Source organism: Apium graveolens, chromosome 5, assembly GCF_009905375.1.
Source record: "Apium graveolens cultivar Ventura chromosome 5, ASM990537v1, whole genome shotgun sequence".
NCBI classification, from domain to species: domain Eukaryota; kingdom Viridiplantae; phylum Streptophyta; class Magnoliopsida; order Apiales; family Apiaceae; genus Apium; species Apium graveolens.
Genome location: NC_133651.1, coordinates 24,748,578 through 24,820,666, shown reverse-complemented (window position 1 = coordinate 24,820,666; position 72,089 = coordinate 24,748,578). Strand labels below are relative to the sequence as shown.

At 33.5% G+C, this 72,089-nt stretch overlaps 2 protein-coding genes across 2 annotated transcripts; both read left to right on the top strand.

Moving 5' to 3' along the window:
• Positions 1–31,943: 31,943 nt before the first annotated feature.
• LOC141659925 (uncharacterized) lies at positions 31,944–32,805 on the top strand. The gene is made up of 3 exons (XM_074466864.1): positions 31,944–32,186; positions 32,280–32,360; positions 32,455–32,805. The coding sequence occupies exons 1-3, from the start codon at positions 31,944–31,946 to the stop codon at positions 32,803–32,805; spliced, it is 675 nt and encodes a 224-aa protein (XP_074322965.1).
• Positions 32,806–37,641: 4,836 nt separating this feature from the next.
• LOC141723689 (transcription factor bHLH162-like) lies at positions 37,642–39,713 on the top strand. The gene is made up of 3 exons (XM_074525550.1): positions 37,642–37,852; positions 38,705–39,058; positions 39,271–39,713. Exons 1-3 carry the CDS (start codon positions 37,694–37,696, stop codon positions 39,370–39,372), a joined length of 615 nt encoding a protein of 204 aa, XP_074381651.1. The 5' UTR covers positions 37,642–37,693; the 3' UTR covers positions 39,373–39,713.
• The last annotated feature ends 32,376 nt before the right edge of the window (positions 39,714–72,089 follow it).

Here is a 72,089-nt window from a genome sequence, read left to right as displayed (position 1 = left end):
GGTGGATGACCTTTTGTATTTGACATGTTGTGTATGAAGGCGTTGAGTGTTCTCTATCCCGGGCATTGTAAAAATGTTTGAACGTGACTGATTCAGTAGACAAGAGAATGGCTTGATAATAGTCATTATTTTTTGATAGATCCCAGGGTTTGAACAGCCATCCTTTAGGGAAAACATTTGAAATTGCTAAGGAGGCATCGGCATTGTTAAATCCTCTTTCGACTGACACTATTTTTTGGTGGTTTCTTTTGGTATAGTAATCAGAATTAGATTTTAAAAAGTTTGACTGGTTGACTACTACCTCCTGGTTTTGCATTTTTGGGGTAACTATATCTAGTTTTGACATGGATCTTTGAGGAAATAAGAGGGTTGGGTTTTGAAAACTGACTGTTTGTGTAGCTTGAAAAGGAGTATTTGTAGGTTGGCTGGAAGAAGTGTTTTGTTGGGTAACTTTAGTTGATTTTTCTGAAGAGCTTTGGGAGATTGTTGAGGGATTTTGGATGTTGAGGCCATGGGCTTTGATGGTTTGAAGAGCTAGAAATAAGTTATTGTCTTCTTCATCTGCAATTACCTTATCGATCTAGGATGTGATCGGTTTTCCTGAAGAAGTACTCGCTTTGCTTTGTTGAGTGGCCGGGAGGTGTCCGGGAAAGGCTGGGGTTTTTCCCCCACCTCTGCTTTTTCGAGGCATGATACTTATCTGTTTTGTAGAAACTCACGGGTCAGGAAATCAGGGACACAGTTCATATCTCCCTTAATGTGTTCAATATCAAAATAAAAAATGCTTAATAATGCTTGCCATCTGGCGAAAATTTGTTTTGATGCAATATTTTGGACATCTTTTTGTAAAACTTCTTTTGCCGATTTACAATCGACTCTAAGGAGAAATTTTTGATTTAATAAATCACTTTGAAATTTTGTAATACATAAAACAATTGAAAGTATTTCCTTTTTTATAGTATAATAATTTCTTTGACAATCATTCCAATGTGCAGATGTACACTGGACTATTTGTTCTTTACCATTGACTACTTGTTTTAGTATACCGCCGTATCCTAACTCAGAAGCATCTGTTTCAACTACTTTAGAAGCATTTGGATCAGCAAGGTGTAGACAAGGGATTTCTAGAACCTTCTCTTTGATTTGTCGAACAATTTCGGTATGTTTAGATGACCAAGGGACAGGGTTAGTTTTAAGGCGGTCATGTAAGGGCTTGGCTATCCTATTGATGTTTGGATAGAAGTCTAGGACATAGTTGAGACTTCCTAAAAATCTTTGGAGTTGGGTTTTATCTGTGATTTTATCGGGAAATTTTGTTGCAAAAGTTAGGGCTCTTTCAATTGGTGTAACTGTTCCTTTTGATATGTAGTGACCAAGAAATCTTACACGAGTTTGAAATAGGGAAATTTTGGATTTGGATATGACTAAACCATTTTTTCTAGATACTTGGCAGAAAGTTTTAAGGTGTTTGAAATGTTGTTCAATAGTTTCTGAAAAAACTAGAACATCATCAATATATACTATACAGAATGTAGAATAGTCATTGAATATGTCATTCATAATTCTTTGGAATTCGCTAGGGGCAGTTTTGATTCCAAATGGAAGGACATTCCATTCATACTGTCCGAATGGGACCGTAAAAGCGGTTTTATATCTATCTTTTGGGTGGATTTGAATCTGCCAAAATCCTGATTTTAAATCAAATTTGGAGAATATTATCGAAGATCTTAATTTTTGTAAAAGGTCTTTTTTATTAGGTATAGGGTATCGTACCCATCTTAAGGCTTTATTTAGAGGCTTATAATTGATAACTAGCCTTGGTGTCCCTCTCTCAATTTCAGCATTTTTGTTTACATAAAAAGCTGCACAGGACCACGGGGATCTAGATTTTGATATGATTCCTTTGGATTCGAGATCGGTGATCTCTTTTCTGAAATCTTGTTCTAGGTCGGAGTTCATTTGGATAGGTCTCGCTTTTGTTGGTATTTCCTTTTCATCAAAATCTTTTTCATAAGGTAAATCAATCATATGTTGTTTTCTATGCCAAAATGCATTTGGTAAGTCAGAACAGAGTTCGACTTCTATTTGTTTTAGTAATTTTAAGATTTTTTCTTTGATAAAGTGGTCTTGTAATTGCTTCTCAATCTCGTGAGAGGAAAGGTCTTGTTTTAGATGGGATAATTGTATCTGTTTTCCTTGTATTAAGGCATTTATCTCATTATTATATATAGAATATGTCTTTATTGTATTGAGGTTCCTTGTTTTGGGTTTTTCAAGAAATGGGAAGGTAAGTTTGGTGTTATGGGTTTTGAAAGTAATACCTTCGTAGGTGACAGTATAGGGGGTTATTAAATTGAAGAAAGGTATACCTAATATGATAAGATGATGTATTCCTTTAACTAGGAGAAAAGATGTCTTAATTTGGAAGGTTTTATTATTGATAGAGGCGTCAACCTTACTAACTACATTGAGGTTTGAGTTATTAGCGGTGGTTAATCTTTCGTTGGTATGTTGATGAAATCTTTTTGGTATTATTTCTTCTTTAATGCAATTCAAATCCGCTCCTGTATCGAATAAAACAATGGTATCTAAGATAAAGTCATCTGAGAAGACAACTTTGACTTTTATGAGATATTTTCGGTAGGTAACTTGCCTTAATTCATATAAGAAATCTTCATCTTGATCAGGAGTATTGTTTAAACTACTTAATTGTTTTTGTTCAGTATTTTTCTCTTCTACTTCACGAACTAGAAGGACATTTAAAGCTTAAGAATCTATCTTCTGCTGCTCTTTAAGGATTTTTAATTCTTCTTTAATTTCCTTAATTTCTTCGTGTAGGTCTTGTATTGTTGGAACGGATTTTTGGTTGGGTTTTTGCTTTTTTAATATTGTGGTCAAGTCATATGTAGTTTTTGTTGATGGGAGAATAGAAGGTTTTTGTTCTGGTTTGGGTTCAATTGGTCGTTGGAGTAATTTTTCTAAGAGCTCTTTTCTTATTTGGGGATCAGTTATCTTCTCTATGATTTCGAGAGAATGTTCTTCATTTCTGGTTAGGACGTTGATGCGTCTGTCTTCAGAGGAGGAATTATGAGAGGAAGATGAGCTTGTTGCAATCTCATCTATTTGAAGAGGTTCATCATTTCCAGACATTTCAGATGTCTCAGAGTCGGAAGATTCAAGGAGTAAAGCCGAGATTTTGTTAGATAAGCTTTCTTCTATGTTTAACTCTTGTATTTTCCTATTAAGTCTGCAGAATCTAGATATATGTCCCTTTTTTCCACATTTGTAACAGGTTATATCTTTATTGGTTGGTTTAGTAAATCTATTTTTGTTGAAAGGTTTTTTGTTGTAGGAAGGTTTATTGTTATTATTAGAGGAAGGTTTATTATAGAACGGTTCTGTTGATTTTTTGTAGAAATGATTAGACTTTGTGAAAGACCTTTTCTGATAAGGTCTTTGATATGGCTTGCATTCACCATCACATTTTAGTTTTGAATAGCTTTTGTTGGGATTATAGTCAAATTATTGACAGAAAGTCCCTAATTCCTGCTTTGTTCTTTTTATTTCCCATTTGAGATGTCTTTGGAGTTTTAAATCTTGACAAATCTTTAGGCCTTCTCGTTGTGTTTGGCTTATGAGTTGACCATATGTCAGGTTTTTGTAAGGTATCGGGCTTCCGTGTTTAGTTATTAAAGAGGTTCTAACTCTTTCACCGGGTAAGGTTGGAAGTCCGGCTAAGAATTTTTCTTTCCAATTTGCATGGTTCGAGTCTTCTCTGAGCATGACTCTGGTGAGGAAAGTAGTTTTATATCTTTGGAAATCACTAAGTTTTTTACATTTGAGATTATGTAAAAGCTTAGCATTTTTATCTCTCAGGTGAGAAGGGTCACCAATGAAGTGGTGTGTTATGAGTAGAATGAGTTGTGCGACTGCTCCTTGGATAGGGTTTCCTTGTTCATCTAAAATGGGTTTCCCTCTTCATCTTCCCTAATGGAATTTAGGATTTCAAGATGATTTTCAGGGGTAAGGTGATAGTCCCACCAACCTTTTAATTGGCCAGAGAACCCTGCTATGAGTAATTCGGCAATAGCTTTGTCTGGGGTTCCTATTTGGGTTGTATAAGCATTCGCTGCCATGGTCTTTTGTTGTAAATGATTTAGAATATTATATTCAGACATTCCATCTATATTCCATTCATAAACAAATGATGCATTGAATTTAGACTGGGTTAAAATTTCAGGTCTATTTTCAACTCCAATGTCTGGGGCTGTGAATTTTGGAATCATTTGTCGGAGGTCATGAACCTGGGGCATGAAAGCATCTTCATCTGAGTCATGATGTATGACATTTAGTTGTTTAGATGAAACACTGTCAGCAGCTATTTGGGTTGTGGAAGAGGAAGCCTCAAGTCTGCTAAGATGGTCTTTGATGGCTTTAACGAATTCTGGTCTATTTGTTTGAATTTGTTGTTGGCTTTGTCTAAAAACTTGGTATGGCTTAAATATGGGTTCTTGATTATTAATACTTTTGGGTAAATCTATTGTTTTTTGAATCCGGTCTTCTATCCGGTTTAGTTGACTTCCTATGCTATTTAGGTGGGTGTTTGTGTAATTAACAGCAAGGATTGTATTCCTAGTATTTTTTAGTATGTCATCATCTGATCTTTTGATGGGGTGTGCCTCGATTTTTTCACTATGAACTGTTAGTATGACATTTCTAAAAGGTGGGTGGTGTGATTCTATAGTTCCGCTGGTTGTTTCCCATTGTTTTTGTTTTTGGCTCATGCTTCGAGTGATGGGGTTTAGGTAATTTGTGAATGGGAAAAATAAGTTTTGGTCAGAGGAGTAAATTTCCAACCAATCAAAGAATATCATTTGGATTTTGTTTTGGTTAAGAAATTCATAGTAAATTTCTTGAATTTGTGTCTTTTGTTCTTTGAAGTTGGTAAAAAACCAATTTCTTTTTTCAGTGTTTTGGGGAGAGTAGAACTCTTCACGGAGAAAAGTTTTATTGATTTGGAATTCTATTTCAATTACATTTAGCTCACTTGGCATTCCCATATTCTCAGTTATAGCAGAGAAGGTTGGGGATGTTGGTGAGGAAGGGGAAACCGTGTTTTGGTTTGGTGGTAATTGACTTTGTTTATAGAATGGGTGAGGTATATTGGAAGAATAATCTACACCACCCATAGAGGTATTGGGTATATCTGATGTAGAGTATCTTGGTTTTGAGGTAGTGTTAATGATAGAAGGGATTTGAGAAATCTTTTCTAAGGTTCTTGAGGAAGCATCGGAATATCGAGAACTAATAAAAGAGGCTCGGAATGATCGATCAAATGCAAGAGTGACTCTTCCATTATCATCTTGGTGAACTTGGTGTATTTGTGTGTTTGGTTCTAATCTTTCCGGTAATCTAGGGCGAGCTACTCCTTCGAAAACCCATTCAGTGGGAAGGGAAATGTCCTGCCATTTTATGGATCGAGGAATAACTGTGTTAGACCTTGAAAGGTCAGTTTGGAGAAGGATGGTTTCTCCTTTAACGAAAGCATTTTTATGCCCATCATCTCCAATGGACATTATTGCTTTGTAATGAATTCGAAAGATTAAAGCCACTGGAATTGATCCTTCTAACATTTTATAGTTGTGAGTTTTAACTTGGAGTGTCATGCTATGGATAACATTCCTGTCTTTAAGAGAAATGGATAAATTTGGATAACAACCAAAAGAGATGGGTTTGTTGCATAGACTTGATTCTATGGAACTTAACAGAGAGTCATTGAACTCAAGGAATCTAGCATCTCTTAAAATGGCTAGTATTTAGGTGTCTAATCCTTCTTTGGTTAAGGGCTTAATTTCGACTTGGACTAAACCTATATGGATGTAATTGTATGATTTTGCTAGTTTTTCTAGGGAACTTTTGGTGAGAAGGTGAATTGTTTCGAATGATTTTGATAGGTGTATGTCCCTTTCTTCGGTTTTGATGGAAGAACTTGAACTATACCATTTTGTATCATAAACTTGGCTTTTGGGGATTTTTGGGATGTCCCAACGCTCTATTGCTTTTTGGAGGTTTTCGACGTTGGTTTCGGCACTATGTGTAATATTTCTTGAATCTAACGTACTAGTGGAAGAGTTTGAAAGAGATGTAGTTCTGCAGAATACTGAATCCATGTTCTAAGATCAAAAAAGACGTAGGCTAAGCTTTTGCTTACAATCCTAGAAAAAACGGGTTTACTGCCTCCTATGGACTTATAACCGATAAACTAGGCAAAACGACTCGGCAAAGGCTTATCTACAAAAATTTAAGAACTGAGAACAGAGATACAGTAGACAACAATAATACAACTCCCTCCTGGCTCTGATACCAAAAAGGACGTTATAGGACCAACAAATATTAAGAGAAATAGTAGGGAGAGTAATATTAAGAGACTAAGACATGGTATGCATATTATATATAACTATATCGTCAAAATTTGCGAGTAATATTAAGAGACTAAGACATGGTATGCATATTATATATAACTATATATAACTAAGTCATGGCAAAACATAAGAATTAACACAAAATATTAAAACATGATATGAACAAGAATAGGATTTGAAATTACTTGGAAAAGCTTTTGATTATATAACTGAAAGCAATCTTCTAGTATTTGTGTTACAATTTGAGAAAACTTCAGAATAAACTTCGGAAATATGAACTGCTATCACTGGTACAAGATGTGTATCTTATCTGCTCTCTAATTTCAAGTGTGTTTATTACTCTCTTCTTCTTCCTATTTATAGAAGGATGAGGAGTCAAATTTTTTGAAACAACATCATTCTTTTTCTTGTAGTGGAGTTCTGCTTTCCTGAGTGGACACCATGACTTGAGTGGGAGGTCCTCTTTTTCTTAGTGGAGGGGCTGCTTTCCTGAGTGGGAGGCTGCTTTCTTCACAGGATTTTGAGTATGATTCCTCTTCCACCGAAAGTTGCTTTGTTTGGAGAATATTGCTGAGTTGGTCTCAGTGGGAATCTTCTTTTGTCTCTTCTTTGTCTTCTTTTGAATAATGCTGAGTTAGTCTCAGTGGGAAGTGTCTTCTTTGTCTTCTTTTGTGGTCTCGGTAGAAATGCTGATAAAAACTAGATACAAAATTTAAATGATGTACAATATTTTTTATTTTTTATTTTTTAAGTACTTTTTACCGTTTTACCCCTAATAATTTGGAGTAAAGAAGTGTCTTTACAAACTGATTATAATATTGAAATAAAGGAAAACTAAACAATATGAAATGATAAAAATTTGGATGAAATTTTTGGGGGTATTTTGGACCTTTTCTATTCTTTTATTTTTTTTAATCAGTGGAAACTACAGGGAAAAAAATCCCGTGACAGTCATCTTCGTTGTCATTTCCTAAATGAACCGGACTGCTGTCGTCATCGGAATCATAAATTGAATTTGCGAGTTGAAGTAAGGATTCTTTGTATTGGCTTCTGGTTTTTGCTTGGGCTAATAATGCCTGGGCATTTGACTTTTGGGCAAAGAAAGTGGTAACTTCTTTGTTGGTAATAAAATTTTGACTTGATAACCATTTTTGAATGATCTCTTTGGAAATCTTTTGGTCTTCTTTGAAATTGCTCCACCATTTGACTTTAAAGGACCGAACAATACAGGACTGTATTTGGTTGAAATGAATTTTAAACTCCCAAGAACAGACCCATGGAAGGAAGAATTTTGAACATAACATTAAGAGAGGAGGAAAACGTCTTTCATATTCTGTGGGTTTGAAGTGTGTTTTGAACAGTTTTAGACATTCGGATGCATTTGGAGTAAGAATGTCTTCAATTGCTCCGAAGAAATCCCACCATTGAAGGAACCAAATAGGGAGTTCCTGGACTTGAATTTTGGTATTGAAATAAAATAACCAGGAATGACTATTTTTCTGATTTTGGATAAAGAATGAATTATGCCATGCTTGCTGGTAATCCCAGTAAGAATATGAGGAGCAGTGGTTTAGTTGTCTTTTGAAGTTCGAAGGAAAAAATTTTGGACTGTGGAGTTCTTGGCCCCATTGACTTGGGTGGATGACCTTTTGTATTTGACATGTTGTGTATGAAGGCGTTGAGTGTTCTCTATCCTGGGCATTGTAAAAATGTTTGAACGTGACTGATTCAGTAGACAAGAGAATGGCTTGATAATAGTCATTATTTTTGATAGATCCCAGGGTTTGAACAGCCATCCTTTAGGGAAAACATTTGAAATTGCTAAGGAGGCATCGGCATTGTTAAATCCTCTTTCGACTGACACTATTTTTTGGTGGTTTCTTTTGGTATAGTAATCAGAATTAGATTTTAAAAAGTTTGACTGGTTGACTACTACCTCCTGGTTTTGCATTTTTGGGGTAACTATATCTAGTTTTGACATGGATCTTTGAGGAAATAAGAGGGTTGGGTTTTGAAAACTGACTGTTTGTGTAGTTTGAAAAGGAGTATTTGTAGGTTGGCTGGAAGAAGTGTTTTGTTGGGTAACTTTAGTTCATTTTTCTGAAGAGCTTTGGGAGATTGCTGAGGGATTTTGGATGTTGAGGCCATGTGCTTTGATGGTTTGAAGAGCTAGAAATAAGTTATTGTCTTCTTCATATGCAATTACCTTATCGATCTAGGATGTGATCGGTTTTCCTGAAGAAGTACTCGCTTTGCTTTGTTCAGTGGCCGGGAGGTGTCCGGGAAAGGCTGGGGTTTTTCCCCCACCTCTGCTTTTTCGAGGCATGATACTTATCTGTTTTGTAGAAACTCACGGGTCAGGAAATCAGGGACACAGTTCATATCTCCCTTAATGTGTTCAATATCAAAATCAAAAATGTTTAATAATGCTTGCCATCTGGCGAAAATTTGTTTTGATGCAATATTTTGGACATCTTTTTGTAAAACTTCTTTTGTCGATTTACAATCGACTCTAAGGAGAAATTTTTGATTTAATAAATCACTTTAAAATTTTGTAATACATAAAACAATTGAAAGTATTTCCTTTTTTATAGTAGAATAATTTCTTTGACAATCATTCCAATGTGCAGATGTAAACTGGACTATTTGTTCTTTACCATTGACTACTTGTTTTAGTATACCGTCGTATCCTAACTCAGAAGCATCTGTTTCAACTACTTTAGAAGCATTTGGATCAGCAAGGTGTAGACAAGGGATTTCTAGAACCTGAGCTTTGATTTGTCGAACAATTTCGGTATGTTCAGATGACCAAGGGACAGGGTTAGTTTTAAGGCGGTCATGTAAGGGCTTGGCTATCCTATTGATGTTTGGATAGAAGTCTAGGACATAGTTGAGACTTCCTAAAAATCTTTGGAGTTGGGTTTTATCTGTGATTTTATCGGGAAATTTTGTTGCAAATGTTAGGGCTCTTTCAATTGGTGTAATTGTTCCTTTTGATATGTAGTGACCAAGAAATCTTACACGAGTTTGAAATAGGGAAATTTTGGATTTGGATATGACTAAACCATTTTTTCTAGATACTTGGCAGAAAGTTTTAAGGTGTTTGAAATGGTGTTCAATAGTTTCTGAAAAAACTAGAACATCATCAATATATACTATACAGAATGTAGAATACTCATTGAATATGTCATTCATAATTCTTTGGAATTCGCTAGGGGCAGTTTTGATTCCAAATGGAAGGACATTCCATTCATACTGTCCGAATGGGACCGTAAAAGCGGTTTTATATCTATCTTTTGGATGGATTTGAATCTGCCAAAATCTTGATTTTAAATCAAATTTGGAGAATATTATCGAAGACCTTAATTTTTGTAAAAGGTCTTTTTTATTAGGTATAGGGTATCGTACCCATCTTAAGGCTTTATTTAGAGGCTTATAATTGATAACTAGCCTTGGTGTCCCTCTCTCAATTTCAGCATTTTTGTTTACATAGAAAGCTGCACAGGACCACGGGGATCTAGATTTTGATATGATTCCTTTGGATTCGAGATCGGTGATCTCTTTTCTGCAATGTTGTTCTAGGTCGGAGTTCATTTGGATAGGTCTCGCTTTTGTTGGTATTTCCTTTTCATCAAAATCTTTTTCATAAGGTAAATCAATCATATGTTGTTTTCTATGCCAAAATGCATTTGGTAAGTCAGAACAGAGTTCGACTTCTATTTGTTTTAGTAATTTTAAGATTTTTTCTTTGATAAAGTGGTCTTGTAATTGCTTCTCAGTCTTGTGAGAGGAAAGGTCTTGTTTTAGATGGGATAATTGTATCTGTTTTCCTTGTATTAAGGCATTTATCTCGTTATTATATATAGAATATGCCTTTATTGTATTGAGCTTCCTTGTTTTGGGTTTTTCAAGAAATCGGAAGGTAAGTTTGGTGTTATGGGTTTTGAAAGTAATACCTTCGTAGGTGACAGTATAGGGGGTTATTAAATTGAAGAAAGGTGTACCTAATATGACAAGATGATGTATTCCTTTAACTAGGAGAAAAGATGTCTTAATTTGGAAGGTTTTATTATTGATAGAGGCGTCAACCTTACTAACTACATTGAGGTTTGAGTTATTAGCGGCGGTTAATCTTTCGTTGGTATGTTGATGAAATCTTTTTGGTATTATTTCTTCTTTAATGCAATTCAAATCTGCTCCTGTATCGAATAAAGCAATGGTATCTAAGATAAAGTCATCTGAGAAGACAACTTTGACTTTTATGAGATATTTTCGGTAGGTAACTTGCCTTAATTCATATAAGAAATCTTCATCTTGATCAGGAGTATTGTTTAAACTGATTAATTATTTTTGTTCATTATTTTTCTCTTCTACTTCATGAACTAGAAGGACATTTAAAGCTTCAGAATCTATCTTCTGCTGCTCTTTAAGGATTTTTAATTCTTCTTTGATTTCCTTAATTTCTTTGTGTAGGTCTTGTATTGTTGGAACGGATTTTTGGTTGGGTTTTTGCTTTTTTAATATTGTGGTCAAGTCATATGTAGTTTTTGTTGATGGGAGAATAGAAGGTTTTTGTTCTGGTTTGGGTTCAATTGGTCGTTGGAGTAATTTTTCTAATAGCTCTTTTCTTATTTGGGGATCATTTATCTTCTCTATGATTTCGAGAGAATGTTCTTCATTTCTGGTTAGGACGTTGCTGCGTCTGTCTTCAGAGGAGGAATTATGAGAGGAAGATGAGCTTGTTGCAATCTCATCTATTTGAAGAGGTTCATCATTTCCAGACATTTCAGATGTCTCAGAGTCGGAAGATTCAAGGAGTAAAGCCGAGATTTTGTTAGATAAGCTTTCTTCTATGTTTAACTCTTGTATTTTCCTATTAAGTCTGCAGAATTTAGATATATGTCCCTTTTTTCCACATTTGTAACAGGTTATATCTTTATTGGTTGGTTTAGTAAATCTATTTTTGTTGAAAGGTTTTTTGTTGTAGGAAGGTTTATTGTTATTATTAGAGGAAGGTTTATTGGCACACAGCTACTTTACAAGTGAATAAACAAACTACAGAGAAATTCTTGACAAGTACAACTTTTTCTATATCTCTTCCAAAAGTGTTTGCTTAGTTTTATGTTTGTTGTTGTTGTTCTACTTGCTACACTTGGTTTATATATCGCCAAGTTTACATGGTAATAAGAAAGGATAATAAAACAAAACCTATCAAGTCTAACTCCATGCTACTTCATTACTCTATTCCAGCATCTTTGAAAATCTTCATAACTTGCATAGAAATTGTAATGCTTCTTTGTTCTCAATTTCCTGCTAAACAGGCTGCGACATTCCTTTTTGCAAACACCCAATGCATGTGACTATGTTGTCACTGTCAACAGATATTTGAATTGATCATCCGTTGGTTACATGCTTGTTATCCGTCGGGTGGCTTTGTTGATCATCCGTCGGGTAGCTTTGTTGATCATCTGTCGGGTAGCTATTTGACACTTGGCTCCATTTCATTTATGCAGAATTACAAGATATCTCATATTTACAATTAATCAACCTATTCTGCATATCTACTAGTAGTCAACATGACTCATATGCTACTACAGAATCTACACAAAGTTGTTTGTAGAAATGTGCTACAATACTTATTGTTACATAAGCTACTCACTCGATAGATATCAAATCATCATCCGTCGGAACTATATTGAATCATCCGTCGGGACTATATTTGATCATCCGTCGAGTGCTACAAAATTCACTAAGTTAAATCTACTAAGGTGTTTTGTATGATTTATCATCAAGTTCACAACATATTCCTAACAGTACTGCATCATTTAATCTTTGAATGCAAATGAGCACTTTTATAGGACTCTCAGTTATCATGTATAATTATTTTACACATTGATTCACACGCCCAAGCATTTTCGAATCTGAACCTCCTGATGAATTGTATTGAATTGTTCAAACCAAGCTTCAAGGTCCGATGCCGAGACTTCTAAATTTTCCAACCTAGAAGATGGAAATATCATGTTCCAGAGTTGTGTGATCATTGCTCTATCTAATCTGATCTCCACCCACTTACTTGTTCCATATCAATCATATTGTTGTCTGTACATGCTTCTTGAAAATATGATATCAAAAAAGTTTGAATATGGACATCCTCCGCTTTTATCTGAATGATGAAGGACATTGTTCATGTCACTGATTAGGCACCAAGGTAACCCAAATGTTGCATTCAATCATCTTATTAATCTCCAGGTCCCATCATACAGGCTACGCTTTGGCTCACCATATATAAGCCTGTCATATGAAAAATTGGGCATCCCTCGATTTTTAGTTTCATATCGATGTGATTATTACTGAAGCTTAACATACTCCCTTCCTCTTGTTTTTTCCAGAACATTGCCAGTCCTTCACTATGTCCACGCGCCTCAACTATGAAACTTCCTTCGAAGCCAAGACTTAGTTTAACATGGTCCACTTTTTCTCTACTACTCAGAGTTTCGCATAAAAAATAACATCGGGTATCTTTTGGAAAACTACTTCCTTTAAGAATTGAAAAAATAATAAGTTTTCAAGCCCGCGATAATTCTAACTTAATAGAATCATAATGCTTGGCGGGCCCCATTTCGAGCACCCGCCTTCATTCCGTCTTTTAAACTTTTATCTGCCATCTCATTTAGATCAGCCCAGTCCACATCATCCCTCAATAACTATTGGCCCATTAAAACATTTGTCTGGCCCAATTCTTGTCTGTCCTGGATGCGCGTCTTTTTAGGGTCAACATAATTTAAAATACCATCTCGATTTAAGGCTACATTTTCCGCTTCTCTACTTTCTATACTCTCTCCCTATATTATCGCCATGTATCCAGTTGTTTGATAAGTACACAAACTCTTAAATAGTCTCTCCATACACCAGTAAAGTTTTTAAGGAAAGACGAGGCAAATTTGTCAATATACTATCCCACCGCTTTCAGCACATTTTCAGACATGAATCTCACCTTTAAATCATATGCTTGCACCCATGACTTCATGGTATTCGGTGGTAAAGTTCGTGAATTTTCACCTGCTCGGGGTCTTTCTATGATCAAATGAACCTTATTGAATGTCCACGGCGTTCCTTCAATAGCTCTTTGGATATCCACTGTAATATCCGGGATATATCGTGTAATTATTTTGCTATTAAATAATTATTATGTGTGTTCAGTATCTATTCTGTGAGTTAATTGTTAAATGTTATATGTACTTGGATATTCAAAAAAAAAATATTAATTGAGTATTTTAATTTTCATATGTCCAAAATAAAATATAGATAATTGTCATATCTTCCTAATTATTTTTATGTTGATTTATGGATTTATAAGGATCATATGAAATTTATAAAATCTTTTTTCCGAGTATTTAAAATCTATTTTATAAAAACGGGAAGCAATCGACGTCATCCGTTGTTACGTTTTTGGAACCCGAAACTCTTCCGAGAACTCCTTCCTAACCTAATTGTAATATTCCGAGCATATTCCATGTTTCGACTTTTTCGATCCGGCGTACGGTTTGTTCTGCGCGGGTCCCGGCGCAACATTTTTGATACAATATTTGTTTCGGTAAATCAATAAAACCCGTATTTTCGATAAACGGGAGCTTTTTATTAAACTATCCCAATTATCACTTCGTAGTACGTGTAATCAGGTGCTGAGACCAAGACCGCAGTACAAATTGTACTGATTTGGATAATTATCCCGAAAACCGATACCGTTTGGATCAGTTTTTATAAATAAACGTACCGTTTTATATCCGGAATGATCCAACGGGATACTAATTTTTCGTAATTATAAATAGCCTTTTTTCATATTTTATTTCGTATCAAAATCATTTGCAGATAGTTAATTCTATAATTTTCAGAGAAAAACCCTAATTACAAAAAAAACTGTTCTAAGAATCAAACAGCAAAACGAAGGCGTTACCGATCTCTGTTTTCAAAGCTTGAGTAACCAAACCGAAGGATTTGAAGTGTTTTATCAGATTCTGAGCTTTGTTTCACTGCAGAATCAAAGGTTTATTTTCTGAAAATTTATTTATTTTCGAATTAAATTTATTAAAAATATGATTTTTTGTTCGGATGATTGTTTGTATGATTTGATGACTGCTTGTTGTAGAGCTTGTTTTCCTGATGATTTTGATATATTATACGTCTAATTTGGAGTTCAATAACATGTTCAAATTTGAGTTTGATTTTCGAATTTTAAAATTAGGGTTTATAACCCGTATGAATGTTCTTAATTGAAATTTGGGGGTTTCTTATTCTGAAATAGATTGATGTTGTGGTATAGTGTATTGTATTCTCTGTGAAATTTGCAATCTAGTCGTACAAGTTTCATGAATCAACGAGGTCTGTAGAGAAGGGAGTTGTGTTTTGAAGTTTATATCGAACCCGCCGGAAACCGACAAGTTTCTTGATCAAATTTCGGCCAAGTCTGGGCTTATTGATGAATTTTGATTACAGATATAGGTTCCTGGTGTTGTGTAGTTTAATTCTGGAGGTGATGGTGGTGGGAGGATGCCGGAGGTGAATTCTCCGGCCACCCCCGACTTTTCCCGCGACTGGAACTGCAAAATTGCAGTTTGGTCCCTGTACTTTTAAAAACGATGAAGTTTGGTCCCCCAGGTTTCCAGACTTTGCAAAAATTGGATTCCTGTTTTAAAAATATTTAAAAATCATATTTCCTATTTATTTATATTATAAAAATTCGTTTTTAATTTCTGAAAATTCTAAAAATTAGTATTTTAATTCCGAAAATTATTTTTAATTCAGAAATAAATCTGAATTAATTAGTTAATTAATTTCAGTTAATTTTTAATCGATTAATTGGTCAACTAATTTGGAAATTAATTGATTAATTAATTTAATTAATTATTAATTGATTTTAATTAATTATTTAATTAGATATAATTACTTAAAAATGATTTAAAAATTCCGAAAAATAATTTCGAGCTTTAAAATATTATTCTAAATTATTTCCAAGGCTCGATAATTAGTATAAAATTGTTTCGGAGCTAGAATTGGCCAACCGAACCCTGTTTATTAACCCGAAATTGATCCAACGACCCGTTTTAATTCCGAAAAATGTTTTAAAAATCATTTCAATCCGTTAATCGGATTTGGGTAAAACGAAGCGTAGATAGAAGTATGTGTTGAATAGAACTCTATGAGTCGATTATTGATAGATGTTTATGATATGTGAGCAGAAGAGGCAAGGCGTAGGAAAGGAAAACAAGTAGTTGAGGAATAAGACGATTGTGATTGGAAGCGAGAGCAGAATAGTAAGTTAGTACGAGGCAAGTGTTCTGAACTTTCTTGAGATATTGTGGTACTTGATAATCCTGTGATATTGCAAGTGCTTTGAAGCACAGAAACCTAAACCCTGATTCCAGATATTGATCTTGAGCCGTAACCTGATTCTTTCTAGACCATTGATTGTTGTATACCCAAACACGAATCACGAATCTACGATACTACTCCACAAATACATACAAACTAAATACCAAATACTGAACTGAATTACTTATATACTCAATCCATGATATCTTATGCTTTGAAAGACCAAGTCCTTGAAACCCTGAATCATTGATTCCTTTGTTATCCAATTCTTTCATTACCCAGCATCCAAGCTTTGAAATTACTTTATTGATCCTTACAAGGATTGAAATCCTTTCATTGTTAAACACTCATTGTTGTTAATGATTCTGGTTATTGTTTATTATTGCTTATTCAGTTATTATGTTAGAATTGGATTGTTTTTATAAAATTGTGGACCAGATTCGTGGTCAGACCATATAATGGTCAAGTTAGGCCAATGTGTGCCTTGGATCCAGTAGTTAGAGCAATGATGTGTGCCTTGCTCGGGGTTAGTGCGTGACTGATCAGCATTCTAACCTTGGTTTTTAAATTAAAAGTATAATATCCAATTCTAAATCATAATCCATTGTTCACTTGATATCATAATCATGTTCTATTGATGATCATTATTCTCAGTTTTGTCATTGTGACTTGCTGAGCTAGTTAGCTCATTTGTGCTATGTTGTTTATATTCTTTCCAGCTAAAAAGGAACCAGTTGGTAACGAGGATCCCCAGTCCAGCGCGAGAGCTAGGGGTTCAGGTTGAGAAAGCTGAGCTAGTAGGCTTCTTTTGGAATAATTTAAGTCTGTAAAAGTTTGTAATAAAGTTTAATACTCAGTTTGAGTTTGAATGATTGGGATTTGAACGGTGTGTAATATAAGTAGATGTGTGGCTTGTGTGCATACTTTAGCCTGTTGCGATCCATGGTAGTTGGTAAATAAGGTCACTGCATATTATTGTTATCTTTATTATTGTTATAAGTAGGTTATAAATAAGGTATGTGTATGTGTGTGTGGACCCCAAACTTCTGACCCGGGTTTGGAGGGCGCCACAGGTATGGTATCAGAGCTACAGGATTATAAGTCACTGACACAAGCCTAGGTTGACGGGAATGGGTAGAGGGTTAGGATTAGAAGTAAGGAATAGAAAGATAGAACGTCGAGAGGTTGAGTGCTTCGGTATATCAGGTATTAGTGTAATTCGCGTTATGAGTTGAGATTCTGATATTACGATATGATTTCAGATAGCAGCGATGGCCGACTCTTTTATTCCCGTATCAGCTGATCACTCAGAGCCTTTAGTTGGATTGTCGTCTTCGGATCCACGTCCTGTTGTTCCACCAGTGTTGGCTATACTACCTCCACCTGTATTGCAGCCCGTACCATTGCAGGCTATTCCACCTCCAGGCATGAGGCCACCTGTCAGAGGACCCCCATCTGCTGATTCAGGCTTTACTAGTCATTCAGTCACAGGAGTACCTTTCCAGTTCTCTTCCTATCATATCCCATATCATCAGTTTGAGGCTTGCCTTATGGAGCAGCGATTCCTACAGGGTCAGATCCAGGAGTTATTGCATATCATGCGTACCAGAGAGATGGGGAGTGGTGATAGGCGACTTAGGGAGAGGCTCCAGGCATTTCGTAGAGCAGCTGCTGTGAGGATTGCTGAGGCTACACATGAGGACATCACTCCTGATTTCTTAGTGGAGTGGGCTAAGTGGGTTCTAGAGGAGCTTGAGGAGATTGGAGGTCCATATTTGCCATGAGCCAGAGATTTAGAGATGGAGATGCTGAGCAGTGTTGTTATGGTTATGTAGTATGTACAGTAGTGTGTAGTGTGTATCAGTAGACTTTTGAGTTATCTTTATAGACTAGCTATGATGACTAGTGAGTAGGTTGTTGTACCCTTTTGCTTTTACTTCTGAAGCGTCTTTACGCTTGTACTACCTAAACTTTTGATCTATATATATCAGTACCTTTTTCCTTTCCAGCACTGTCATTTATATTATTGCACCTGTTTTACCTTACCTTATCTATTGCACCAGTTATACCCCTGTGATACCATGTACCCTGTTTTCCATGATTATTTATATTCTGTAAAGAAGCATGGAATTTACTTAGTTACAACTGTTTTCAAAAAGAGATACCTCTGTTTTACAAAACTTTTCTTTTATACAAAGATTTGATTCAAAAGCTGAATAAGTTGTTTGATTCTTTACAGAAAATGCCTCCCAGAAGAAATACCCGCACCAACACCCAGAATGAAGGAACCAACAACAATAACAACCAAGATGATACAAACCCAAATGTGAACCCAGAACCCATAGACCCAGCAATAGCCCAGATTCTTCAAATCTTGGCCCAACAAACAGTTCACCTGGCACAACAACAACAAAGGCAGACCAACCCCCAGGTAACTTTCAAAACTTTTCAGGCAGTAAACCCACCAGAATTCAAGGGTTCCTTAGAGCCAATTGAAGCAAATGTGTGGTTAAAGGAAATAGAGAAGGCATTTGCCTTAGTGAAAGTAAAGGAGGAACAGAAGGTTGAGTTTGCAAGTTACTATCTGAAGAATGAAGCCACCTATTGGTGGGAGATGGTGAAGACATTGGAAGGTACAGATGTTATTACTTGGGAAAGGTTTAAGGAATTGTTTTTAGAAAAGTATTTTCCTCAGTTTGTTCAGGATCAAATGGAGCTGAAGTTTTTAGAATTAAAGCAAGGGAACATGTCGGTAACAGATTATGAGGGTAAATTTGAGGAATTGTCAAGGTATGTACCGTCGTATGTGGATACTGACAGAAAGAAGGCTAAAAGATTCCAGCAAGGTTTGAAACCCTGGATCAGAGGGAAGGTAGCCATTTTTGAATTAGATACCTATGCAGGAGTAGTACAAAAGGTTATGATCGCCGAGACAGAGAGTGAGATGTTCCAGAAGGAGAAAGAAAGCAAGAAAAGGAAGGTTGAGGGAAGTGAGGGTCAGTCACAACTACAGAAGTTTCCAAATTTTAAGAAGGGCAAGTTTCAGCCAGGGAGAAATTTTAATTTCAGAAAACAGAATGCAGGAGACGGAGGCCAGAGCAACCGTCCAGTTAATACAAATCAGCCAAATCAGTTGAGACTAACTTTTCCAGATTGTCAAGTATATGGAAAGAAGCATGGAGGAGTTTGTAATAAGTTGAATGTGGTATGTTTTAAATGCAACCAGAAAGGGCACTATTCGAGGGAGTGCCGAAATCAGCCAGCAAGAGAACCAACAAGTAAGGATCAGCCTATCCGGAATCCAGCAGTAAAGGTTCCAGCCATTGGATTTACGTGCTTTAAATGTGGAAAGCCAGGACATATGGCCAGGGATTGCAAGACATCAGCCCCAGTCAGTAATGCATTAAGGATTATGGGATCTACCCCAGCAGTGAATGAGACTCCAAGGGCTAGAGTTTTTGACATGTCGGTGAAGGATGCGATCCAAGATACGGATGTCGTGGCAGGTATGCTTAATGTGAATTCTTTATGTGCCAAAGTGTTAATAGATTCGGGAGCAACTCGATCGTTTGTTTCACAAGATTTTGTTAGTAAGTTAAATTGTCCAGTTGAGTGTTTAAATGAAATAATGACTGTGGAATTAGCAAATCAAGAACGTGTATCTGTTAATCAAGTTTGTGGGAATTGTGAGATTGAGATTTCTGGTAGTAAGTTTTGTGTAGATATGATACCATTTAAGTTAGGAGAATTTGACGTTATATTAGGGATGTATTGGTTATCTAAGCACGATGCCCAGATAGATTGTCGAAATAAGAAGGTAATGGTGAAGACGCCTGACGAAAGGATAATAACGTTCAAGGGTCAAAAACAAGTAAAGAAGTTTTTAACGATGATTCAAGCCAAGAAGTTACTACGATAAGGATGTGAGCATTTCATGGCATATGTGATTGACAGAAGTCAAGAACCAACAAAACTTGAAGATATTCCAGTTGTGAATGAATTTCCAGACGTATTTCCCGACGAATTACCAGGACTTCCTCTAGATAGAGAAATTGAATTTGCGATCGACTTAGCACCTGGAACAGAACCAGTATCCAAGGCCCCGTACAGAATGGCGCCTGTTGAGATGAAAGAGCTAGCGAAGCAATTGCAAGAGCTGTTAGAGAAAGGAGTAATCAGACCCGGTGTATCCCCGTGGGGAGCCCCGGTATTATTTGTCAAGAAGAAAGATGAAAGCATGAGACCGTGTATTGACTATAGGGAGCTCAACAAGCTGACAATCAAGAACAAGTATCCGTTATCCAGAATTGACTATCTGTTCGACCAGTTGAAGGGAGCCAAGTATTTCTCCAAAATTGATTTAAGATCAGGATATCATCAACTAAAGATCAAGCCAGAAGATATACCAAAGACAGCTTTCAGAACAAGGTATGGACATTACGAGTTTTTAGTGATGTCTTTTGGATTGACCAATGCCCCGGCAGCGTTTATGGACCTGATGAACAGAATTTTCAAGGAGTATTTGGATAAGTTTGTTATTGTGTTTATAGATGATATTTTAATCTATTCAAAGACGGAAGAGGATCATGCGGAACATGTGAGAACGGCTTTGGAGATTTTAAGGAAAAAGAAGTTATATGCTAAATTCTTGAAGTGTGAGTTTTGGGTACAGGAAGTTCAGTTCTTAGGGCACATAGTTAGTAATAAAGGGATCAAAGTGGACCCGGCAAAGATCGAGGCAATTACGAATTGGGAGAGACCGAAAACACCCACCGAGGTAAGAAGTTTCTTAGGATTGGCGGGATATTATCGTCGATTTGTTCAAAATTTCTCGAGGATTGCCACACTATTAACAAAGCTTACACGAAAGAATGAGAAGTTTATATGGAACGACAAATGCGAGGAAAGTTTTCAGGAGTTGAAGCGACGATTGATCACGACACCTGTTTTGTCACTTCCAGATGATCAAGGGAATTTCGTAATTTATAGTGATGTTTCTCACAAAGGATTAGGATGTGTTCTAATGCAGCACGAAAAGGTGATTGCGTATGCGTCAAGGCAATTGAAACCACACGAACAGAAGTATCATACTCATGATTTGGAGCTAGCAGCCATAGTTTTCGCTTTGAAGATTTGGAGACATTATTTGTATGGAGAAAAGTGCGAGATTTTCACGGATCACAAAAGCTTAAAGTACATATTCACACAGAAGGAACTTAATATGAGACAAAGGAGATGGTTAGAGTTGATCAAAGACTATGATTGCTCGATTAATTATCATCCCGGTAAAGCGAACGTGGTAGCAGACGCATTGAGTCGGAAGGAAAGGTTGAATGTGTTATCAGTACCTGAAGACATATATAAGGAATTTCAGAAATTGGAATTGGAGATTAAAGTTTGCAAGCCTGAGGAAGCGAAAGTATACAGTATGACTTTCCAACCATAATTATTTGAGAAAATAAAGAAATGTCAGGAAGATGTAATTGATCAATATATAAATCGTTTGGTAGGTGAAGAGTTATGCACGCAAAAGGATGATCAAGGTATTCTGAGGTTTTCATCTAGAATTTGGATTCCACCAGTGACGGAGCTGAAAAATGAAATTTTACAGGAGGCACATAATTCAAGGTATTCCATCCATCCAGGGAGTACCAAAATGTACAGAGATTTAAAGAAGAATTATTGATGGCCAGACATGAAGAGGGAAATCGCGGAATGGATTAGCAAATGTTATACCTGTCAGAGAGTTAAAGCAGAGCATCAGAGACCAAGTGGATTGTTACAGCCATTGGAGATTCCATAGTGGAAATGGGAACATATTGCCATGGATTTCATAGTTGGATTACCAAGGACAAGGGCTAATCATGATGCCATTTGGGTTATAGCGGATAGACTACCAAGTCAGCTCATTTTCTGCCTATAAATAAAAGATTTTCGCTCGACAAGTTGGTCCATATGTACCTGAAGGAAATTGTAGTTCGTCATGGAGTTCCTGTGTCTATTGTATCTGATCGAGATCCAAGGTTTAATTCAAGATTTTGGAAGAGTTTTCAAGAATGTTTGGGAACAAGACTGAATATAAGTACGGCCTATCACCCCCAGACGGATGGCCAAAGTGAAAGAACGATCCAGACAATCGAGGACATGTTACGTGTTTGTGCTATTGATTTCAAAGGAAGTTGGGACGAACATTTACCTCTGGTAGAGTTTGCTTACAACAACAGTTATCATACCAGCATTGGGATGCCACCCTATGAAGCCCTTTATGGACGCAAATGTAGATCTCCAATATATTGGGACGAAGTAGGAGAACGCAAGATATTTGGACCTGAACTGGTACAGCAGACAAAGGAAATTGTTGAAATTATCCAGAAAAGATTGATAGCCGCACAAGATCGTCAGAGGAAATATGCAGATCAGTCAAGGAAAGACATGGAATTTGAAGAAGGAAGCTTGGTATTACTGAAAGTATCACCATGGAAAGGACTAACGAGGTTTAGAAAGAAAGGAAAGCTAAACCCAAGATATGTCGGACCTTTTGAGATTTTAAAGCGCGTTGGCAAAGTAGCTTATGAGTTGGCGTTACCCCCGCACATGGAGCACATTCACAATGTTTTTCACATATCGATGCTCAAGAAATATAATCCAGACTCCAGACATGTAATGGAATATGAGCCAATAGAGCTTTAGGCAGATTTGTCATATGTACAGAGTCCGATAGAGATTATAGAGGAGAGAGAGAGAAAGTATTGAGAAATAAAGTGGTAAAGTTAGTAAGAATATTGTGGAGAAACCCAAAGGTTGAAGAGTCAACCTGGGAGTTAGAAAGTGATATGAGAGAAAAGTACCCTCATTTGTTTTCTTAGGAGATTCTGAGGACAAAATCCTTTTAAGGGGGAAGGATGTAATATCCGGGATATATCGTGTAATTATTTTGCTATTAAATAATTATTATGTGTGTTCAGTATCTATTCTGTGAGTTAATTGTTAAATGTTATATGTACTTGGATATTCAAAAAAAAATATTAATTGAGTATTTTAATTTTTATATGTCCAAAATAAAACATAGATACTTGTCATATCTTTCTAATTATTTTTATGTTGATTTATGGGTTTATAAGGATCATATGAAATTTATAAAATCTTTTTTCCGAGTATTTAAAATCTATTTTATAAAAACGGGAACCAATCGACGTCATTCGTTGTTACGTTTTTGGAACCCGAAACTCTTCCGAGAACTCCTTCCTAACCTAATTGTAATATTCCGAGCATATTCCATGTTTCGACTTTTTCGATCCGGCGTACGGTTTATTCTGCGCGGGTCCCGGCGCAACATTTTCGATACAATATTTGTTTCGATAAATCAATAAAACCCGTATTTTCGATAAACGGGAGATTTTTATTAAACTATCCTAATTATCACTTCGTAGTACGTGTAACCAGGCGTTGAGACCAAGACCGCAGTACAAATTGTACTGATTTGGATAATTATCCCGAAAACCGATACCGTTTGGATCAGTTTTTATAAATAAACGTACCGTTTTATATCCGGAATGATCCAACGGGATACTAATTTTCCGTAATTATAAATAGCCTTTTTCTGTATTTTATTTCGTATCAAAATCATTTGCAGATAGTTAATTCTATAATTTTCAGAGAAAAACCCTAATTACAAAAAAAAAATTGTTCTAAGAATCAAACAGCAAAACGAAGGCGTTACCGATCTCTGTTTTCAAAGCTTGAGTAACCAAAACGAAGGATTTGAAATGTTCTATCAGATTCTGAGCTTTGTTTCACTGCAGAATCAAAGGTTTATTTTCTGGAAATTTATTTATTTTCGAATTAAATTTATTAAAAATATCAATTTTTGTTCGGATGATTGTTTGTATGATTTGATGACTGCATGTTGTAGAGTTTGTTTTGCTGATGATTTTGATATATTATACGTCTGATTTGGAGTTCAATAACATGTTCAAATTTGAGTTTGATTTTTGAATTTTAAAATTAGGGTTTATAACCCGTATGAATGTTCTTAATTGAAATTTGGGGTTTCTTATTCTAAAATAGATTGATGTTGTGGTATAGTGTATTGTATTCTCTGTGAAATTTGCAATCTAGTCGTACAAGTTTCATTAATCAACGAGGTCTGTAGAGAAGGGAGTTGTGTTTTGAAGTTTACGTCGAACCCGCCGGTTCTTGATCAAATTCCGGCCAAGTCTGGGGTTATTGATGAATTTTGATTGCAGATATAGGTTCCTGGTGTTGTGTAGTTTAATTCTGGAGGTGATGGTGGTGGGAGGATGCCGGAGGTGAATTCTCCGGCCACCCCCTACTTTTCCCACGACTGGAACTGCAAAATTGCAGTTTGGTCCCTGTACTTTTGAAAACGATGAAATTTGGTCCCCCAGGTTTCCAGACTTTGCAAAAATTGGATTCCTGTTTTAAAAATATTTAAAAATCATATTTCCTATTTATTTATATTATAAAAAATCATTTTTAATTTCTGAAAATTCTAAAAATTAGTATTTTAATTCCGAAAATTATTTTTAATTCAGAAATAAATCTGAATTAATTAGTTAATTAATTTCAGTTAATTTTTAATCGATTAATTGGTCAACTAATTTGGAAATTAATTGATTAATTGATTTAATTAATTATTAATTGATTTTAATTAATTATTTAATTAGATATAATTACTTAAAAATGATTTAAAAATTCCGAAAAATAATTTCGAGCTTTAAAATATTATTCTAAATTATTTTCAAGGCTCGATAATTAGTATAAAATTGTTTCGGAGCCAGAATTGGCCAACCGAACCCTGTTTATTAACCCGAAATTGATCCAACGACCCGTTTTAATTCAGAAAAATGTTTTAAAAATCATTTTAAATACCCGAAAGCCTATTTATGACCCGAGACTTCTTTATAAATAATATATCATTGAGTACGTGATGTATTATGTGCTATATGTGACTTGTTAATTAACTATCAGTCTATATATTCAGTGTTTACTTGATTGTTACATAACTTTCAATCCGTTAATCGGATTTGGGTAAAACGAAGGGTAGATAGAAGTATGTGTTGAATAGAACTCTATGAGTCGATTATTGATAGATGTTTATGATATGTGAGCAGAAGAGGCAAGGCGTAGGAAAGGAAAACAAGTAGTTGAGGAATAAGACGATTGTGATTGGAAGCGAGAGCAGAATAGTAAGCTAGTACCAGACAAGTGTTCTGAACTTTCTCGAGATATTGTGGTACTTGATAATCCTGTGGTATTGCAAGTGCTTTGAAGCACAGAAACCTAAACCCTGATTCCAGTTATTGATCTTGAGCCGTAACCTGATTCTTTCTAGACCATTGATTGTTGTATACCCAAACACGAACCACGAATCTACGATACTACTCCACAAATACATACAAACTAAATACCAAATGTTGAACTGAATTACTTATATACTCAATCCATGATATCTTATGCTTTGAAAGACCAAATCCTTGAAACCCTGAAACACTGATTCCTTTGTTATCCAATTCTTTCATTACCTAGCATCCAAGCTTTGAAATTACTTTATTGATCCTTACAAGGATTGAAATCCTTTCATTGTTAAACACTCATTGTTGTTAATGATTCTGGTTATTGATTATTATTGTTTATTCAGTTATTATGTTAGAATTGGATTGTTTTTATAAAATTGTGGACCAGATTCGTGGTCAGACCATATAATGGTCAAGTTAGGCTAATGTGTGCCTTGGATCCAGTAGTTAGAGCAATGCTGTGTGCCTTGCTCGGGGTTAGTGCGTGACTGATCAGCAGCCTAACCTTGGTTTTTAAATTAAAAGTATAATATCCAATTCTAAATCATAATCCATTGTTCACTTGATATCATGATCATGTTCTATTGATGATCATTATTCTCAGTTTTGTCATTGTGACTTGCTGAGCTAGTTAGCTCATTTGTGCGATGTTGTTTATATTCTTTCCAACTAAAAAGGAACCAGTTGGTAACGAGGATCCCCAGTCCAACGCGAGAGTTATGGGTTCAGGTTGAGAAAGCTGAGCTAGTAGGCTTCTTTTGGAATAATTTAAGTCTGTAAAAGTTTGTAATAAAGTTTAATACTCAGTTTGAGTTTGAATGATTGAGATTTGAACGGTATGTAATATAAGTAGATGTGTGGGTTGTGTGCATATTTTAGCCTTTGCGATCCGTGGTAGTTGGTAAATAGGGTAACTGCATATTATTGTTATCTTTATTATTGTTATAAGCAGGTTATAAATAAGGTATGTGTATGTGTGTGTGGATCCCAAACTTCTGACCCGGATTTGTAGGGCGCCACATCCACCTCATGGAAAAACTGGAAGAAGTATCTGTTGATATCCAGTTCTTTGACAAACATACATTTTCCCGATCGCCAAAGTGTCGCAATCACATTACATACCGCCTCAAAATTCGTTGATTTGTCAGACAAGAGTTTACCTACTAGACACCATCGCGTGTCAACTTCATCACATAACCCATCAGATTTCTCAAATAATAATCCTTGTTTTTCATCTTCAATTTGGAGAAAATTCCATTGTTTCCCCAAATCATCCATGTTATGACTTGATGTCATTTGAGAATATGAATCACACTGATTGAAATGAACACACCTGCAAGATTTAAATAGATTCTAGACTGACAAACATGTCAAAAGATAAGACTAACAAACATGTCAAAAGACAAAACTCTTCTCTAAACACATCTTTAATACACCGAACCAATGAACTTTTGTTCTTTTATTTATTTATTAGGTTTCAAAAAAAAATTATTAAAATTTTGTTTTCCTTCAATAATTCCCAAATTTATTATGAGAGTTGATTTATTTTGGTATGAGTTGGTTTATTTTGGTGTCTTTGGGATTATAAAGCTGAAAGTTTTTTGTGATTTTGAATAGGTGATAAAAAATTTCACGAGGTTGTATTTATAATTGATTGTTCAAAATAACAGTTAGGTCACAATAAGTATATTTTGAAGATGCCGTTAAATTTTTATTATTGAATTGATTTTCCTTTTATCCAAAAAAATAATACCACGTTATACCAAGGTTTTTGCATGGTGGAAAATTGAGTACTGCGTTTTTTTTTGACATCATCATACTACATTAAATTAGGTAAAATTTAGTCTGTCTCTGAACAATTAATAAAATATTTTTTATTCTTTAAAATCATTTATGGTTAACTCCCACGTTTTTTGGTAAGTGGGAAAGATAAAATATTTTTTTTTCTTTAAGATGCCTACAATTTTTTGAGGAAAAAAATAAGAAAGTTAAGATGTTTAAATTAACTCAAAAACTTACTTCTCATAATAGTCTTAATTACAAACGTAATTTGATCTCTTAGAGCAAGTTCAAGATGGCTAAAACTCATGCCCTAAATTAAAATTTAAGGCATTTTGTAAAAATGAGTGTTCCAATAATGTTCTACATGTGTCCTTAAAACACTAGAATTTTTAATAAATGCCTCATTTTTAAGTTATCACTAAACATGTCATCTTTCATTTATATCAATCAAAAAGATTTTCGCTTCATTTTTATACATCTCTTTTCTTTCATTTTTCTCTTCCCTCGTATTGTAATTTAAATATAATATAATATTAATAACAAGACATAATTATAAGGGATATTATGAAATTAATTACAAAAATTATGTATTAAATTATTAAAATAGTACTCCCTCCGTTCCAACCAATTCTTTACGTTTGGTTTGGGCACGGAGATTAAGAAATATGTATAAATTAGTGAAAAAGAGAAAGAAAAGTATATAAAGTGATGAGACCCATTGATTTTTAATGTATAAAAGGGAGATAGTGGGGTAAGTAGTGTGAAAATGGAGGAAAAATGAGAAAGCGATGAGACCCATCGACTATTTTTGGTAAATTTTGAAATATAAAAAATTGGATAGGACATCCCAAAAATGAAAATATAAAAAAATGGTTTAGACAGATTTATAAGACATTCAATAGAAAATTCTTGAAGTTGTTCTAATCGATCTTTTAACTCTTAACTACATCCTTTCATCACTTACTTGAAATGCTAGTGATTTCTAAGACAATATATATGAGGTAATTTTTGGTAATTTAAGAAATGACCAAATAGTAATATGATTAAAAATATAATTATATCACTAAAGTATAATATATATTTAAGTAAGTCTAAATATATGTATTTATGGAAATTTTTTGAAATAAAAAAATTAATAAGATTAGGTAAATATGTATTTTTTTTAATTTTTTTATCGTAGAGAACCCTCAGGCGCTACTCTTCACGTGCGCACTAGGTAAACCATACAGGCTTACGCAATAGCCCGCAAATCATGTGAACCAAAATAAACCGTATTTAAGTGACATACTCAGGTTCAAGAGGAATAATCATAAATTTTATCCATGTAGGATTCGAACACGTGACCAAGATGATAGTTGACCCTTATTTAACCAACTGAGACACCTTTTGCGTGCGTAAATATGTATTTTGAGATCAAACCCGAAAAGAAATTAGTATTATGGAATTACACTAAAATATACAGAGATAAATATATACTCTCCATTCATGTTTATACATTTTCGTTTTCTGGATTTCTCATTCAATTGTATAAATATCAAAAATTACCAAAAAGGATAAATTTTAGTAATATGAAAATAAATTATATTCATACTTTTTACCGATACACTCACTTTATATATTTAAATATTAATTATCCTACCAATTCATTCAACTATTTTTATTTTTCTCATTAAATTATATTTTTTCATTCTCAAGCAAGGAGGGACGTAGGAGTGTGTACTAAAATAAGATTAAATATAAAGATGTATGAACTTAAATTATACTAGGATATAGTTTAAATGGGCTGCGCACAGAAATTGTGCAATGCAGATATCTGAAAGGCCCAGAAAACATATTTTGAAGGCCATTAATAAGTGGGCTGAAAATCTTACGCTTATATAAATCACAAAGTAGGAAAAACAGAAAAGTTTGACGTGTCTTCGTAGGAGCCTAGGAGGGTCTGCGTCTCAGCGTCTGTCCGGCGAAAAAACACTGCTAATAATAAGTTAAAAGAGGACTTTTAGATCTGCAATAATCTGTAAACGCGTTTTCTTAAGGTATGAAATACAAATTATTCAAATTTATTTGTTCTTTTTATTACATTTGTTGTAACTAGTAATTGATGAAATTCGGCCATTTGGGTAAAGCTTAAAATGTGAAATTTATGGAGTCTATTTGTTTTAAATATTTGTTCCATCGCTCCTAATTGTTATCATCCAATAGCCATTTTAAGATGAATAGAAATTATATTTATATAATTTTTTCTAAAATTTTTCATTTTATAAATAAAAATAAAATATTTAAACTTTTATTCAGGAAAAAAATATATAAAAAAAAATTATAAAATTTTATTTTATATTTATCTTAAAATATGTATCGAACAGTTTCTTAGAAACGATAATAATTAGGAGAGATGGAGGGAGCAAAGTGTAAATATCACAAATCCCATGTGAAGCCGAAATTAGTTGCAGTCAAGCTTGACAGTTTATTTTGGATTTGAAATTGCGGCTTAATCTGATTTTTGAAAAGGTATTAGATTTGATGTAGGTTGTCATTCTTATAATTATCTGATGATTATAAGATCTGTTCATTTGAGTCATAAGTATAAAAAATTTATAAGTGAAAATTATAAATTTATTGTCAAAAGTACTCATTTTGTATCTTGCATTTCTAAATTCATAGAAATAAATACTATCCCTGTTCAAAAGAGTTTCTCATACTTCTTTTAATTATCATTTTAGTACATTTTATATATTATAAAATGATAAATTATTTACCAGTCACTCGTTTGGTAGACAAAATTTACTTTTTAAAAAAAACGTATTCAATAACATCATGAATGGGCCGCGTAAGCTCTTGAGTTGGTTAGCAGTAGTAGTCAGTATCATTGGCTTCACGACACAGTACGTGGCCGGTGTTACCGCGGGGATGTAGACCCCACCTCCCTCATTTTGCGGTATTTGTTTTCGATGTACTTATTGTTATGCGATTTACTTAACAATCGTAATTATTTGCAAAAAAAAACATTTCGCAATTTGTTATTACTCTCTCCGTCTCAATTTATCTGTCATGTTTATTTTTTTGTGATCAAATTAACTCAATTTTGACCAAAAATTTCATATAATATATAATCAAAAAAAATTATAAAAATTATATCATTAAAAAGTACATGTAATCTACTTTAATATGTATTTTTCAGCTTTTTGAAATAATAAAAAATTAATATTTAATTACGATCGAAGTTGGGTCAATTTGATTACAAAAAATCAAACATGAATGAAAATTGTAACGGAGGAAGTATTAGATGTGTGCTCTCTATTTGTTTCCTCACCTGCTCCATGTCGTCAGCAATCTTTTCCGGAAAATATATATATTTGACTTTTATTAATATAAAGAAAAAGTAAACAGGATAAATGACACCAATTTGAATATCAATTTTTTTTTCTAAATAATGTGACTAGAGGGGTTTGCGGGCCAATTTATCACTGTAAAATCTTAAATTATTACAGATACACCCTGCCGAATTTGAAAGATAAATTTGGCGTGACTGACGAACAAAACTGACATACAAGTGAGAGGACTGAAACGTGTGATTCACCGAACATAACAGATTTAGTAGATAAATATGAGTACCTAATCTAACACCACTTTAGGGGCGCACGGTTTTAGTTGGTCGGATTTGGAGATTTTAAGAACTCAAATCAATTAAATCGAATTTATAAATTTTCAAATCAACCCATAAAATATAAATTTATAATCCAACCCATTTAATTAGTGATGAGCAAAACCGAACCGAACCGGTAAAATTCGGTTCGGTTTAGTCTAAGTTTTTTTTAAAAAATTCGGTTTTTCGATTTTAACCGAAATAAATTCGGCTCGGTTTTTTAAAATATTGGTTCGGTTTTAACCGAATAATATATATATATATATATATTTAAATTATATTTTATATATATAAATTATTGATAATTAGATATAGTAAATATTAATTAAATACAGAGTCACACTCAACTAACAGGAACAAAAAGTACATAACAAATGACATAATTCTTAAACACAGACACGCTGCTAATTAATTGATGCAGCTTGTTACTCAATGATTTATATATGAGAAGAAGCAGGAAGGACAGTTAGCAAAGACTTGCAGTAGCCAGACTTTGAAATTTTACATTTTGATTCAAGTATATGTAATAACTAATTACTAGGAGTTCACATTGTCGCTCACATGTGCTATTGCAGTACTGCTACTTTCTAATGCCCAAGGCTTTTTTAAAAATTTTAAACTATGCAAATCGTGTTTATAATCATGATATGATATGAGCTTTTTTAAAAATTCGATTTATTGAAACCGAACCGAATAAACCGAAATAATTTAGGTCGGTTTTGAACCGGACCAAATTATTATTTCGGTTCGGTTCGGTTAAGAAAAAATTATAATTTCAGTTTTCGGTTGGTTTTCGACCGAACCGACCGAATGCTCAGCCCCACATTTAACGTAGTTCGGTTTGGGTTGGAGTGTTCGAGTTAAAAAATAAGTAACTAATTTTTATGGAACAATAATAAACAAGTAACTTTTTAATTTGTATCAGTTTGTATTTTTTTTGTTTTGAAATCCAAAAGCAAAATTAATGAGATCATGTGTCTACTCTCGCAAGTTTCTGCTTTATTTCAATAAGTCACGGAACATTGTTATGTGTGATACATGTCATGTAGTGAGTCATTTATGCAGGAGGGTAATTTTGTCTTAGCAAGATAGAATCTTTTCTGTTATGGTACTATATAGTCTGGAGGACAAAATTGTAAGGACTAGCTTTTCAGATTGTTTTTTATGAGATTTGTGAATCAATTTTATCCTCTATCACTTCAGTGCTCTTGACTCACTTAACTGTCAAAACCCTAAAAGTATCATGGTATTAGAGCCGCTGGTGAGATTTTTTAAAAAAGAGTGATTTGATAGAGTGAGTGTCAAAGATTCATAATAGTATGTCTCAATCTTGTTCTGAAGCTCAAGTCTTTTCAATCTTATTGTATTTTAAAAGAGTAGTGCTCGTGACCAGATCCACCTTTTTAATCAATGGCCAGTGGCAGCAAGTTCTCGTTTTCAGATATGCAGAACCCTATTTTTCTACATCCATCAGATAATCCATTGTCTATTAGTGTCACCAAGTTACAAGGTGCTACTGATTACAGATCTTGGAAGCGTTCGATGGAAATACAACTCTCCTCAAAGCGAAAGCTTGGCTTTGTTGAAGGAACGGAAGTGAGAAGCACAACGGATCAAACTGAAGCCATCCAGTGGGATACGTGCAATAGTATGGTAATGTCCTAACTTCATAATAATATATCTGATTCTATCAAAAAATCTGTTCTTTTTATCACATCTGCATCTGAAGTATGGAAACAATTACAGATAAGATTTCAACTTACTAATGGGTCTCATAAATATAAGTTGAATAGAGAGTTGTTTGCACTAAAACAAAATGGTAGCACAGTAGTGGAATATTTCACTTCTCTTAGTAGTGTTTGGGAAGAATTAGAGTCTATGAATCTGTTGCCTAGTGTCACTAGCTATTTCTACTCAAAAGGAAGAAGCTAAACTCTTTCAGTTCCTTAATGGCCTAGATGATGTGTATGATGGGCAACGTAGTCAACTATTGCTGATGAACCCTCTGCCTAGTGTTGATATGGCATGTGCATCCATTCAACAAGAAGAATCTCAAAGACTTGTCCTTGCAAACAACCCATCTTATGACACTGACTTATCAACTATGTTTAGTAAAACATCTATAACTGTTGTTAAGCCTCCAATCTGCACTGCTTGTGGTGGAAAGGGACACACTAATGAGCGGTGTTGGAATATCGTAGGCTATCCGAAATGGCACTATAAGAATCCACTTTATCAACCACCTAAAAACTCCCCTGCTCCAAATAAATAGTCTAACTCTCGCAATAGCTTCCATCCAAAAAAGCACACTGCATCAAATGTCTCTGTTGGGCCTAGAGCGTCAGAACCCTTGCAACAACCCATTGTATTTTCAACCCAACAATTGCAGCAGCTGCTTCAACTCATTCCAAACCAAGTACCACAATAGTTCAGTGAAGAACTAATGGACAGTCCCTTCTCAGGTATGATTACCTATCATGCTGTGCAAACTACCTCCAATGTGTGAATTGTGGACACGGGAGCAACGGACCATATGACTCCAGATTTTAAGCTGCTTAGTAATGTGAAAGTAGCTGCATCGAATTTGACCGTGAATCTTCCAACTGGTGATAAAGCTGTGGTCTCACATGTTGGAGATGTATACCTTGAAAATGGCCTTCAGCTGCGTAATGTTCTTTATGTTCCTGTCTTTACTCATAACCTGCTTTCTATTCATAAGCTGTCAAATGACAATGGATGCTATGCTGTTTTCTCACCATCCGCATGTAAAATTGTTGACACCAAATTTGGTAATGTAAGAAGCACAGGAACAGTATTGAATGGACTATATTATTTGTCAACCCCAACGTCTGAAAAGTCTTCTGTCAATCTGGGAAACCAATGTTTGAGTATGCTTGCTCCTTTTCTAAGTGAACAATACGCCTTGTGGCACAATCGTCTGGGTCACGCACCTGTCTCCAAACTGAAGTTCATAGAGTGTGTAAAACACTGCATTCATGTTTCAGACCAAGTCTGTTTGACTTGTCCCATGGCAAAATTCACGAAGTTGCCTTTCTCCTTGAGTGAATCTCGAGCAGCTAAAGCGTTTGATCTTGTTTATACGGATATATGGGGTCCCTACAAGATGAGCACAAGAAAGAAATTCACTTACTTTCTTACAATTGTGGACGACTATACAAGAATGACATGGATTTATTTGCTGCAATACAAATCAGATTTTCTGAAGATACTGGAACTCTTCAACAATTATGTTCGCAATCAATTCAAATCATGTATCAAAGTGCTGAGGTCGGATAATGCTCGTGAGTTTGATGATGGGGAATGCAGAAAATTCTTTCAAGCACAAGGAATAGTGTATCAAACATCATGCAATTATAGGCCACAGCAGAATGCACGTGCTGAGAGGAAGCACCGACATATACTTGAAGTTGCTCGAGCACTGATGTTTCAGTCAGGCCCTCCTCTCTCATTCTGGGGAGAATATGTCCTCACAGCAGCATACATAATTAACAGGTTACCTTCTGTCGTTCTCAATAATAAATGCCCATATGAGTTGTTATATGATGAACATGTTGATTACAATCAATTGAAAGCATTTGGTTGTCTAGCCTTTGCAATAAACCCTGCACACTCCACAGACAAATTCAAACCTAGGGGAGTCCCTTGTGTCTTTGTGGGATACTCACCTACTCAAAAGGGCTTTCGTTTACTTGATATTAAAACCATGCAAATGTTTGTTTCTCGTGATGTGTCATTCAATGAGACTATTTTTCCTTTAAACAAGAATACACTGAAACCATATATGAAGCCTTTACCAGCTGAAATGCCTCATCAACAAATAACTGTGCATATTGATGATGACTTTTCTGATCTGTCTTTGTCTAATAACACACATCCCACCCAAACTTCTATTGATACTTCACCTGCTCAATCTACTAATGATGTGACTGAACATTCTGCTTTACCCAACAGTCCCCAACCTACTCCTTCTCCTGTTCAAACCCCACCTCCACCCAGAAAATCCTCTAGACAACACAAACCTCCTGTGTGGATGCAATCTTATGTTGCTCGGCCTTTTCCTAAACCATCATCCAACTGTATAACTGTTACCACACAACCTACCTCACCTAATTTTTCTTGCTTTCTTGCTGCCTTAACATCACACAAAGGCCCAGTGCTCTTTAAGTATACTGTGCAAGACATAAATTGGGTCAATGCTATGAATCATGAACTGGCTGCACTTGAAGCTAATGATACGTGGAATATAACTACATTGCCACCAGATAAAAAGGCAATTGGGTGCAAGTGGTTGTATAAAACTAAATTCACACCAGAAGGGGCTGTTGAACGTTACAAATCCAGACTTGTTATTTTGGGATGCAAACAGACTTATGGGGTTGACTATCAACATACCTTCGCTCCTGTTGCTAAAATGACCACGGTCAGAGCCTTGCTTGCAGTAGCAGCATTACAAGATATATATGTGCAGCAAATGGATGTAATGAACGCATTTCTGCATGGAGAGCTTCATGAGACTGTTTACATGAAACTCCCTCAAGGTTATAGTGGAATTGGTAGCAGAATCGCTCTCAACCAGGGGGAGCTACCTGCATAAACCTTACACTTGGTGTGTAAACTCAAGAAGTCTTTGTATGGTCTTCGTCAAGCCCCAAGAAATTGGTTTGACAAACTCTCAACTACTCTAAAAACTCTGAACTTTGTGCAGTCACTAGCTGATTATAGTCTGTTTACTCTGACAAAGGACACCTCCATAACTCTGGTTCTCGTCTACGTTGATGATTTGCTTCTTTCTGGAAACAACTTACAAAAAATCAACCGTCTAAAACTGATGTTGTCAACCACTTTTAAGATGAAAGACCTGGGGGATGTGAGTTACTTTCTAGGTTTGGATATCACTCGCTCAACTGCTGAATTTTTTATATCTCAAAAGAAATATGATACAGATTTAATTGAAGAGTTTGGTCTATCCTCAGTTACTTCCCTCAAGCTTCCAATGGATATTCATCTCAGACTTAAGGCTGATAGTGGTATATTTCTTCACGATCCTCATCCTTATCAGAGGTTACTTGGTAAGCTCATATACCTCACGATTACGCGTCCTGATATTACGTTCTCTGTGCATATATTGACACAATTCATGCAACATCCTACCTGTGACCATATGGATGCTGCAATTAAGCTTCTAAGATATATAAACTCAAACCCTGGACAGGGTATCCTTATGGCTTCCTCATCTGCTGCTACACTTACAGGATTCTGTGATAGCGATTGGGCCACATGTCCAATATCCAGATGTTCCACTACTGGCTTCTGTGTTTTACTTGGTTGTTCGCCCATTTCTTGGAAGACCAAGAAACAATCTGTGGTTGCTCGTTCGACTGCAGAAGCTGAATATCGCTCTATGGCCCTTGCCTCATGCGAAATAACATGGCTATCTGCTCTTCTTCAGGATATGGGACTTAAAAACTTGCCTCCTGCTCTGCTCTACTGTGACAATCAGGCTGCACTCGCCATGGCAGCTAATCCGGTCCTTCACGAACGAACTAAACATGTGGAAGTAGATTGCCACTACATTCGTGATAAAGTCAACTCTGGTGTTATCGTTCCAAGACATGTTCCAACCCATGCTCAGGTGGCTGACATATTTACTAAAGCTCTGTCAACAAAGCAACATTATTATCTTCTTGCCAAGCTTGGAGCTGCAGCAAAGCTCCCCTCCCAGCTTGAGGGGGAGTAATGAGATCATGTGTCTACTCTCGCAAGTTTCTGCTTTATTTCAATAAGTCACAGAACATTGTTATGTGTGATACATGTCATGTAGTGAGTCATTTATGCAGGAGGATAATTTTGTCTTAGCAAGATAGAATCTTTTATGTTATGGTACTATATAGTCTGGAGGACAAAATTGTAAGGACTAGCTTTTCACATTATTTTTTTATGAGATTTGTAAATCAATTTTATCATCTATCACTTCAGTGCTCTTGACTCACTTAGTTGTCAAAACCCTAAAAGTATCAAAAATCAATAGAATAAAAGGAGCAGTCACGAATATGTATATATATATATATAAAGATACTAAACTGTTCCATTGTAGGTGGGACTTTAATTGAACTGGATTGTACGGTTAACTATGCTTAACCTGTTAACCATGTTCATTACTTAAAGGGGCATATAATAATAGCAGAAAGTCTCGGTGTTAGTGTAACCTTCGAAATTTAGCCATCACCAGGATAGACAGCTAAGGTAACATATTAATGTATATATATTTTCTAATCGGGTTGGGTAGGTTCGGTTAAAAAAAATCGAAACCCATATCCAACCCATTTAAATCGGGTTCATCGTTTTTCAATCCAATTATATTCGGTTTAAAAAATTTCAGTTTGGATCAGATGAAATAGTGTCTGTTTGGATCGAGTTGGTCGGTTTAACCCGGACCGTGTACACCATTGCCCCACTCCCTCAACTTAATTATGATAAATATTCGATCATTTCAAAAATTTAAAATAGTAAAGAAAGGCTTCAACAATATATTAGATTATTCAACAACATTCTCGTGTGAAATTTGAAACCCATTTCTAAAAATAATATGATATCTTTAAATATTTTTGTGGTTGAAATAAAACTTACAATAAGAAATGATGTAGGAGAGCGTTTGAAAATTTACTTTTCATTTTAAATGAGTAATTTTAAATGACAGGATTTGAGTTATAAATTTAAATTTATATGTTTATACTAATATTTGAATGTTCTCGATTTTAAATAAAATACAAATCCAAATTTTCAAACAATATTAAATCCAGAATTTTAAATGAAATCCAGTTTCGACCAAATAAATGAGTTGATTTGAAATTGACCTAATTGTGAAAACTGGTAGTCTTCACGTGACAATGTCTATGTAGTAAAGACTAAAGAGAAAAGATTTGGAAGGTACTTGATCTGTTGTGAAAGAGAAATGATTCATCAAGCTTACATGGACCACTTGAGAGGTGAGACCCACGCAGCTGAGAAGGTTCATAACACTTTCTAATTATCACACACTGTGTAGTTATACTAACTAACTCTATATAAAGTAGCACATCAACAGTTCCAGACTATTAGATACTCAACACACTTTGTATGGTTATATAAATAACAAGGAAATGATGCGACAAATGATGAACATGAGTGCAGCATCATCGCCAGGTTCAGGAAATAAACTAGATCGAAAGACGGTGGAGAGGAATCGAAGAATACACATGAAAGGACTCTGTCTTCGCCTCACTTCTCTTGTCCCTCCTCACCACTTCAATCCCTCTAGGGTACATTCACTCTTTCCTTTAATCTCTGCTCTTTACATCAGGATTTTATATCAATAAATCTTCTACTTGAACTTGATATATCCTGGTATATCAATTATCCCCGTATTCGGTTATTATAATGCGATGCACAACTGATGTTCTTAATTACTTTCTCATTCCTTTAAATGCCATATAATTTCCAAATCTTTATGGTATAATCAAGTAGAATAGTAGAATAGGTCATTAGCTGTTAAGATTTGGTATACCAGACGTCTAACTTTTATGCACTACAACTTTTTATGTAAAAATTGATTATAACACAATTAGCTGGATAACGATAGCAATAAAAGTTTGAAGATTTTTAATCTTTGTGTAAAGGCCTATATAACGGACCAGAGGGAGTACCGTGCTTTTGCATGTATAAACGGAGAACTCAGAAGGCAATATTGATGTCAATTAATATTTAAAAATGTAATCAATCCATTAAGAACTCGCATAAAAAACTGAAAAGTCTTCTAAAAAAGCCCAGATATTTTTTCTGCACATTGACGTTTCAAACAACAAATTAAGGGGCAGTGTACGCAGTGTGGTTTTGAGCTGGCATCTCACTTTCAGTCTGTAATGTTGTCAACAATGGTCCTTTGCGGGGGAAACTGCACCTTTATTTCCAGTCCACGTGCCCAATTTCCCAAGTGATAAAGTTTGGCCCTGCCATATGAAATTTATTTCACCTTGTTGCCATGCAAAAGCCACAATTCACAAATAGCATTATATGCTAATAGTACGTAAAGTATCTGGCTATTAGAATGTTGTCGAATAATACTACTGAGAAAGAACAAATTAATAAAATAACTCCTGTTAATTATGGTGCAGGATTCGTTATCACAACAAGCTCAGCTGGACCAAACAGCAGCTTACATTAAGGAACTAAAAGAGAGAATCGGTGAACTGAAGGCGAAGAAGGAATTTCTAGATCTAATGAACATCGATATTATTGGCGGTAACAGCACTTCCATGCCTATCCCTGTATCTGCATCCTTCAGAGTTCCGGTGGTTGAATTAAGAGAATTGGGTTCAAGTAACATAGAAGTAGTTGTTGTCAGTGGCTTAGATAAGAACTTCAGGCTATGCGACGTAATAAGAGTTCTTCACGAAGAAGGAACAGATGTAATCAGCACCAATATTTCTCGGGTTGGGGACAGAGTTTTCCACACACTCCATGCTCAGGTTGATGATTAAAATCTGTTCACACACACACACACACACACTCACAGATTTGAACACTAAGACTGTTAGAATAGTAAAATATAAAGATCAAGTTGAGCCTTACTCTAACACCTTGACATTTCAGAGCGACTGATTGTTTAACAAAAATCTTTATTTATTTAAATAACTTAATTATAGCTTGTTAATTTTTTTTCCAATGATGGTTTTTGCAGGTAAAAGTGTGCAGAGTCGGTGTGGATACCACAAGGATTTGGCAGAGATTACAAGAATTGATGTCCTTTCCATATCTGTGTGAAGATGCGCAGTTTTATTGATTAGAACACGATGTTGACGATGATGATGAAGTGGAGCTTGCTAGCTAGTTAAGCTCTTGATTCTGAAAACAATTAGTATCCTGTGCTTAACATATGAACAGTGTACAATTAGTATCTACAATTAGTGTGAAGCTGAGCATGAACAGTGTACAATGCTACCGTTCTTGTTCAAAATCTTTTACCTTAAAATGTTCCTGCCTTCTGGCGGTAATATATGATATTGCATGTACCGCTGGATTTAAATTTCCCTTTTGGAAGAAAATATCTCCATTGGTCGAAAGTTATTTGAAATTTTTTTTTGGTGTAATCAAATAAAAGTGATCAACAATAAAATATTTTAACTTCTGTAGTAATAATTTTACTAAATGTTGGTGTAAGTGATTTATATATGTACACTAAATGGCTAGTTGTTATTCTACACTAATTTTTAAAAAAGTGCATAAAATTTGGGATTCTAAAAAAAGTCCCATCTTTTATTTTCGTGTTTTAATAAAATGGTTTCCATTAACTATTTATTTTCTCTATTTTTTAATATATGATATTTAATTTTTTGACACACATGTTTAAGAGGTTTGATCATATAGTTAAAATAATATTTTTTAAAAATTTCTTTTTGTTAATAAAAGTTCTAATCTCATTTTTTTATTCAAAAAAAAATTCTTAAAAATAATAATTCTAACTATGTGGTCAACCCTCCTAAATATGTGTGTCAAAAAATCTAACATTATATAGTAAAAAATAGAGGGAATATTTTATAAAAATAAATAATATAATTGTCCTCGTAACTTACACTGATTTCAGAAAAATAACCGACTATTTTATGAATGTGAAAGTTTTATTATTTTTTGGAAATAGGTGTAATATACGAAAGAGAAACAAAATTGAAACGAACCATGACATAATCTAATATCAACTTGTATATTATACTAGTTTATAACTCATTTATATATTCTCCGTCACTAAAAATATTTTGTATTTGTGTTGAACACATTGCTCAGTACATACTTTTAATTGTTAATATTTTTAATTTTATATTAATATTAAATATAAAAATTTCATTTTATTGAAGATTCTACAAATATGAATCAAATAAGATTTTTGAACTTATAGATTAAACATAAATTAGTAGTCAATCGTTTATCATAAATAATATAAAAAATCAATTGGGAAATGTAATATGTGACGAAGGGTGTATAATATTTGATTGTTTATAATATTAATATAACACCATGTCATGGTCTCGAGTAATTAATATTTTTAACATGATATCGATGACCTAAGTTTGACTCAATGCAAATCTAATATTTCTCTCTTAATTTATTGAAAAGATATTTTTAATTTGTTTCTTAACATGATATCATAACTCAGTTTTGCGGGAGAATTGAGTTCGATTCTCTACCACCTCCAACAATTTTACAGTTTATTATGTGCACGAAAAATAAATTATTGTCGCAAAAATATAGGCTTGTGATTCACTTTTCAATCCATAAAATAATTTTCGAGTAATCTAGGACCTTAATCTAACAAATTGAAACTATAGTTTGTAGATATTTTTTTATTAAAATGAGTATTTAGGGCTTTTTTGAAAAATATCCAAGTCTAAAAATATTTTTCAAGAATGCTGTCATTTTTAAAAAAAAGTGCAAAAACACTTTTTAATTTGCAAAAATAGTATTTTTCAAAATAAATTGCAAAAATACGGTTTTTTGGCAACTAGAATCAACTGCATGTAACTTTTGACGAGTTTCTGCAACTAGATGCAACCTCAAATCAACCAAAAAAAACTTTATTCAACTAGTTGCATATGGTTGATTTTGATTGATTCCGTATTTTTGCAAAAAAAAATAGAAGATAGTAAAATTGCAAAAAAAGTTAGAAAAGTTAGTATTTTTGGTAAATTCTATATTTATAATAATTAGATATGTTAAAACAAGTAAATAATTTTCTAAACTAATAAGGACGGTTAAAATAAGTTAAAACATAAACCTACTTAAGTAGTTAGGGTTTTTAAAGAATAAATAAGTCTTAGAGATGTATTTTAACCAGTGTTGTAAAGATTGGAAGTCCGGAACGATCGGTCGAGTTACCGATTTAGCATTAGTTAAAAATGAGGGATTAATTGGAGTAAAAATCGGATATAATATAATATTATATTATATTTAGTATATTATTATGATTATATTAGTAATTTATTAACAAATATATATTTATTATATCATAATTTTTATACTTATTCATATTTAAATTAATATAATATTTTAATTTTAATAAATAATTATATATACTCCAATAAAGAAAAATTCGTAAGAATTAATTAGATTTCAAAAATTGAATCAGTCGGATGCTTTGTAGGGAATTAATCGGGAACTAATCGGTTGAATCAGAGATTTTTACAACACCGATTTTAACCAGAATAGTTATTTTTTTCTTAATTGGAATGGCCATTAAAAAAAGTTTAAAGTAAATAGGTAAGTTACCTAATTGAAGTATTAATTTTTAGATTTTATAAAACCAAAAAAGAGTTAGACACATATTTTTTTAGAATGGATTTTTATAATTGCACATGTCAAAATGGGTTAATAACTTTTTATAATAATTAAAATTTCTCATATCAGTTTTAAAATTGATAGACTCGTAGACGGTATAAGTGAAGAAGTTTTTAAATAAATAGACATGTAGAACGATATAAGAAAATAGACTTCAATCTTCTAAAATATACGACGCACATACACGGACGATTTTAATAGTTCTTAGATCCGTCTCATAAACCCATCCAAATAAATAGGTATTAGATATGTTCTTTAATTAAAACTAGGAATTTTTTGTCCGCGTTACGCGCTCCATATTTCTTCAATTTTGAATTTTTTTCTCGAAATTTGTAATTTTTATAACATTAACGGTTATCTTCTAGTTTTATTTAATTTATTTATTACAGTCATTTAGGTTCCGTTTATTTTGAAATATAAAATTGATATTATAGTTTAACGTTAAATCTCAGTATTTTAATTTAGTTTTATTTCTCTCACATTTTAACCAATTAAAAGTCTTTTAACTCATATTTTAACATTTCTCTTTTACGTTTTTAGTAGTCAATATTTTAATAATTTGTACAACAAAACTGAGTAAATATTTTTTTTAATTAAATACTTTTTAAAAAAATCTAGTAAATATTACATAACATAAATAGTACACCATGAGGATTCTTTAAAGTATGAGAATATTTTTATCAATCTTGTTCCTGCTTAAACTTTGCATTAGATTGGTACACAGCATGTGAATAGATTTGGCATATAGAAAAACTTGGTTGATTTTTATTACTGTCTAAACATTACTAATCAGATATTTCAATTTTGTATAGCATTATAGAATGGTGTCTACTTCAATAATGAAAGTTGACAGTGGATTATATTTATATATTGAGATTAAAAAAATCTATTAAAGTTAATTTTCGCATATATGTTTTTCTACATATATTGCTTAAACATGTGAACTCGAAATCATTTTTTGTCAATTACTCCTCTAACTGTATTTCTGTATATAAATTTCAAATATAAAAAATTAGTTCAATATTACTCGGCGTCGCCTTACGGGTCGCAGTTTAAAATTTGGAAAATTAAAAAAAATGTAAATACTTAATATGAGTTATTTTAAAACCGTTGAATTGAAAACTACAATGTTACATTTCTATATATATTGCTTAAACATATGAATTTGAAATTAATTTGTGTCAATTACTCTCTAACTGTATTTCTATATATATAACTTAAATATAAAAAAATTAGTTATATATTACTCGGCATCGTCTTACGACGACACCTCGTAGTTTAAAATTTGGAAAATTAAAAAACGAAAGTACTCAATATAAGTTATTTTAAAACAGTTGAATTGAAAACTATAATGTTACATTTCTACATATATTGGTTACACATGTGAATTTAAAATCAATTTTTGAAAATTATTCTCTAACTGTATTACTATATATATAACTTAAATATAAAAAAATAGTGCAATATTACTCGGCGTCGCCTTACGGCGACCCCTCGTAGTTTAAAATTTTGAAAATTAAAAGATATAAATACTAATATAAGTTATTTTAAAACTGTTGAATTGAAAACCATAATATTTTACCTGAATACATATACAAAACATATAAATTAGTGCATTAAAACAAAAGTCATTATTCTGCTAAAGGAAATTTTTTATTCAAAAGTATTTTAATATTATTGCGACGCCTCGTCGTTTAAACATTATACAATTAAAATATTTTTTTATCCATATCAATGCTTTATAATTTGCAAAATGATTCTCCAGTTTTCTAAAAGATTTGTTGGAAGTCTCTTGAACAATAGATGTCATGGAAATCACAAATTGATTCCAAATAGCTAATGGCAAGATTGCAAGCATATGTGTGTTCTGCAAATGTTATTAAAAAAGTTAACTAAAAACATAGATATGAAACAATATACTATTCATATTCACATCCTGATTCTAATCCTAATGCTGAATTTGTCATAATATTCTATGTGAATTGTAATCATGGAGAATATAATTGAGAGTTAAGATTGTAATAACATCCTCATTCTAATCCTGATACTGACAAACCCTGATTCATATCTTGTTTGATTCATATCTTGTTGCATAAGAAATCAGGATTTCTCAGCATCAAAATTAGAATCAGGATGTTAATATGTACAGTATGCTCTAATAGATGTGAGAAATGGGATTGTTCGCTCGAACCTTCAATGTCCAAGCTACTTGAGTAACATCCAGAGCGGACAAATGTTGATGGTCGTCCATATCTGTATGCAAGAAGAGGAGAAGCTTAATAAATTACTATGAAACTTCAATGTATATTTGACAAAATAAAAAATGTGTACCTCTATTACCTTCTTTTGATGTTTGAGTATAGGTTGAGAGCCCAGAAAACTTGTTTCATGAATATTGTGACTAACACGGTAAGAAATGTAACTTGTATTTGAGGGTGATGAAAGTGATATAGGTATAAAAATGCGCACATCGATAGCATAATCACCCGGATAGAAAGCATATACATTAGTTCCCCTTAAAAAAATTAAATTCTGGAATATTTATAAGATATGTTGTATTTAAACTTGCCACTAATAATGTCAAAATAAAAAGAAATAGAAGAATAAGTAATAAAAAAATAATGTAGTATGTGTATCAGTGATACCACATTTTTTTACTCCCCTATGTTTGAGCAGTGTGTGATGATTATCAAGTTGTTTTGATTACCACTTTCTTGTTGTGAGTCAAAATCCCCTTCAACATGCTTAAAACCGATATCATGTTTAAACTTTTCATATAAATCTAAGATTACCCGTGCATGGAACATCATACACAAAATAATATTGACGAAATTGCAACAATAACCAAATATTTACATAAACAGATGCAGTAATGCACTTGTTTTAGATATTACCCTTATAACCTACTTTAGTTAGATTATAAAGGGAGATGAGAGCTCTAACAAAAAATATGACGTTATCAAATGCTAATCAGGTTTGAAAACGACATAGATGACATATAAGTAATATAAGGATGGTTGCAATACCCGTCGACACAAATTTTGATTTTTCAACGTTTTAATATTACTTATAGTCACCTTAAAGTGACACTTTCAATTTTAAACATTATAAAATGAATTCTTAAAAAAAAAGATAATAAAATTAAAATATTCAAAATAACAACTAAATTTTGATATAAAATTTAGTTCAATATTACCCCCCATCACGTTAGGCGACACCTCACACTTTAAACTTTGAAAAAAAATATAAATACTCTATATAAGTTATTTTAAAATATGTTAATTGACAACTTATACTTGATGTATACAATTTACAAAAGCAAACATTAGTACATTAAAATTATTTTCTAACGGAATTTTTCTATAAAAAATTCATTTTAATATTACTGATATCCACCTTAACACCTCCTATTTTAATTATTATATAATTAATTATTGAAAAATATATTATAAAATTAAAATATTTTTTTCCTCGACATAGTTTGTTGTAAAAAATTTAAAATTATATAATATATAACAATGATTTTGAAATGCAGATAAATATGATTTTTTGAAAATATAAACCGTGTATGCATATATTTTGAAATGCATAAAAATATCATATAAATATCACACTATCTCTTTTTTAAATTTTTGGAGATTTTCATTAATTCAGTCAATATTTGATATTTTAATATCAAAAGATAATTGACCTCAAAATCAATATTACATAAGGTTACATAATTTATCCAAACTTTTCATAATTTAATATTGCACTTTTATCTATCCAATATTGTTTTATACATAATTTGAATGAATTTAATATTTTTATTAGTTAAATACAATAAAAAGTAGTCATATAAACTAAATTTATTATTTATATACTATGATACTATTTAATTTGATTTTTTCAATATAAAAAGTATTCATATAAACTAAATTTATTTTTTCAAGTTTACATGGCAGTTCAAATTTTAAATCACCCTAAATACTAACTAAGCTCAAAAATACTTGTGAAAAACAATATTAGGACAAAAAAATAGAACATTTGCTATTATTGCATAAGTAATTTTTTTTACATTGCTAAAAATCACAATGTTCCGGCTTTGTTCTCCTCTGCATTGCGCTGCACAACAGTCTCTGTTCTGAAAGAATATTTACCTCGGAAATGCACCGCTTTCATAAATAATTTAAGCTCATTGATAAGCTTGATATGAATATCATATTAAAGGAAAACAATCTGGTGAAGTGCATATGATGAATTTTAATCATGTGACCGGGACTACATATATGAAAGGGTCTATCTACAGAATGCATCCGGCTGCTCCTGATGTCATATGTATTCGACCCACCTAGGGAAAAAAGTTAAGATTCTGGGATCAATAACAATGGCTTTCAACCTTATATTTACCACATATTGCTGGTTGTTATCCCTCAAGGAGGAACAACAGAAAAGCTTCCTGGCACAATTACTTTGTAAATGTTTTCAATAGTTAAAGATGCATGTGACAAAAACTGATAACCCAATTTCTCAAAGTAACCTACATGTTGAACAAAACATCTCCCGCAACGACTATAGAATGGATGAGGCCTTCCTGACACCCTTGCAAGATTGTGCACACTGCCTCGGTCACATTTCCCATTTAAATTTATTTTTGTGCACGAATTTTAAAAAAAAATCACAGTGAACACTTCATATTTATACTGATAAATACTTCAATAAAATGATTAAAAGATTTCATTACTTGGTTTACTTCAAAAAAGATGTAGTTTGTGATTATTTTGTTAATAACACATTAATTATAGAAAGTGGTCAAAAATTTCATTTTAAATGTAAACTTTGAAAAAAATATGTAATTACAATTAATAATTTAATCATTTTATAATAACCGAAAATGTATCTCTCTTGTTCAATGTTATATTTTTAATATTACTGAATACATACATGTGCTTTTCAAATTTTTTCATCAAAACTACTTTAAAATTTTATTAGTATTAATTGAAACTTTAACAAATCTATATATAAAATTACAGACTTTGTAATTTTTCAAACTTAGAATGGAGCCCAGATATTAAATTGAAAATTTCTGAAACTATTGTAATGATAAAATAAAACTAAACTTAGAAAATGTATGGATAAAAGCACGGGGACAACAACAAATTACATAACAAATACAACAATAATTTTTATAACATAGCTAAAAAATAATCCACCATGATCCAGTTTTATTCTCCATGTTCTGCACTGCAGTGCCTAGTGCCCAGAGGTTGAAACTTTGTTATGCAAGATTAATTTTGTCCTGACTATATCTATTCTCTTTTTTCCTTTCATTTTCATATTCTTAACGGCTTAACCTATGTTAGGCTTAGCCAGGCTGAGCTCCTTCCACACTGGCAATACACTCCTTTCATAAGTAATTCAAGCTCATTCCAAAAATCACTTCTTTGTGAGGTTAACATATCCTTCTTGGATTTATAGGCCGTAAGGTATAAATAGTTGCCATCAAGCAAGCCCATTGGTAAGCTTGACATGAATATCACAGTTAAGTACAAAATTAGAAGCACGGATCAGAAAAATAATCAAATATTCTGGTTGGATATGGAGAAAGAACAGGTTATTGAGGTACATAATTATATCTAACATTTTTTTATAAGTGATTTGGTATATTAAAATAACTTATATAAAAATCATGGTTAAGTTGTCTGGAACTCTATTATCAATGTTATGAATACAAAGGGAATCATAAAATATATTGGAAGAGGATGAGATCAGGAAAGCAATTGGAAAAAAATGTAATGTTAAAAGAATCCTTGACCGGAACTAAAGATTCAATATGGTTAAAACAAAGGAACTTATACAACGAATAATGTGATCGATTCATGGTGAGTTATGTACGATGTTTAGTCTCTAAACTTTAATCTTGTTTACAAATGAGATATATCATCCAAATTAGGTATTGGAACTTGGATGAGCTGAAAGCCGCATATATTACAGGCTTTAGTACTTCACCATGATTCACTTTTATCAAGTCATGTGCAACAGTAGAGCTCGCGAGGAGATGTTGCACACTAATTCATTTGGCATAAAGACAAAACCAAAAGTTTGAAGGGAGAGGCCGGCTCCTAATGAGAACAATCTTGCAAAGAAACAACCCCCCCTACCGAGTCCTCGTTGAATATATGAAATAATAAATTATGCAAGATTTCAATTTTTTGGTAAGCGGGCTCCTAATGTTTTTGTTGCTAATGGCGATTGTGCTGATGTAGAGACAAAGATGTGTCCCATCTGTGATTAGAATTGAAACTTTGCCTCATAAATTATCCACAACTGCATTAAGATGAAAGAAGATAATTGGAATCCTAACTGCATATATTAACATCTTATTTTTCAAGGGATATTCAATTACTATAAAAAGATTTAAAAATTTGATATTTTATCGTATGAAGCATGTTATATACACTTGAACATGGACAATCACCTCTTTACTGGCATATATAATTCAATTGACTTCCAAAATCTCTCTTTAAATATGCTCCACAGTTCACGTAATTCTGAAAAATCAGTAAATCTTGCAACTGCAAACATTAAATATAATACAATATCTCTGCAATCCTCAGGTCATTACTTTTTCTAGCAATTCCTTGTGATCGAGTTACTTCAAATTTAATATGACAGACTGTTAGGTCCCAATTTGTTTGTAGAAGGGGGGGTTGAATGCAAACAATACCGTTTAATCGAATAAAATGCGGAATAAAAAGGTGAAACAAAATTCAAGTTAAATAAAACTTTTATTAAACTTGAAAGGTGTTACAACAACGTTATCAGTTACAAGGGATTAATCTCAAATCAATTATTACAAATCTAGAATAAATTAGACATGAACTTTTTCTATTTTTGCAATGAAAAGATCAAATGCTATATGCGATTTGAGATTAAGTTCTAGGGATTTTAATCCGCTAGATTGTTATACAAGAACAAGATAAATAATTCTAGTGATTTGGATTTAACTTTACAATCTAGAATTTTGATCTTGAATAAAGCAGATGAAAAATGAAATAATTTGCTTTTGTTTCTGCTGTGTTCTTGACTTGTGTGTTCTGTTTGATTGAATAAATGAATGTTTTCTGCTTTCTGTTGCTTTAGTAAACAAAACAATCCAGTTGAATCAGCAAGACTTTCGGCAAGACAATCAAATGAACTGGCATGACAATCCATTTGAACTGGTAGGACTTTCGGTGAGACTATCCTTTTGAACTAGCAAGACAATCCCAATAGCTAGCAAGACAATCAGAATGAACTAGCAAGACTTTCGGTATGACTATCAATTGTCATACCGATTGTCATAGTAGTTCAAATCATATTGTCTTACTGAATTATTAAGAGATTTTAATCTAATAACAATTCTGAAAATCCTTAATATTAATTCTGAATTAATTAATCAATTAATTCAATTAATCAATAAATTAATCTTTGCAGATATAATTTATTTTCTTAATTAAATTATTTGACTTAATTAATTAATAGTACTAATCTTGAGCATCAACCATTCTTCTGAAAATCTTCTGAAAATTACTGTCAATTATGAATCAATTCCACCACTTCAATGTTGACACTCGATGTACTGTCTGGTTCATGAGTGACTAACTTCCGTGACGTTTCTTCAAGCCTTGACCTTGATACTCTTGATTTTCTTCAGATTAAATCCTTGTAATTAATTGATACCTTGACGAGATCTCTGTCACTTGATTAAATCCACAATCTTGATTTATATCACTGAGGCTTGATCAATTTCTTGAGCTTCTTCCAGTGAATTAAGTCTTCAAGTCTGTAGATGAATAATGTTTCTTAACCCTTTGACAGACGTTACTCTGTGAGATCTCTCTGACGATAGATCCACTATTTACTTATTACATTCTTATTTGAGTTGAGTTAAATCCTCGAATAAACAAATAGGCTATGACATATGCCTTTCAATCTCCCCCTATTTGCTTGTTAGACAATAACAACAAATACCTAGAGGATAACTCAACTAACAAATAAGAAAAAGATATAAACAGTAATGCAAAGTAAATAGCAGAAAAGTTCTGGATTATATTTAACATTTTCCAGATTCCAAAAGAAATTTACAAGTGAATACAAGATAGATGTTCCTCTAGCCTGAACATATAACTACATTAGTCTATCTTGATTCATAAAGCTCTAATCATATTACATTGAGTTTTGAGCTAATTGACTTCAGTTGTCTTCTCTTCTGACTTCACCTTCTTCTAAATCTTGAAGCAACTCCTTGTCAAAGACACGATCCTTTTCTGAAGTGAAGCTTGCTGGTCTGACTGGTTGAACTCCAACTGACTTTAGCTTATTCTTGAACTGATTGTACCTTTTAATATTCTTTTCACAATAAGCTTGAATCAAATCAGCAGCTTGAGTCTTCAACATGGATGAGTATCCAGCAGTTCTTAAATGATGTTCCATCCAGACCAGATGCTTAGCTGAGTAGTCTTTAAGAGATTGTACATCTAGCTGACAAATTTGAAGACAATCAGACTTAAAGAATCTCACCTGATGAGTATTGTTGACCACTTGAGGACTAGCCTTGCTGGCAAACTCTTTAAGCCTTTCTCGAAGAACTTCATTCAATTCTAAGCTTCTTTTTACTTTGTTGAGAAGAACCCAAATCTCTGACAAAGAATGATTCTCAAACAGATGAAGTGACACCTTGAAAGATCCTTCACTCTGACAATATACAAAAATGCTCATCTAATTTAGGGATCTGTCAAAAGCAGCTGTGATCCTTGAGACTTTATTCTTGATAGCATTCATGTACATGTCATTGTTAGGATTTGAGATTTCCAGCTTGTTAAGAAGATGTAGGAACTGCCTATTATTGTTAGTGCTCAGCTGAGGCATATCAAGTACTCTCCTAGCTTCATCCCATTTTTCACCAATCTTCAGTCTGACATCTCTTCTCCTTTCTTGAGCCTTAATGTCATGAAGACGTTGCTTTTGAAGAGTTTCTGTTCTTTGTATGTCTTTCCTCATATCAATGATCTGGGAGACCTTTTTGAGTTCAACTTCTTTTCTTTTCATCTCTGACTGCTGCTGCTGAAACTCTTTCTCAAAGATAGGATCCACTGTAGCTTCCTCTTCCCATTCTCCAAAATCACTTACCTCTTCAGCTTCAAATACACTATCTTTATCTTCCAAGACTGGTTCAGTGGGAATGTCAAAAATATTAAAGTCATCCTGTTCTCCACTGTAGTAGACATCATCAGCCTTTCCTTTGTCTCCAGCAGAGGTATCTTTTTCTTTTCCCTTTCCACTACTCCCTTTCTTCTCCCCCTTAGTTGAGGGATCCTCTACTGACTTTCCTTTAGAACCTCCATGACCTCCATCACCTCCAGAGCCTGAGCCTCCACCAGACGGCCCTTCAAAGTAAGTTCTTTGTTCTTCATTAGGGCAGTGAGAATTCTTGATCATGAAATACAAGTGTTTCATTCCTTCATTAAGATGTTCCATGCCCGTTTCTATCTTTAGAAATCTGGAGGAGTCCAGTGCATGATTCATTTCAACCAGGTCTTCAAGAGAAGTCATTCTTGTATGGAGAGAGCAGAAGTTAGAAATGTCATCAGCTGATAAAGTTGGAGTTTCCTGAATGGAATTGAGCTTTGGTATGACAGTGGTCTTGAGATCTGAGATGTCATTCCTTATGAGTGCCGGCTGATTATTGACAGAGGTGGAAGAAGAAGACCGTTCAACCACTTGTGCTTTGAATGATTTAGCTTCAGATTGCCTTTTAACAAGTTCTTATTTTAAAGCAGCAATTTGAGCTAACAGGTTTTCAGTGTCTGTGTCTGTGTGTGCTCTCACCTGAATTTCACTCGTGTTTGGTTCACTCACCTCACGTGCTTGTGTTTCTCTCAATATAATTGCTCGTGAGGAGTCTTCCTGTTGCTGTTCTTTTGTACCTGCAATTAAAATCACCCTAGCCTCTTCAAGAGAGGTCAGTGGTGGTGCAATGGGAATTCGCGAGTCCCGATCCTCAGTCAAACCTATCATTTCATGTGAAATAGATGTCTGAATTGCTTCAGGGATAGATTGACCGAGTTGCCCTCCACTTTCTCCAGATAAATCTGCGAGTGGAGAATCCCGTGAGGGAGCCAGAGGTGTTGGATCTGGGAGGGGAGAAAATGACTCTATTAAAGGTGGCTGAGAGTCAGATTTTCCCTCAGAAGCACGTGACTGCTCTTCTGCCGTAACTATGGCAGGCACTGTAACAGACTCTATGTGCACTCCTCGCTCCGTGTCCTGAGTATCATCTACTGGTATGTATGGTTCCATTGTGAGTAATGGAATTTTGCTTGACTCTGTACAGGATGCCATGGCCCTATGGCGAATTTCAATAGATTCATCCTGTTGAGAGAATGTCTCTAGTAACTGTTCATTGGCCATTTCAAAGTCCATGTCCTGTTGGGAGGACAAGGATGGGCTTTCAGATGCCTCAGTATATGTTCTTCTTTTCTTGGGAGGAGGCAGAGCTGAGGGTTCACTCACATTCAACAATACACTACTTCCTATTAACCTTCTGGGTAACATTTTAGACAGTGGGGGAGAGGTTGAGATAGGTTGTGACTCTGTGTTTGGCTCTATGACCTGGGATTGAAGCTGTGGTTCTACAACTTCATGGTCAGCCCTATCAACCACTGGGGGTCTTTCAACAGAAGTAGGAATGGAGTGAGAGTGAGGAATTACTACCTGTAATGGAAGAGCATCTGATGTTGGAGGAGCCTGGGTGGCTTGAACCACTGGAGGTTGAGCTTGCTGTTCATGATCGGGAATATTAAATATAGGTAAGGGAATATAAGTGGTTATGAAAGCAGATACAAGTACTGGAACTTGCATGAATTTGAAGGTTGTGTCTTGGCGGGTGTAAATCTTTTTGCTTACAGGAGGGGGTTCGGTTACTGCTGAGTTAGCAAAAAGGGCTTTGTGCTCAGGTGTGAGAAGATGATCTGCTATAAGCATGAGAAAACGAGCATAGTAACACGAGACCCTACGATTTGTAGAATGATCACGTAAAGCAGTAGTGAGACATCTCAAGAGAATGAGAAAAAGTAGTTTGCCAAAATTGATCCTTTGATTGAAAACAACCGCAAGACCAATATACTGCAGAGTGGAAGTGATGTTGTGAAAGTTGGATTTAGTGCAGTTGGCAAACACTTTAGAAAGTGTATCGAAGAAAATGTCCCATTCAGATACCAAATTGGATTTTGAAAGTTTGGTTAAATTGATCACCCCCTGATAGTGAATAGCATGGAAAAAGTTTGTGATATCATTTTCAAAGGGCAAATTACAGAAATTGTCCATAGAAAAATTTAAAGCTTGATTGACGACTGTTTTATCAACCACATACTGTGTGTTTGCCACGGTGAATGAAAAAGATTTTGAATCATCGGCCACAGTAGAGGTTGTGCAAATCAGTCTAAGTAGATCGACGTTTAAAATCACATTTGATTTAATAGCAGAGCTAACAATCGAATGGTCATTTAAAAATCTAATCCATGGCTTAAATTTTTCCACATCACATTTTTCTAGATTAAAATAACCAACCTGATTATGCGCGACAATTTGGAAATTGAGAGCCATTTACAATAATAATAAGACACACACTTTCAGAATTTTAAGAATAATATTAAGAAAATTCGAATTAATTAAATTAATTTAATAATTCGAATTAAATTAATTATAATCGAAAAATTTAGACAGAAATGTATCTCGTTAAAATTCTTAACTCACAAACGCAGATTTGAAAAGCCAAAAGACACAAAACAGAAATTAAAATTAAAAATACAAATAAAATAAAAAATTGATTTTGGGGAAAAATCGAATTGAAGTAAAGGAAAAGAAAGAAAACAAAAATGGGCAGCACTTCTGTAAGTATATACGTGTAGGTATATATCACAGGAGTGAAGTTTTAGTATGCTGAGTAAAAAACTCGAGCAGTGAAGACAATGGAGGTTTAGATCTGTTCGAATAGAGAGAGAGAGAGAGAAATAAGAGAGAAAGATTGTTGGATTTTTTGAAAAAACTGAAGTGAATGATTTTAACAAGACAAAGAAACACTAAATAGACAATTGGTATGATAATTCGTGATAGTCTTACCGATTGTCATACCGATAGTCATACAAGACAATTTTGAAGAAAAAACAAAAAACAAAACAAATAACAATATATAACTGGTATGACAATCTGATAGTCATACCGATTGTCATACCAGTACAAAATAAAACATAATATATCTGATATTAATTTTATTACTGGCATGACAATCAATAGTCATACCGATTGTCTTGCCAGTTATAAAATTAAACTGATTTAAAAATAACCAAGCATTATTACTGAAATGACTTTCAGCAAGACAATTTCAATTGTCTTGCCGATTGTCATTCTAGTATAAGATAAATTAAGTATTTACATATACTGAAAAATTAACATAAAAAATGTTAAAAACACACATAAATATATATATATATATATATATATATATATATATGTACTGAAATGATTTTCAGCAAGACAATTTCAATTGTCTTGTCGATTGTCATTTCAGTAGAGAGACAATTAAGTATTTACTAGAAAATATTAAAAAAAACAAAGACAATATTTCAGAATTAATTATTTTTATTCCAAAAATAGATTTCTGTTGAATTTTAGCAAATAAAATTCATAGAAAAATATTTTTAGAGAAAATAAAATATTCTGAGATATTTGAAGTTAACAAGTAGAGTAAATAAATAAGATAAGATAATAAAAATTACATAGAAATAAGCAAGAAATATGATAAAATGATAAAATAAATTTGCAAATGAATTTTTCATTTATGAAAAATTCATTTGTAAATTCATTCAAGAACAGATCTCAGATATTAACTAAATTAATCACTAAAACTATTCAACATACCCAATTTACCAACTAATCTGGTAAATGTGGATTCATCAAGTGGTTTAGTGAAAATATCTGCTATTTGTTCTTCTGTTGGAACAAAAAATAGTTCAACAGTACCATTCATGACGTGCTCTCTAATAAAATGATACCTGATGTCAATGTGCTTTGTCCTCGAGTGCTGCACAGGGTTGTTGGTGATGGCTATTGCACTTGTATTGTCACATAAAATAGGAATTTTGTTCAATACAGAGCCATAGTCTCGTAGCTGGTTCCTAATCCACAAGATCTGAGCACAGCAGCTTCCAGCAGCAATATATTCAGCCTCGACCGTTGAGTTGGAAACTGTTTGCTGTTTCTTGCTGTACCATGAGACTAGCCTGCTACCTAGGAATTGACAACTCCCTAAGGTGCTTTTCCTATCAACAACACTTCCTGCGTAATCTGAATCTGTATATCCAACAAGGTTAAAACCAGATTCTTTAGGCTACCAAATACCTAGATTTGGTGTTCCCTTAAGATATCTTAAGATTCGTTTAACAGCAACGAGATGAATATCTCTAGGATCCGCTTGGAACCTTGCACATAAGCATGTAGCATACATAATATCTGGTCTACTTGCAGCAAGATAGAGTAACGAGCCAATCATACCTCTGTAGCTTGTGACATCTACCTTAATGGAGTTTTCACATGGTCCAAGCTTGACAGCTGTAGTTGATGGAGTCTTTGCTGATGCAGAATCCTCTATGTGACGACCTCAATCTCGGGGTTAGGAAATGAGGACTCACACACCTCTAATCTACTAATTAAATATGCATAAACCCCGATTAACTACTAACAGGATCAACAGGATAAAGTATGAGACAAGATTACAACTACCAATCACAGAATATAACTCACAAACCCAAAATATTATTAAATAATCAATATCGATTCCGGCTGGGAACCGACAAATAACCCATTATATCTTTAAATACCACTTTCTAGGCGCGAGCTCACTCATAACCCGTACTACCTGCTCTGGCAACTGGAAGCCCTCAACACGGTAGGGACCACCAGGTACGCTCTTACGAGCAGTGCGCCTAAGCCTGACCAACTTCTTGCTTAACTTCCATGGTTAGATTAAGACAAAACAAGTGAGTAGAAAACTCAGCAAGTAACTATATAGCAGTTCTATAATATCAATTCTCAATATACTTTGAACAAACTAGGGCGTTCTATTTTAGCTAATCTAGGTGGCAGATTTCCATATATTTATTTTTTTGTTTTCTTTGAGATAAGGAAAGGGTATCCGAAGAATAGTTGGTCTTTCAAGGAAACAAAGCTCGAAACAGGACAAAAGCCGACATTCATCACAATTTATTATAGGATCAAAATAGATCTTTCGATAGAGGAAAGCAACAGTATGCAAGATATAGAATCATTCATATGATCAACAATTTCAGGGATAGGGTTCTGAGCTTTAAACTCCACAATAACATAATCAACTCTTTTCAAAACAGTATAAACCATTTTCATTTCCAAAAAATCAATTTACTGAATAAAAGTTTCAGTTCCCTTTTTTAAATAATCATTTAGAACCCTTGATTGGATCACTTATCTTTCCATTTCATTATATACGGGTGATCAGCCCGTATCGACCTCCATTCCGGTCTTTAAGGTACCATTCGGCATAATTTCAGCCTTAAATTGGACTAGTCCCACTAGCCTCTTACCATGACTGGACTAGTCCCACTAGCCTCTTACGTCTCAATCCAATCCATCAGGAATTCATTTGGAAAACCTTGAGTTGGAAAACAATAGGTTTTCTAAAATTCATTTTATCATTACCAAGCCTTTGAAATCATTCGGACTCTTTCAAGTCGAAACTCATTCTTAATTCAGATTTTAAAGAAACAAAGTTCAGGGAGTGAATCAAAGATACGCAAAGAACAATTCTCAAGAATTCTGTATCAAGGATAACAAGGCACTAAATCTGAAGGATCAGAAATAACTTAGGGATCATTAGGGCGATCAAGAGAAACAGGGTATCATTAACAAAGTTATCCAAGATAATTTAAAGGTTCAATATGATTCATGGCATTATAGGAATCTTAAACAGAAAGGCAGATTATCAACGGGTCAAATCAATAGGATTATCAATAACAGGTTATCAAGAACAAAGGGTACTTCAAATCAATATTAGGGTTTCATAAAGCAAGGGTTTTATACTTTAACAGTTCCATACTCTACATGGTATGAACAATATTTCCTTTATAATCATTTACACAAGTAATCAGAGTTACTTGCCTGAAATTGCTTTCCTGAGGGTTGAACTACTGCCACCTAGTATACTTTTCCCTTTCCTAGCCCGAATGCCCTCACGTTCCGAATCTACAATAAAAACCAAAAATCTTAATTAGATTCCCAACTCTCGTTCCCGGAATGATCTCTCTATACGATAACTCGATTATATCTTTGACTCGAGCATACGAATATAGCTTATACAAATAAGCACACAGCACATAGCACATAGCACATAGCACAATCCTTTCTCGAAGTTTTTATATCCTTATATACCTAGCAATCAAAGCGTACTCGCTTGACCTTGGCTATTTCTCAAATCAAACTAACACGACTCTTTTACGAGTACTAGACCCATTTACAACCAAACATCGTGCATACTATCACTTATATCAATCGACTTAATTCCCTTTTCTTTTATTCCTTAATTCGAACCAAAACAACAATCTAATCAAGCAAAATCAAAGATTTTCACATATAGCACTCAATCATTCTTTCAATTACCAAAATCAAGTTTTGACCTTTATTTCTTATGGCCTATTCGGCCTTAACACTTATCACAATCAAGAATCAAACATGCAAAAATAGATTTTGACATGCAAGGTTATATACCAAATTTCTTTCTTGTTTTAATCCCCTATTAAATCATTCCATTCATTAAGTCACCAAACCATGCACTACTTAGTGATTTCAACTTAATCAGTCCATCAAATCAACATGCATACACTTAATCACCAAGTTATCCCCTTTTTATCTTATTTTCATTCTGCAAGAACATAATTTTCAACTCAAAGACTAATTACTAGCATGCACTCATTGATCTCCTTTAAAACTATCATGCAATTGCTTTTAAATCATACAAACTTAGTGTTTACCAAGATTATCTCACCAAATTCAATTTCCTTTCTTATTAACTCAAGAATTCGAACCTAAACTTAGCATGCAACAATAATTCATTCCTTATTAATCTAATCACCATCCATCATTACTTTAATCAAGTCTACTCACAACAAACCACTTTAAAGATTCAACCCATTCGGGTTTATCAAGAAAACACACATACAAAGATCAATCTTGACATGCAAAGTCCTATATCATATTTTCAACTTGTTTTAAGCCTTAACTTAGTCATTTAACTCATTTTCATCAAGATTTCCGAAGCACAAAGCCAAACATCACCTAATGACTCAACCTTAATCAAATTATTCAATGCATGCATTCACTTAATCACAAATCAATCTCTTTTAAACCCATTTTCCATTCGGCAAACATTCAAAATTCACAATCCAAGAACCAAACATTGACATGCATCACTAACTCCTCTTTTAAATCAACATGTAACTCTATTTCCTACTAATTAAGCTTAGTTCATACCAAGATCAAGTCACAAAATTCAATTTCCCATTTTATTAGCATAAAGCCGAAGCAAAAACTCACATGCAAATCATAAATTTTGATTTTCTAAGCAACAATCACATGCACACATTCATTTTACAATCAAGGAAATCATTTTACCAATCACATACTCAATTTTCAACAAAAGAAACAAAACCCTTTTTCAAGCTTTCAAGAAACCATAACATGCAACATTAAAATCCAATAATCACATCATGGAAAACCCACCGGCTCTCCTTTGGATCATGGCCGGTGGTGGTCGAACTTGAGAGTGCCCATAACGGGTCTCCTCTTGAGTTTTAAACCATAAAATCACTTGAATTCTACTCTTATGATCATATATCAAGAAATTATATTTCCTTGAACATAACCATAGAGATGGAACCATAAACACTTATACAAACACTTACATGCAAGTGAAATCTAAGAAGTATACCGAAAATGGAAGCTATAGATGGTTATATCTTTGAATTTGGATGAGTATTTGTTATTGCATGCAAGAGAGAGAAAAGAGATGGGGAGAGAGCCGAGAGAGAGAGTGTCCGAGAGAGAAGAGAAAAAGAAGAGAGAAAAGAGTGAGTGTTCGGCACGAAGAAGAAAATGAGGAAGGAAGGGAGTATTTATACTCCACCAAGATTAAGGGCAAAATAGTAATCTAATAACTCCCTTTTTAGTTTGCATTTTCTTTCTCTTTTTACTTAATTGCAACGAAATTCAAAATAAAAATATTTCTCTCTCGGAAAGTCAAGAATTATTGAAAATGACATTTTTAACGCGTAGGTCTCGAAATTAGCTTTTTATCCATTACTCATAATAAGAATTTGAGCGAGCGGTTGATTTTATATGAATTTCGCAAACTCGCTTTAATAAATACCTTTTCCACATAAAATCGATTTAAAAATGCAAAGATCTACAATTAAATTCACTTATCATTTTTAAAAAGTCTCTAAGACCTCTACGAAGATAACAGAATAAATCTCATGTTTTTATCCATCTCAGATGATTTTATAAAAATGCACGAAGGTTAATTAAACCTTTACTTAAATCACATAATTCCTTTAAAATTAACAAAAATTGACACAGAACATATAATCATGCACACAGTCAAGCAATCACACGCATATAGTCACATAACGACTCAGGTCTGATCATAGATATATCACTCTTAAATCTTTATCCTCTTTTACGCGTACCGGGTCACGTTCAGCCTGACGGCCCGACGCTCAGCGTTTCGATTACGCTTCTCATTATCATTATCGACTGACACGTCACTTAGGACAAAACACTTTGCTGACACATTTATTTCATTCAATCACACATAATTCCCCTTTTATATATTCTTTAACTCTTTAATGGAACGGGTTCCGTTCTACCTGACGGCCTGACAACACAGCTTAACTTCTAAGCTGACTCTTTAAATTGGAACGTTTTTATCCACGCTCCTTAACTCTAGTATACAGATAAGACAAATAATCACCGCTTAATCACATAATCTCATCACATACTTTACTTTCTTAATTACGACGCAAAATTCTCGGTCGTTACACTCTAGATTGTACTTTTTGAGGAGTTCCTTGAGATACTTGGATTGACAAATAAATGTTTCATCTAACCTTTGATTTACTTGTAATCCAAGAAAGAACTTCAGCTCTCCCATCATGCTCATTTCAAACTTGCTGTGCATTAACTTAGCAAATCTCTTACAGAGATTATCATTAGAAGACCCAAATATTATATCATCCACATAGACTTGGACTAATATAGTATCATTCTTATGTTTTTTAGAAAAGAGAGTTTTGTCTATGACACCTCTAATAAAGCTATTTTCAATAAGAAATTCAGAGAGAGTGTCATACCATTTTCTTGGAGACTGTTTGGGCCCATAGATAGCCTTGAAAAGAAAGAAGACAAAATCCAAATGATCTGGATCTTCAAAACCAGGAGGTTGCTCTACATATACCTCTTCATCCTGCTTTCCATTCAGAAAGGCGCTCTTGACATCCATTTGATAAACTTTAAAGTTAGAGAATGCTGCAAATGCCAAAAATATCCTGATGGCCACTAGTCTAGCCACTGGAGCATAGGTTTCATCATAATCAATGCCTTCAGCTTGTGAATACACTTTTGCTACCAGTCTTGCCTTGTTTCTTGTAACCACACCATCTTCATCTAGTTTATTCCTGAATACCCACCTAGTACCAACAGCTTTCTTGTGTGTAGATCTAGGTACCAGTTTCCAGACTTGTTGACTTTCAAACTGATTGAGTTCATCTTGCATAGCAATCACCCAATCTGGATCAGTCAGTGCTTCCTCAATCTTCTTAGGTTCCATCTCAGAAAGAAATCCTGAGAACAGACACTCATTTTGAGTAGCACGTCTAGTTCTGACTCCAACATCTGGATCACCAATAATCAACTCAAAAGGATGAGCTTTATTCCAGACAGTCTGTCTTAGAAGATTTGATCTTAATGATTCGCCTTGAAATTTATTGGGATGTTGTGTCCTACTAGTTGATCCTTCAGCATCTCCCCCTGAGTTGTTGCCATGTTGACTTGAAGATTCTCCATCAGTAGCAGTGGTATCTCCATTGTTGCCAAAGTTTCCATCACCATTACCTTGAGTATCATCATGATTAACAGGTTCTTCACCAGCAACAACCTCAGGTTCTTGACCATGTTCTGATTCTGAATCTGACATATCATCAAACTTCAGTTTCTCAGAAGGATCTTCAGTTTGGATACTAGGGAGTTTAGTGTCATCAAATGTAACATTGACACTTTCAGTTACTTTGTGTTGATCAATGATATACACTCTGTATGATCTTCTTCCATATCCAACAAAAATACCCTCATATGCCTTTGCCTCAAATTTACCACGACGATCATCTCCATCCTTGAGCACAAAGCATCTGGCACCAAATACATGAAAGTATTTGATAGAAGGTTTCTGTTCATTCAAAATCTCATAAGGAGTTTTCATGAAGTCTTTGTTGATTAGAGTTCGATTCTGAGTATAACATACAGTATTGACAGCTTCAGCCCAAAAGTACATTGGAAGACCTGATTCACTTAACATCGTTCTTGCAGCTTCAATCAATGTACGATTCTTCCTTTCTACCACTCCATTTTGCTGAGGGGTTCTAGGAGCTGAAAATTGTCTGGTAATCCCTTTGTCTGTACAGAATCCATTGAGAAGTGAATTCTTGAATTCTGTTCCATTATCTGACCTTATTGCTCTAACAGGGACATTAGAATCTAACTCAATCATCTTGATATGATCAATCACAACTTGTGGTGTTTTATCCTTAGAGTGAAGAAATAAAACCCACGTATACTTGGAATAGTCATCAACTATCACAAGACAGTAACACTTCTTTGACATCGAAAGGACATTAACTGGTCCAAATAAATCCATGTGCAATAATTGCAGAACACCAGTTATGGAAGATGTGTCAGTGCCTCTGTGACTTGCTTTCTTTGACTTTCCTTTCTGGCAAGCCTCACATAGTCCTTCTGGGGAGAATTCCAGCTGAGGCAGACCTCTGACCAATTCTCTTTTGACAAGAGAATTCATTGTTTTGAAATTGAGATGAGAAAGTCTCTTGTGCCATAGCCAACTCTCATCTGACGATGCCTTTGCATAGAAACAATTGACTTCAGAATTGCTTCCAGAGTTCATGTCAGCTACGAACAGATTTCCTTTCCGGATTCCCATCAAGGAGGGTTTTTCACTTTTCTTGTGCAGAATCTGACACTTGAGCTTGTCGAATAAAATATTGTAGCCGTTGTCACAGAACTGACTAATGCTAAGCAGATTGTGTTCAAGTCCTTGCACAACATACACATTTTCAATGACAACATTTCCAGCTAGCAAACAGCCATATCCCTCCGTTAAACCTTTGCTGTTACCTCCAAAGGTAACCACTGGGCCAGCTTTCTCAACCACATTTGATAGCATGGCTCTATCTCCGGTCATATGTTTTGACGATCTGCTGTCAAGAATCCACACTACCGGTTGTACCTGTTTAATGCCCTCTTTTCTTGACGATGAGGTGTTTGCATCACTAGCCATGAGAGCAAGATTCCCAACTTCTTTATCTTCACTGTTAGTATCATCCCAGCTTCTTCCCTTTGCCAGGTAAGCCCTTTCAGATTTACTCTTCTGATTAGAATCGTAAGAGTTCTTCCTAACTTGTTTTGGGTTCCTGCATTCTGTGGCAAAGTGTCCCAACTCATTGCAGTTGAAGCATCGAATGGTGCTTCGATCAACCATCCCTGTTTTATACCCACCACTGTTGGTGTTAGAGGATGAAGATCCACCTTTCTGGAATCTGTTGTAGTTGGACTTGTACTTGAACTTGGGATTCCTTTTGAATCTGACATTTGAGAATCTCTTGACAATCAGGGCCATTGACTCATCCTCCAATTGCTCCAGTTCTTCCAAGGAATAAAAATCATGTCCTGATTGATTTGTAGTAGGAGGATCAAATTCTGCTACTATCACATTTTCTTCAACCTTGGAAGACTGTACCATTCTTTCTGACTGTTGAGATTGTTGTTGATATTGTGGTTGTTGTTGTTGTTCATCAGCTACTAGAGCAGTAGACGTGCTGACCACTCTTCCTTTCCCGTAAACTTCCTTCTGCTGAATCTGCTCCAACTCATAAGTCTTTAACACACCATAGAGCCTATCCAAAGAAATCTCACTCAGATCTCTTGCTTCTCTTATGGCAGTGATTCTATGTTCGAGATGAGTTGGCAGTGTTAAAAGAAACTTTTTGTTGACATCCCTGATGGAATAGTATTTACCATTAATGTTCAGGTTGTTGATCAACGCATTGTACCTCTCAAACACTTCAGTGATTCCTTCTCCTGGATTGGATTTAAAGTATTCATACTCAGAGGTTAGGATTTCTAACTTGTTCTCCCTAACTTCCTCTGTGCCTTCATTAATAACCTCAATAGTTTCCCAGATATGTTTGGAATCTTTACAATTCATCACATGTCTATTCATCAAGGGATCAAGGGAATCTACTAAAATTAATTGAAGGCTAGCATCCAGGGAGGCTTCTTCTATTTCAGCAGGAGAGAAATCCTCAGGATCTTTCACATAAGTTCTAGCTTTGGTGATCACCACATCATTTTCTATTACCTCTGGTTCAATAACCATTGGAATTTTTGGACCCTTCTTTAACACTTGCAGATATTTGGGATTAGCAACTTGTAAAAACAATAGCATCTTCTTCTTCCACATAACATAATTTTTCTTTATCGAATAGTGGAATTTTAACGGTTCCAACTTTTTGTGTAGTCATTATGAATTTTTGAGTGAATAAAAAATTCAAGGAGTGAAAGAAACACAAAAGTCTAGGATCTTGATTTGTACGTTAATCAGAAGGCTCTGATACCAATTGTTAGGTCCCAATTTGTTTGTAGAAGGGGGGGTTGAATGCAAACAATACCGTTTAATCGAATAAAATGCGGAATAAAAAGGTGAAACAAAATTCAAGTTAAATAAAACTTTTATTAAACTTGAAAGGTGTTACAACAACGGTATCGGTTACAAGGGATTAATCTCAAATCAATTATTACAAATCTAGAATAAATTCGACATGAACTTTTTCTATTTTTGCAATGAAAAGATCAAATGCTAAATGCGATTTGAGATTAAGTTCTAGGGATTTTAATCCGCTAGATTGTTACACAAGAACAAGATAAATAATTCTAGTGGTTTGGATTTAACTTTACAATCTAGAATTTTGATCTTGAATAAAGCAGATGAAAAATGAAATAATTTGCTTTTGTTTCTGCTGTGTTCTTGACTTGTGTGTTCTGTTTGATTGAATAAATGAATGTCTTCTGCTTTCTGTTGCTTTAGTAAACAAAACAATCCAGTTGAATCAGCAAGACTTTCGGCAAGACAATCAAATGAACTGGCATGACAATCCATTTGAACTGGTAGGACTTTCGGTGAGACTATCCTTTTGAACTAGCAAGACAATCCCAATAGCTAGCAAGACAATCAGAATGAACTAGCAAGACTTTCGGTATGACTATCAATTGTCATACCGATTGTCATAGTAGTTCAAATCATATTGTCTTACTGAATTATTAAGATATTTTAATCTAATAACAATTCTGAAAATCATTAAATTTAATTCTGAATTAATTAATCAATTAATTCAATTAATCAATAAATTAATCTTTGCAGATATAATTTATTTTCTTAATTAAATTATTTGACTTAATTAATTAATAGAGAATTAATACTAATCTTGAGCAGCAACCATTCTTCTGAAAATCTTCTGAAAATTACTGTCAATTATGAATCAATTCCACCACTTCAATGTTGACACTCGATGTACTGTCTGGTTCATGAGTGACTAACTTCCGTGAAATTTCTTCAAGCCTTGACCTTGATACTCTTGATTTTCTTCAGACTAAATCCTTGTAATTAATTGATACCCTGACGAGATCTCTGTCACTTGATTAAATCCACAATCTTGATTTATATCACTGAGGCTTGATCAATTTCTTGAGCTTCTTCCAGTGAATTAAGTCTTCAAGTCTGTAGATGAATAATGTTTCTTAACCCTTTGACAGATGTTACTCTGTGAGATCTCTCTGACGATAGATCCACTATTTACTTATTACATTCTTATTTGAGTTGAGTTAAATTCTCGAATAAACAAATAGGCTATGACATATGCCTTTCACAGACTATCTCATCGTAATAAGAATTTGGTATTTGTCTCGGTAAGTTCATTCATCACTTCTTATTCCAAATTTTCTCCTGCAAGTACAAAGATATATATATATATAATGATATACAATCCAAATGATTAAAACCGGGGGAAGGTAGAAAAATCGGAGAAAAGTGGTATAAAATGTATTACTTTTGTCATAATCAAGAACAATGCTATAGCAACATGTATATTTTATCAACATAAAATCAAATGAGTATCAACATAATATCAACATAATCAAGAACAATCCTAAAGTAATAAAGGCGAAAAGAAATATTGACTTTAAATCTCTTGATATTTCTCCCAACCTGTATATTTTATCAACATAAAATCAAATGAGTATCAACATAATATCTCACCAGTAATTAAACTACATAATCTTAAGTGCACGGTTATGGAATAGTAGCCTGGGACTATTTAATTATATTAAATTGGACAAAAGGATATAAACTCGACAAAAACACAGTGAAATTAAATAGTCGTGCACACCAGGCTTAAAATTTGTTGAAAACATGGTGAGATTCATTTGGCATAAAGAGAAAACCAAAAGTTTGAAGGGAGAGGCCGGCTCCTAATGAGAACAATCTTGCAAAGAAACAACCCCCCTACCGAGTCCTCGTTGAACATATGAAATAATAAATTATGCACGATTTCAATTTTTTGGTTAGCGGGCTCCTAATGTTTTTGTTGCTGATGGCGATTGTGCTGATGTAGAGACAAAGATGTGTCCCATCTGCGATTAGAATTGAAACTTTGCCTCATAAATTATCCACAACTGCATTAAGATGAAAGAAGATAATTGGAATCCTAACTGCATATATTAACATCTTATTTTTCAAGGGATATTCAATTACTATAAAAAGATTTAAAAATTTGACATTTTATCGTATGAAGCATGTTATATACACTTGAACATGGACAATCACCTCTTTACTGGCATATATAATTCAATTGACTTCCAAAATCTCTCTTTAAATATGCTCCACAGTTCACGTAATTCTGAAAAATCAGTAAATCTTGCAACTGCAAACATTAAATATAATACAATATCTCTGCAATCCTCAGGTCATTACTTTTTCTAGCAATTCCTTGTGATCGAGTTACTTCAAATTTAATATGACAGACGATCTCATCGTAATAAGAAATTGGTATTTGCCTCGGTAAGTTCATTCATCATTTCTTATTCCAAATTTTCTCCTGCAAGTACAAAGATATATATATATATATAATGATATACAATCCAAATGATTAAAACCGGGGGAAGGTAGAAAAATCGGAGAAAAGTGGTATAAAATGTATTACTTTTGTCATAATCAAGAACAGTGTTATAGCAACATGTATATTTTATCAACATAAAATCAAATGAGTATCAACATAATATCAACATAATCAAGAACAATTCTAAAGTAATAAAGGCGAAAAAAAATATTGACTTTAAATCTCTTGATATTTCTCCCAACCTGTATATTTTATCAACATAAAATCAAATGAGTATCAATATAATATCTCACCAATAATTAAACTACATAATCTTAAGTGCACGGTTATGGAATAGTAGCCTGGAACTATTTAATTATATTAAAATTGGACAAAATGATATAAACTCGACAAAAACACGGTGAAATTAAATAGTCGTGCACACCAGGCTTAAAATTTGTTGAAAACATGGTGAGATTCATCCCCGCGTCTGCACAAATCTAAACCAATATGGAGAACAATATAATCAGAAAATAATCCACCAAGTTCTACAATTAACAAAAAATGAGAAAAATCAAATACAACAATAAAAGTATAACATTATGCGAGAAAACAACAAAAAAATCGAAATGAAGTTGTTTAGGACTAAATCAAACAGTTGGAGTGCAAAAAAAAAGATCAAAAAATATTCAAAAAACTATGGTTAAAACTTGTACATACTTTAAATCAATTAACGAACCATAATAGTTACCCTTTCTCATGAGAGGTCTGCATATTCGTAATACACAAAGTAACTATACCGGTGCAGTGAGGGATATGAAACTACCAATCGCCTCAAACATTGATGAGTTATTTGAGTCTTGATAATCCCCTGAAATTGAAATATAATAAGTATATAAAATCACTCCAACATGTAAACACAAATATCAAAAAGATAAGAGAAAGCACTACAGAAAATCAATTTTATAATAGATACAATGATAATCACAAATACAAACACATATCTAAATACATTAATTTTGAAATAATTGATGTATAATCAATTATATCTTTATCCTGCACGAATCAAACAAATTAAACAAATCACACATACATTACGAATATATATACACACACACGAAGAAACTGAGAGAGAAGAAGAAGAAGAAGGAGAAAAAAAATGATAAATCTGAGAGAAATCGTTTGTTTGTAACATAGTTTACGATGAATAGAATTCAAAAAAATTCAAACATATTATTTAGTTGCTATAATCAGGGAGCAGTTTAAGTATCTAAATTGATATGTTAGATTAGTTTTTATATGGGTTAAGATAAATTTAAATGTGAAAGATCCATGGATATCTGTATAATATAAAGTTTTATATGTAAAAAAACAAAATGAGTTATGGATTATGGGTCGTGGGTAAATTAGTGGGTAAATCTTATATGGGTAATAGTAGCCTTTAAGATTATATAGAACCATAGAAAAATAATTAAAATAATGTAAAAATGGAAGCATTGAAAAATAATTTCTGTAATACTAAAATTACATAAAAGAAAGAGTAAAAGAGACGACATATCAAATCAATACAAAAAATTATACTAAAATTACAAAAAAGAGAATAAAAAGTCGAATAAAAAGAAAAAAATTGAAAATAGAAGAATGAGAGAAATAAATGTATGATATAATTTGAAATAGTGGTTTTTGAATGTAGATATATTTGAATAGATAGTTTTATCGTATTCGTGGTTAAAATTGTGGATCTTGAGTAGCACACATATAATATTAATTGGGTAATTTGATCGGATATGAGATAATTAAGTAAATTTGAATTTCAAAAAAAAAAAACAATTGAATGTGTAAATAAAGAATGAGAGAGAATAAGGAAACCAATAATTATCATTGAATTAGTGTTGTAACAGATGTGAAAAAATCATGCAAATCTTTCCTTAGATAAGATGTTTAAATTTTAAAATTCAAAAAAATTTGAACGTACTAATCAGTTGTTACAATTAGGGGGGTCTAGCTGTATAATAAGTTAGTTTGTATATGAGTTATAAAATATTTAAATCTTATAAGATCCATGTATATGTGTATAATATAATGTTTTATGTGTAAAAAATTAAATGGGTCATGGATAGTGAGTCATGGGTAAATTCATGGGTAAATTTAGTGGGTAAATTTTAAATGAACATTAGTAGCCTTTAAGATAATATAGATTGTAAGTTTATTTAATCATTAAATATTTTTTAAAAATATTCTGACTCCAAAAGTAGATTTGAAATGAAGAGACCTATTAAAGGGCCCGAGGATATGTTAAAAAAAATAAGTAGGCATAAATAAATTTTATCTTTACAATATACTTATTTTTTTTAATCAGGTATGTTAAAATCATGGTAAAAAGGGCATGTTAAAATAGGTAAATAATTTTTTAAAATAAATATAATTATCATTTTTTTTAAAATTGAAAGATTTGCTCGAGAGATAGTTAATATGTATGTTTTTTTATTAGATTAGTTAATATCTTAGTATGTATGTGTTTCCATTAGATTAGTTAATATCTTAATTGAAACAAATTGTTTAAAGAATTTGATCATTAAATTATTAAAGGCATTCGAAATTTAAACAATGATCGAGTTGAACAAAAATAAAATTGCTCAAAGCCCGGTCCACACACGGAGACAATCAAACGATATGTTGATACGTTAAAAATAATATTATATAAATACCTGCTTTATTATGCTATCGAATATAAATCAAAATCAACACTTATAACAAACACCCTGTCACCAAATAAAGATAACAAAATTGAAATTTCAAACTAAAAATTTAAATATAACTCTTAAATATGAAAAACATAATCACAATTATAGCCCGCAAGGGTTGACTCATCTGGTTAAAGAGGGGATAACTATTCTCTTGATCACATGTTTAAATCCCACTGGAGGAGAATTTATGATTATGTCTCCTAAGCATCCCACTGGAGGAGAATTTATGATTATGTCTCCTAAGCAGAGCCGGGAGGAGAATTTATGATTATACCTTCTAAGCCAGAATCTGTCGCTTAAATGCGATTTATCTTATTTCACATAAGGAAAATTAAGTATGACTAGAGGTTTTAAACTGGATTTCAAAACAAATCAATTGATATGATATAGGCGACGCGAAAGCATCAACTATTTAATTAGTACTCTTATGTGAATACACGAGGGTTTATCTTATTTGATAGCTTCATAACCAATTGTGAAATATACATAATCGTTCAAGTGCCTTACATCGTGTTTTGTGCCTATATGGATAGTACCATACATGATGATTTTTTGGAGATGAATTAATGGAAATTATGGAATCAGGGGGAACGGTAGCATAATCTAGTGTAGAATCTTTGTACATATTTTAAAGGCATTTTCTTTTTTGATATAAAAGTTTTATTTTGTAAACTTACGGGAGAATTTCTTTCTTATAGTAATTGTAAATTCGTAATCTAGATTATGACCATAAATTGCTTAAGCATACATTTGGATTAGATGATAAATTTTTATAAATAAAAAAATCTTTTCAATTTCTATTCATCTTGAGAATATGTATTTCGAATTCAATCAGTGAATGGAACGCATATCATTTTTTTAGCAAAAAAAAAAACATTTTTGGATTCAAACAATTTTTCATAAAAAATATCGACAATCTTACCTCACTGTCACCTCACTTTGGTATTAAATGATTTCACAAGGGGCCAATAACGCCCCAAGAGAGTACCATTTTTTTAGCTTGTATTAAAGGAACCTGGTCTTGTATTATATGTTTGAAAAAAGAAATAGATCGTCTATCTAGTAAATACTTTCTTTGTTTTTCATTACATGACATTTTACTTTTCTACACACATTTCTAAATGTTTTGATCGTATAGTTAAAATAATAATTTTTATTTTTTTAATAAAAGTATATAACTAAAACTATAATTTACAAAAAGAAAATTTTAAAAATTATTATGTTAACAATGCGGTCAAAACACTTAAAAATGTATGCAGAAAAGTCAAACGTCATATAATAAAAAACAGAGGGAGTACATTTTACTGTTCAAAATAATATTTATTAAAATACAACAAGATGTTTTACTTTTTAAATCATTTTTTTAAAAAAAAGAGTATTAATTTTGAGTATGGGGTGACCTGTATTTCCAGATTTACACGAAAAAATGCTCAAAATACATCAATTTTCAGCTTCCGGTGCCCAAAATACCCATATGTGCGAGTTCCGCTCTAAATATCCACAGATTACGCATTGCACGCATGCGTATCGAGGTTTTTCAAAAAATGTAAATAAACACGCATTACAAGAATGCATGTTTCTTTTTGAAAGTAGTAAGAATACGCATCTTGAAGATGTGTATTCGCTAAAAATCAAAAAGGAAACATACCTTTTGTATATGTGTGTTTTTTACAAATTTTAAAAAAATAGAAACCCAATATGAGCAATACGTATTCAGTGGTTATTTAGGGCGGAACTCCCCGTCAATCAATATTTTGTGCAAATATCCCAAATGGTGGGTATTTTAATTTTTGACCCGATTTATACAGACATTTATGGATATATAACTGTATAACTGTATTCACTTCACACACAAACAATGACCTCATGGACATAGACTCGTGGTCCGTGGAGGGACCTAACATTGTCATTTGTCAACGATTTCATACATACGTGTTTGGAATTCATAAATGAATGGGAACATGGCGTGGGAATGAGGGAACCCCGGGTGTTGATCTTTCGATGGGGAAAAGAACGGCATTTTTTTATAAACCAAACAGAGCCTTAATCATATACTAAGAATTTTTATATTTTTCAAGTTAAAGTTCAGCCAATTTCCTTGAAAAAAGTAAATTTCAGTCAATTTGACTTCAAAATGGATACTATTTTAAATAAACCAAAGGAAATAATTTATTTTGAGTTATAAATTTATACTATTTTTTACCGAACATCCTTTATGACCCGTTTGGATAGAGGTAATTCATTTGAAATGACGGATTTGGATCAAATATCATGTTTGGATTGACCAGAAATTTGGATTTGGATTTGTCTCAAATCGTGACTATTTAAAACAAAGTTTACATCTAAGAATTTGAAATACCAATTTTTTTGATATCATTTGAAATTACAATTATCCCAAATGTCATAACAGTTTCTCGATCTACTCCATCATTCTCACCACTCTTAAATTTTCGATCACTCAATCACGACGGGTTAAATGTCGTCATGAACTCCGGCAATAAACTCCGGCGATAAACTCCGACGAGTGTAACAATATACTCAATACGATAAACTCTGTATGTATTAGGGGTGTACGCGGTTCGGATCAGATCAATTTTGGGGTAAAAGTCGAACCAAACCGCGAAGAGCGGTTTTAGAAAATTGTCATCCGCAACCGCAAATGCGGTTGCGGTTAACCGCGTCAATTGCGGTTGCGAATTTGCGGTTATTGCGGATCGGTTTGCGGTTCAACCACTTATTTTAAAATAATTAATAATTTGCAAAAAAATAAATTCAGAATATTAATAAATTGAAATTTAAGTTACGTGATAAATTATATTCAAAAAAAAAATTAACTAATGCACCCTGTAGAGTAAGGATATTAAAAACATACAAAAATGTGG

Excerpts from the sequence above, each read along its gene's own strand:
- LOC141659925 (XM_074466864.1), top strand. The coding sequence starts at position 31,944 with ATGGCCAGTGGCAGCAAGTTCTCGTTTTCAGATATGCAGAACCCTATT. Across the intron at positions 32,187-32,279 it reads GGGATACGTGCAATAGTATG|ATAAGATTTCAACTTACTAA; the intron begins GTAATGTCCTAA and ends AAACAATTACAG. Across the intron at positions 32,361-32,454 it reads TAAAACAAAATGGTAGCACA|GAAGAAGCTAAACTCTTTCA; the intron begins GTAGTGGAATAT and ends TCTACTCAAAAG.
- LOC141723689 (XM_074525550.1), top strand. The coding sequence starts at position 37,694 with ATGATGCGACAAATGATGAACATGAGTGCAGCATCATCGCCAGGTTCA. Across the intron at positions 37,853-38,704 it reads ACCACTTCAATCCCTCTAGG|GATTCGTTATCACAACAAGC; the intron begins GTACATTCACTC and ends ATTATGGTGCAG. Across the intron at positions 39,059-39,270 it reads TCCACACACTCCATGCTCAG|GTAAAAGTGTGCAGAGTCGG; the intron begins GTTGATGATTAA and ends TGGTTTTTGCAG.